The 72,089-nt window shown below is 34.7% G+C and overlaps 5 protein-coding genes across 5 annotated transcripts; 2 read left to right on the top strand and 3 right to left on the bottom strand.

The window, feature by feature from the left end:
- Nucleotides 1-30,890: 30,890 nt before the first annotated feature.
- On the bottom strand, nucleotides 30,891-31,823 carry LOC139854025 (uncharacterized). The gene has a single exon (XM_071843357.1). It carries the CDS (start codon nucleotides 31,821-31,823, stop codon nucleotides 30,891-30,893), a length of 933 nt encoding a protein of 310 aa, XP_071699458.1.
- Nucleotides 31,824-34,465: 2,642 nt separating this feature from the next.
- LOC139886205 (uncharacterized) lies at nucleotides 34,466-36,798 on the top strand. Its single transcript, XM_071869951.1, has 3 exons — nucleotides 34,466-34,502; nucleotides 35,376-35,478; nucleotides 35,577-36,798. Exon 3 carries the CDS (start codon nucleotides 35,889-35,891, stop codon nucleotides 36,630-36,632), a length of 744 nt encoding a protein of 247 aa, XP_071726052.1. The 5' UTR covers nucleotides 34,466-34,502; nucleotides 35,376-35,478; nucleotides 35,577-35,888; the 3' UTR covers nucleotides 36,633-36,798.
- Nucleotides 36,799-38,253: 1,455 nt separating this feature from the next.
- LOC139854019 (uncharacterized) lies at nucleotides 38,254-41,315 on the top strand. Its single transcript, XM_071843349.1, has 3 exons — nucleotides 38,254-38,555; nucleotides 40,668-40,728; nucleotides 41,286-41,315. The coding sequence occupies exons 1-3, from the start codon at nucleotides 38,254-38,256 to the stop codon at nucleotides 41,313-41,315; spliced, it is 393 nt and encodes a 130-aa protein (XP_071699450.1).
- A 6,287-nt stretch (nucleotides 41,316-47,602) lies between these two features.
- LOC139854006 (uncharacterized) lies at nucleotides 47,603-48,511 on the bottom strand. Its single transcript, XM_071843340.1, has one exon. It carries the CDS (start codon nucleotides 48,509-48,511, stop codon nucleotides 47,603-47,605), a length of 909 nt encoding a protein of 302 aa, XP_071699441.1.
- A 2,285-nt stretch (nucleotides 48,512-50,796) lies between these two features.
- Nucleotides 50,797-52,279, bottom strand: LOC139886204 (mitogen-activated protein kinase kinase kinase 17-like). The gene has a single exon (XM_071869950.1). It carries the CDS (start codon nucleotides 52,214-52,216, stop codon nucleotides 51,164-51,166), a length of 1,053 nt encoding a protein of 350 aa, XP_071726051.1. The 5' UTR covers nucleotides 52,217-52,279; the 3' UTR covers nucleotides 50,797-51,163.
- Between the last annotated feature and the right edge of the window lie 19,810 nt (nucleotides 52,280-72,089).

Raw genomic sequence — 72,089 nt, 5'->3', positions numbered from 1 at the left:
GATGATGATTCTAAAGAAAAATCAACGGCAACAATATTGGCTAGATGCCTTGATCGAGTTACAGGTGGTGAACGTATGAAAGGTGGTGAACGTTTTGCTCGGTGCATTCACTGAATATCCTATTAGTTATAAAAATAAAAATTATATACGTTATCAAATTAATAGACTTTTCTGATTTTGCCCACGTTTCGAATAGCCAATAGATGCAGCAGGTAGCCAGGACCCTTTAAGTCAGAAGCCCACAACTCGCCACTAACAAATCCAACTATTACTACGAACCAGAAAATTTGGATGTCTATCAATTTAATCGCTTAAAATAATTTTTCATTTGAAATTTTAGAGAAGAAATAGAAAATTCTATGTCCTAAAAACTAGAGCGTCGAGAAATAAGAAAGAAAAAGATTGCGCCGAAAAACGTCGAAAAAATAAAAGGTCAAAAAATAAAAATAAGAAAGTAGCGCGTCGAAACTTAAAAGGGATTCTAAACGAAAAACGGCAATTACTTAAAATGATACTAAAATTTTAACACGGTGTCGCAAAATTTTAAGCCACCTAAATCTTAGTCTAAAGAAAAAGCACTTAAGGGATTTTACGGCAAAGCCTAAAAATCTAAAAGTATAAAAATAACTATGGCAAAACTAAACTTAATACTAAAAGTTGTAATAGAGTCTAAAAATCTAAAGGTAATAAAACTTAAAATAAATATATATATTTTTTTTAATTTTATAGACAAAATCTTAAAAATATATATATATATATTTTTTTAAAATTTTTTTAAAAAAAATTTATTTTTATATTTATTTTTATTTTTTTAACGATTTTAATATTTCTATTTTAAGGATTTTAAATTTTTTTTTAAAAAAAAAAAATTTTTTTTCTTTTTTTTCCTTCACAAAATTAATAATATTTTTTTTTATTATTTTTTTTAAAAAACTTTTTTTAACTCATTTACTATTCATGAATAGTAAATGAAACGAAATTAATTAATTTACTATTTACATGAAAGCGACATGATAGAAATTATTAATTATAAGTTACATAATATACCCCTGAAGTATTTAATAAATATGACTTTTTAAAACTTTACGATTCAAATTTGATTCAAAATTATTATTATATTATTATATTTTATTTCAATATTATTATATTATTATATTTTATTTCAATATTATTATATTATTATATTTATTAAATTATTATATTTAAATTAATATATCTTTAATCAATCAAAAACTAAAAAAAAAACTTAAATACCCCGTGAAGACACAAAAAGTGTCCCCGGCAGCGGCCCCAAAAACTTGATGTGCTCTAGAGGGTGTGTATGAAACGGCTATCAGTTTTATATTTATTTACTACAGGAAATCACCTAAATTAAACTAAAACACAAAAGGCAAGTATACCTATCGTGTAATAATATAGCTAAGGTAAAGTCCGGGAGGTCGATCCGTGGACACTATTATTGGGTGTCTTACTAGGTCAAATTAGTTAATTAAGTAGTTAAACTAGATATAGTAATTATAGGTAACTTTGGGGGGATTTACCGTTTAATGACCGGTTTGTCGATTTTATATTTTAAGCGTACAGATAAATGACGATAATTAAAGTGCGTAAAATAAATAACAATATTAAAATGACAATAAATAAAATTGCGAGTAAATGAAAGTACGATGAGAAATACAATAAAAGAATTATGCTTATTTAAACTTCCGTAATCATGATGTTTGATGTTTTGATTTTAATTTATTATGCTGGGTTAATTGTCCTTTGTCCTGGATTTTTTTGATACCTATCTGGTTTTTGCCCATAATAGTTCATCGGTCATAATTATAAAATGATAGTCAAATTAACCTTATACCCGAAGTCAAATATTCCAACTAATTGGAGATTCGAACTGTAACTTGGTCTTAATACTTTGTTAATAATTATACCAGGTTATCGACTGTGTGTAATCCAAGGTCTTAATACTTTGTTAACAATTACACCAATTACCCTTGTATGTAATCCACCCCTGTTTTAATTAGTCCATGATTATTAATTTACCCACTTGGCCAGAATGAATAATAAATTACCCAACCCAATTGATTAATTAAATGATTGTAAAAGATGTCGTATAAACGTCACTAAATAGGACATGCATAATCATTTAATAATTATTAGATTAACTAATTTGAAGATAGGTTCGACAGACTCCAAAGAGTTGTCATTCGATTAGACAATACCCCCATCTATTAATGGTCCATGGTCCAATGTCCACAAGTGTCGGTCTTTTGTCCATACCCTAATTATGGTACAAAATCCAATAACCCAATCTTTAATATTTAGTCCAACATCATGATTACTTCGGCTCAAATAAGCATAATAATAACTTAGTTACGAGACATTAATTTAAAAAGGAAGAACATAGCTTACAGTGGTAAATAATCGCGTAGCGTTACACGGACAGAGTTCCGACTTTAAAACCCGTAAAACATTTCTTACAATAACTCAATTATTATTAAACTTAAATTAAAATTAAAATTATAAATATATATATAAATTACATATATAGAGAAAGAAGATTGGAAAAAGGTGTGTCTTTCTTCATTCTCCGTAGTCTCGTTTTATAGGCAAATGTTGATTTGAAATTTTCACTTATGACCCCTTAACTATGCTCAATTAACGACTTTTTATTATTTATTATTATTCTTATTATGAATTATTTAAATATTATATTATATTCTTGTGCATAGTTGACTTGTACTTTCAGCTCCGTTGCGTCGAGCGTTGAAAGTTGGTTCATGTCTCGGTTCCGAATTTTCGAACGCCTTTTCGTATAATTTAATATCTTGTACTTTGCGTTTTGCGGCTTGTACGTTTATAATTTTAAGACATTTCTCAACAATATATTGAACCACTTGGATTATACTTTGTACTTTTTAGTTTTTTGGTGGTTTGAGTCTTCAAATCGTCGAATCTGCCTTTTGTCTTCACCTTTTATTATTTAAACGAATATCACTTATAAATAGAACAATTGCAACTAAAATCTTGTCTTTCTTGAGGGATAATGCTATGAAGTATGTGTTCGTTTTTAGCATTATCATATATACATCTAGAAGCTGTGTATTGTACGAGTACGAATACGGGTGCATACGAGTAGAATTGTTGATGAAAATGAATGAGGATGTAATTGTAAGCATTTTTGTTAAGTAGAAGTACTTTGATATGTGTCTTGAAGTCTTTCAAAAGTGTACAAATACATCTTAATACACTACATGTATATACATTTTAACTGAGTCGTTAAGTCATCGTTAGTCGTTACATGTAAGTGTTGTTTTGAAACCTTTAAGTTAACGATCTCATTTAATGTTGTTAACCCATTATTTATTATATATAATGAGATGTTAAATTATTACATTATAATGATATTATGATGTATGAATATATCTTAATATGATATATATACATTAAAATGCCGTTACAACGATAATCGTTACATATATGTCTCGTTTCGAAATCCTTAAGTTAGTAGTCTTGTTTTTACATATGTAGTTCATTGTTAACACACTTAATGATATACTTAATTATCATTTTATCATGTTAAACATAGTGTATCTATATCTTAATATGATTCATATGTATTTAGTAAGACGTTGTTATAACGATAATCGTTATATATATCATTTCGAGTTTCTTAATTCAATAATCTCATTTTTATGTATATCACTCATTGTTAATACACTTAGTAAGATACTTACTTATCATAATCTCATGTTAACCATATATATATATATATATATATATATATATATATATATATATATATATATATATATATATATATATATATATATATATATATATATATATATATATATATATATATATATATATATATATATATATATATATCATGTAGTTTTTACAAGTTTTTAACGTTCGTGAATCGCCGGTCAACTTGGGTGGTCAATTGTCTACATAAAACTCATTTCAATTAATCAAGTCTTAACAAGTTTGATTGCTTAACATGTTGGAAACATTTAATCATGCAAGTATAGTTTTCATTTAATATATAATCATGGAAAAGTTCGGGTCACTACAGTACCTACCCGTTAAATAAATTTCGTCCCAAAATTTTATGCGGTTAAAGGTGTTGACGCATCTTCTGGAAATAAGTGCGGGTATTTCTTCTTTATCTGGTCTTCACATTCCCAGGTGAACTCGGGTCCTCTACGAGAATTCCATCGAACCTTAACAATTGGTATCTTATTTTGCTTAAGCCTTTTAACCTCACGATCCATTATTATCACGGGTTCTTCGATGAATTGAAGTTTTTCATTGATTTGGATTTCGTCTAGCGGAATAGTGAGATCTTCTTTAGCAAAACATTTCTTCAAATTTGAGACGTGGAAAGTGTTATGTATAGCCGCGAGTTGTTGAGGTAACTTGTGATGACCCGGAAATTTCTGACCAAATTTAAACTTAATCTTTAACGTTTCCGACACGATAAGCAAAGTCTATGAAGTTGAATCTCAAAATTTTAGAACTGTTTCATGTATTCAATTACATTTGACTGCTCTCACGATTCATGAACAATTATATGTATGTATGTATATATATATATATATATATATATATATATATATATATATATATATATATGTACAAGTAAAAATGACTTTCCTACAGTAAAACACTATTTGCTACAGTAAAAATGACTTTGCTACAGTAAAACACTATTTGCTACAGTAAAACACTATTTGCTACAGTGAAACCGTACTTTGCTACAGTGTTACAGTGAAAACGACTTTGCTACAGTGAAACATTAAAACACTATTTGCTACAGTAAACACTATTTGCTACAGTACACTATTTGATGTCGACGAACTAGCAAACAAAAACGGATAAGGCGGCCATGCGATCGCATAGCAAAAACACTGAAAACTCATGCGATCGCATGAGGTACTGTAGCAGGCCACATACTATAAAAGCTCGATCTGGTCTCCACATACTATTATTATTTATTATATTATTATTATTATTATTATTATTATTATTATTATTATTATTATTATTAAAATTAATATTATTATTATTAATCTTATTATAATATTATTATTAGTAGTATATATACATAAAATACTACGACGAGGCTATGAGCGTGTCACCTTCAAAATGGGTTTTTGAGCGGGATAGAGCTAAGGAAATTATGGATTATTTCCAAGGAGGTTATGGGTAATGTTCGAGGGTATATTTGTGAATCAAATCTAGTGTTTATCATCTCTGTTGCGTCTACGTACTTTCCTACAATATTGAATCTCAATATTGATACGTAAGCATTCATATCTTATCTTTTATATATTAATTGTATATCCATGTCTAGTGCTCGAGTATATATATTTATGCATGCTTGTATGCTAAATTTTGTCATTAAACAGTTTATGATGAATCACGAATTTAATATATATATTACTGATAAAAGGTATATAATATGCATGTTTTTGGAAAGTTGACGAAAAATCAATAACTTTTCATTTAGAAATCGCGAAATTTCGATGAACGAATTAAAAGATATGGGCAACTGAATTATGATCAACGTTAATTGAAATTGCTTTTGAATCTGCAATTAAGATTTAAACAACTTGTTTACGAGATTGATAAAATGGTTTTTTAAATATTACCAGCCGAGTAAATGAATCTTTATTTAAGGCACGTCTCGTTTTGTTGAATAATTGTCAAAATTGACTGGTTTATCATGTTTTAAAGCCTTATAAAAACTATAGACTAATTTTACAAGAATTGGGAAACTATGTGAAATGTTAAAATGTTTCGATTGCCATGATCATTCAACTATAGTATTAAGTCAGAATGACTCTTTGAAATGACTTTTGATAAACTTTTGTATGTCGATCTCGATCATTAGGATTGTGATACACTATGACCTGACCTAGCTTGATAGACATTTATTGACCAACATATGTTCTCTAGGTTTAGATATACGGTTATTTGGTAATCCGAGTTTCAGTCACATTTTGGTGAACGACTTTATATGCTGCTAAGGTGAGTTTCATTTGCTCCATTTTTAATTGCTTTTGCAATATATATTTTTGGGCTGAGAATACATGCACTTTATATTAAACACAATGGATACAAGTACATACTAAATTCTACACTGAGTTTGAACCGAAAATTCCTTAGCTTTGGTAACTAGTAACTGCCAGTTATAATAACTGGTGGGCGCGAGTAGTATATGAATCCATAGGGCTTGATATCCCCGTCCGAGCTAGAGCACTAGCCTTTTAACGGACGTATACTATTTGAGAAGTGTACACGTTGGTTTGCGTGTATTATTAAGATGATTATACAAAGGGTACAAATTATATATACGTTAATTTTAGTTACCAGGGTGCTCAATTTCGTAGAATATTTTGATAAACGTTTCTGGATGAAACAACTGAAATCTTGTGATCCACTTTTATGTACAGATTATGCAAAACATTAAAACTATGAACTCACCAACCTTTGTGTTGACACTTGTTAGCATGTTTATTCTCAGGTTCCCTAGAAGTCTTTCGCTGTTTGCTTATATGTTAGATAAGCTATGTGCATGGAGTCTTACATGACATATTTTTCAAGGAAACGTTGCATTCACCAAATCATCACCATGTATCTTATTTTGACTGCATTGTCAACAGAAGTACTATTGTAAACTATTATTTACGGTGATTGTCTATATGTAGAAATCATCAGATGTCGAAAACCTTTGATTTAAATATTCATTTATGGTGTGCCTTTTCAAAAGAATGCAATGTTTACAAAACGTATCATATAGAGGTCAAATACCTCGCAATGAAATCGATGAATGACGTGTTCTTCCATATGGATTTGGAGCGATCGTCACATAACTCAAGTCGGTAAGCTACTGGTCCGACACGATCTATAATCTTGAATGGCCCGATGTATCTTGGATTTAGTTTCCCCCGTTTACCAAATCGAACAACACCTTTCCAAGGTGAAACCTTAAGCATGACCATCTCTCCAATTTCAAATTCTATATCTTTTCTTTTAATGTCCGCGTAGCTCTTTTGTCGACTTTGGGCGGTTTTTAACCGTTGTTGAATTTGAATGATCTTCTCGGTAGTTTATTGAATTATATTCGGACCCGTAATTTATCTATCCCCAACTTCACTCCAACAAATCGGAGACCTGCACTTTCTACCATAAAGTGCCTCAAACGGTGCCATCTCAATACTCGAGTGGTAACTGTTGTTGTAGGAAAACTCTGCTAATGGTAGGTGTCGATCCCAACTGTTTCCAAAATCAATAACACATGCTCGTAGCATGTCTTCAAGCGTTTGTATCGTCCTTTTACTCTGCCCATCAGTCTGTGGATGATAGGTAGTACTCATGTCTAGACGAGTTCCTAATGCTTGTTGTAATGTCTGCCAAAACCTTGAAACAAATCTGCCATCCCTATCAGAGATAATAGATATTGGTATTCCATGTCTGGAGACAACTTCTTTTAAGTATAATCGTGCCAACTTCTCCATTTTGTCATCTTCTCTCATTGGCAGAAAATGTACTAATTTGGTGAGACGATCGACTATTACCCAAATAGTATCATAACCACTTGCAGTCCTTGGCAACTTAGTAATGAAATCCATGGTAATGTTTTCCCATTTCCATTCTGGGATTTCAGGTTGCTGAAGTAGACCTGATGGTTTCTGATGTTCAGCTTTGACCTTAGAACACGTCAAACATTCTCCTACGTATTTAGCAATATCGGCTTTCATACCCGGCCACCAAAAGTGTTTCTCGAGATCTTTGTACATCTTCCCCGCTACGGGATGTATTGAATATCTGGTTTTATGTGCTTCCTTAAGTACCACTTCTCTCACATCTCCAAACTTTGGCACCCAAATTATTTCAGCTCTATATCGGGTTCCGTCTTCCCGAATATTAAGGTGTTTCTCCGATCCTTTGGGTATTTCATTCTTCAAATTCCCTTCTCTTACAACTCCCTGCTGCGCCTCCTTTATTTGAGTAGTAAGGTTAGTACGAATAATTATATTCATAGCTTTTACCCGCATAGGTTCTCTGTCCTTTCTACTCAAAGCGTCGGCTACCACATTCGCCTTCCCCGGATGGTAACGAATCTCAAAATCGTAATCATTCAATAACTCAATCCACCTATGCTGCCTCATGTTTAGTTGTTTCTGATTAAATATGTGTTGGAGACTTTTGTGATCGGTATATATAATACTTTTGACCCCATATAAGTAGTGCCTCCAAGTCTTTAATGCAAAAACAACCGCGCCTAATTCCAAATCATGCGTCGTATAATTCTGCTCGTGAATCTTCAATTGTCTAGACGCATAAGCAATTACCTTTGTTCGTTGCATTAATACACAACCGAGGCCTTGCTTTGAAGCGTCACAATATATCACAAAATCATCATTCCCTTCAGGCAATGACAATATAGGTGCCGTAGTTAACTTTTTCTTCAACAATTGAAACGCTTTCTCCTGCTCATCCTTCCATTCAAATTTCTTCCCTTTATGCGTTAATGCAGTCAAGGGTTTTGCTATTTTGGAAAAATCTTGGATGAATCTTCTGTAGTAACCAGCCAATCCTAAAAATTGACGTATATGCTTCGGAGTTTTTGGGGTTTCCCACTTTTCAACGGTTTCAATCTTTGCCGAATCCACCTGAATACCTTCTTTGTTCACTATGTGACCGAGGAATTGAACTTCTTCCAACCAAAATGCACACTTTGAAAATTTAGCGTACAGTTTTTCTTTCCTCAACAACTCTAGCACTTTTCTCAAATGTTCTTCGTGCTCTTGATCATTCTTTGAGTAAATAAGTATGTCATCGATGAAAATAATAACAAACTTGTCAAGGTATGGTCCACACACTCGGTTCATGAGGTCCATAAACACAGCTGGTGCATTAGTCGACCCAAACGGCATAACCATAAACTCGTAATGACCGTAACACATTCTGAAAGCAGTCTTCGGAATATCATCCTCCTTCACCCGCATTTGATGATACCCAGAACGTAAATCAATCTTCGAATAAACTGACGAGCCTTGTAGTTGATCAAATAAGTCGTCAATTCTTGGTAGTGGATAACGGTTCTTGATGGTAAGTTTGTTCAACTCTCGGTAGTCGATACACAACCTGAATGTACCATCCTTCTTTTTGACAAACAAAACAGGAGCTCCCCATGGTGATGTACTTGGTCGTATAAAACCACGCTCTAAAAGTTCTTGTAGTTGGCTTTGGAATTCCTTCATTTCGCTGGGTGCGAGTCTGTATGGAGCACGAGCTATTGGTGCATCTCCTCGTACAAGATCTATTTGAAATTTAACGGATCGGTGTGGAGGTAGTCCCGATAATTCTTTCGGAAATACATCTGGAAATTCTTTTGTGACGGGAACATCATTGATGTTCTTTTCTTCGGTTTGTACTTTCTCGACATGTGCTAAAACAGCATAGCAACCTTTTCTTATTAGCTTTTGCGCCTTCAAATTACTAATAAGATTTAGCTTCGCGTTGCTCTTTTCTCCGTACACCATTAAGGGTTTTCCTTCTTCTCGTACAATGCGAATTGCATTTTTGTAACATACGATCTCTGATCTCTCCTTTTTCAACCAGTCCATTCTAATTATCACATCAAAACTCCTAACTCTACTGGTATCAAATCAATCTTAAGCGTTTCGCTAACCAGTTTAATTTCTCGATTCTGACATATTTTATCTGTCGAAATTAATTTACCGTTTGCTAATTCGAGTAAAAATTTATTATTCATAGGCGTCAATGGACCACTTAATTTAGCACAAAAATCTCTACTCATATAGCTTCTATCCGCACCCGAATCAAATAAAACATAAGCAGGTTTTTCATCAATAAGAAACGTACCCTTAACAAACTCCAGGTCTTCTTGCGCTTCTGCCATATTAATATTGAAAACTCTTCCGCGGCTCTGTCCGTTAGTATTCCCCTGATTTGGGCATTCGTTTCTGATATGACCCGGCTTCCCACATCCATAACAAATAATGGCGGTATTATTTGTTCTGACATTATTTGTTCCTTTATTCTTGTTAGCCATTGGTCCGTAAACTTCACACTTCGTCGTACCATGAACCTTTCTATTACACTTAGTACACGATGTCGTATAAAGCCCAGTCGGATGGTATCCTTCACACCTCTGGCATGGTTTCTGCTTCTGGTTGTTATTGTTGGGATTGTTGTTGTTGCGGTTGTTGTTATTGTTGGAATGGTTATTGTAGTTGTTTTAGTTGTTGTTGGGATTGTTATTGTTGTTGCGGTTAAAGTTGCGGTTGTGGTGGTAGTTATTGCGTTTGTAATTGCGATTATTGTTATTATTGTTGTTGTATTGGTGACTCTTGTCACTGTTTTCTTCCCACTTCCTCTTGACTTGTTTCGTGTTGGCTTCTTCGGTCGCTTGCTCTTTAATTCTTCCCTCAATCTGATTTATGAGTTTGTGAGCCATTCGACTTGCCTTTTGTATAGAGGCGGGCTCGTGTGAACTCACATCTTCTTGAATCCTTTTTGGTAACCCTTTTACAAATGCGTCGATTTTCTCTTCTTCATCTTCGAACGCTCCCGGACTCAATAGGCACAACTCTGTGAATCGTCGTTCGTACGTGGTAATATCAAACCCTTGTGTTCGTAACCCTCTAAGCTCTACCTTGAGCTTATTGACCTCGTTTCTGGGACGGTACTGCTCGTTCATTAAGTGTTTGAATGCTGACCATGGTAGTGCGTAAGCAGCATCTTGTCCCACATGTTCTAGATAAGTGTTCCACCATGTTAACGCAGTACCCGTGAAGGTATGCGTAGCGTACTTTACTTTGTCTTCTTCAGTGCACTTACTTATGGCAAACACCGATTCAACCTTCTCAGTCCACCATTTTAATCCGATTGGACCCTCTGTTCTATCGAATTCCAAAGGTTTACAGATAGTGAATTCTTTGTAGGAGCATCCTACACGAGTTCTCGTAGCGTTAGTTCCATTGCTGGATTCAGAGTTATTGTTATTTTGCATCGCAGCCTATACTGCGGCTATGTTTGCTGCAAGGAAAGCACAGAAGTCTTCCTCGCTCATGTTCAAATTCTGACGAGTCGTCGGTGCCATTTCCTTCAAAAATAGCCCAAAAGAATTAAGTTAATCATAAAGAATATTAAGAGTAGTCAATAGTATTTCGTAGCATAATATGAACTCATTTATAAAATCTTTTTCTTCATATTAGCGTTTTATAATTTTAATTCGGGTAGTACCTACATGTTAAGTTCATACTTAGTAGCTAATATACCATTCAACTACTACAATTCTATATGAAAAACTGATTATAATAATATTTCGCGTTCAAACCTTTATACAATATTTTACAAACTTACAATACCGCTATAATACATATAGCATAAAATATAGCACATAATAACTTTGATACAAAACAGTTGTGACAACAATCCTAGTTAATACGCAAGTCGTTCAGCAAAGGCAATAAAAACACGTAATTCATAAGTTCAGAAACAAGTCATGCATTCTGGTTTTACTAAGACTACTTCCCATCCTTGATCTTGTGGAACATAACCGTTGTGGCCGTTGACAAGACAGCATGTTGTAACGTCGTCAAAGGGACGAGGGTTTCTTAATGCCCAACAGCCCCGTAATAATCTAAAAACCTTGTTTCTCACCCCAACTACTGAATCCGTCACTTGTGGGAAGGTTTTATTTAAAAGTTGTAATCCGATGTTCTTTTTCTCACTTTGGTGAGAAGCGAACATCACTAACCCGTAAGCATAACATGCTTCTTTATGTTGCATGTTAGAAGCTCTTTCTAACTCACGATGTCCTAAGTTGGGATATGTTGAGTCAAAATTGTTTTTTAACCCGTAGCGTAAAATTGCATTTGGGTTCCCCGCATTTAACGCTTTAAAGAAAACACGGCGTAACTTACGGTGTCCCCAATATGATATACCCCATCTTTCAAATGAAAGCCTTTTATAAACTAAGGCATGCCTGGAACGTTCTTCAAAGGTTCTACAAACTAATTTTTCCATAAATAATTGTGCCGACGAATTCTGGCCGACTTTAGACAAGATTTCATCAATCATGTCCCCGGGTAGGTCTTCTAAAATTCTTGGTTGTCGATCCTTAACGTCCATTGTGTTTTTATACTGTAAAACAGACGAGAATTAGATTCGTAAAAGATAATTATCAAATAATACAAACAATTTTCACATACAACAAGAAAAGTACAAGCACACTTATTTTACATATTTTACACCTCATGATTACAACTCTCTATTCCGACTCACTAGTTTCTTCCTCTTCGGACCTGTTTCGTTTTGCTAATTTTCTAGGGATATATGATGTTCCTCTAATACGAGCCGTTGTTTTCACAAATGGTTTAGAAAAACCTGGTGGTTTAGAGGTTCCCGGGTTATTGTTACAACTTAAGAAATACGGGTGTTGACGATACATATAAAGTTCATCGGGGTTGGAATCATGTTTCTCTATTTTGATGCCCTTTCCCTTATTATTTTCTTTTGCTTTTTTAAATTGGTTCGTGGTAATTTCTATAACATCATCGGAATCCTCATCGGGATCCGATTCATCTAAAAATTGGTAATCTTCCCAATATTTTGCTTCCTCGGTGGAAACACCATTGACCATTATTAATTTTGGTCCATTCGTTGAGGGTTTTCTTTTACTTATATGTTTTTCTGTGGTTCCTAATATTTCCTCCTCCGGAACCTCTTCTTCTTCTGGTTCCTCTTCTTCCGGTTCCTCTTCGGGAATTTGTGAATCTTCCCAATATATATTCAACTCTTCATTATTATTAGGTGAGTCGATGGGATTTATACTAGAGGTAGACATCTATCACAATATCAAACATATTAAGAGATTGATATATCACATAATATTTACATGTTACAATTTGTAGTTTCCAACAAAAAAATATTAAGCAATCATTTTTAAAGAAAACACGGTCGAAGTCCAGATTCACTAATGCATCCTAACAAACTCGATAAGACACACTAATGCAAATTTTCTGGTTCTCTAAGACCAACGCTCGGATACCAACTGAAATGTCCCGATCATATTGATTATAAACATTCCATATTAATTGATTTCGTCGCGAGGTTTTGACCTCTATATGAGACGTTTTTCAAAGACTGCATTCATTTTTAAAACAACCATAACCTTTATTTTATCGATAAAGGTTTAAAAAAAAAAACATTACGTAGATTATCAAATAATGATAATCTAAAATATACCGTTTACACACGACCATTACATAATGATCTACAATAAAAATATATTACATCGAAATAAGTTTCTTGAATGCAGTTTTTACACAATATCATACAATCATGGACTCCAAATCTTGTCCTTATTTTAGTATGCAACAGCGGAAGCTCTTAATAATCACCTGAGAATAAACATGCTTAAAATGTCAACAAAAAATGTTGGTGAGTTATAGGTTTAACCTATATATTATCAAATTAATATAATAGACCACAAGATTTCATTTATTCAATAATCTTACACTCGTAAGTGTATAAAAATCATTCTATGATGAACACCTGGTAACCGACATTAACATAATGCATATAGAATATTCCCCGCATACTCGCAAGTATGTCATAAATTGGCAATCGCAATCACCATATAAATCGAAGTATTAAAGCATTCCAAATTCCAGAGTGGGGTTTGTTAGGCCCATAGATCTATCTTTAGGATTCGCGTCAATTAGGGGTCATTTCCCTAATTCTTAGGCTACCAGACTTGAAGGGGCAATATTCGGTTTAATAATCCAACCATAGAATGTATTTTCGCATACTTGTGTCTATTTTGTAAAACATTTATAAAGCTGCATGTATTCTCATCCCAAAAATATTAGATTTTAAAAGTGGGACTATAACTCACTTTCACAGATTTTTCCTTCGTTGGAAATAAGACTTGGCCACTGGTCGATTCAAGAACCTATAACAAATATGTACATATATATCAAAGTATGATTTAAATATATTCACAACATTTTTTTATTACGTTTTTATGATTTAAGTTTCTTAAGTTAGCAGTCCTCGTTAGTAACCTACAACTAGTTGTCCACAGTTAGATGTACTGAAATAAATCAATATATATTATCTCGAATCAATCCACGACCCAGTGTATACAAGTCTCAGGCTAGATCACAACTCAAAGTATATATATATTATTTTGGAATCAACCTCAACCCTGTATAGCTAACTCAAACATTACTGCATATAGAGTGTCTAAGGTTGTTCCAAAATATATATATAGATGGGTCGATATGATATGTCAAAACATTATATACGTATCTATGGTATCCCAAGATTACATAATATGTATAATACAATATAAATTAGTTAGGATATATTTAGTCTAGATTTGTTACAAAATTTTCGTAGCTAAAACTAGCAAATTTATCCAATTTTGTTTTACCCGTCATTTCTTCGTTTCAAATCCGTTTTGAGTGATTCAAGTTGCTATGGTTTCATAATGAACTTAAATTTATGAAACTAAACAGAAAAAGTATAAGTTTATAGTCGGAAATATAGGTTACAAGTCATTTTTTAAAGAGGTAGTCATTTTCGTCGAAAGAACGACATCTTGATGACCATTTTGAAAAACATACTTCCACTTTGAGTTTAACCATGATTTTTGGATATAGTTTCATGTTCATAATAAAAATCATTTTTCCAGAAGAACAACTTTTAAATCAAAGTTTATCATAGTCTTTAATTATCAAACCCAAAACAGCCCGCGGTGTTACTACAACGGCGTATGTCCGGTTTTACGGTGTTTTTCGTGTTTCCAGGTTTTAAATCATTAAGTTAGCATATCATATAGATATAGAACATGTGTTTAGTTGATTTTAAAAGTCAAGTTAGAAGGATTAACTTTATTTGCGAACAAGTTTAGAATTAACTAAACTATGTTCTAGTGATTACATGTTCAAATCTTCGAATAAGATAGTTTTATATATATGAATCGAATGATGTTATGAACATCATTACTACCTCAAGTTTAGTAGGTAAACCTACTGGAAGTGACAAAAATTGATCTAGCTTCAAAGGATTCTTGGATGGCTTGAAAGTTCTTGAAGTAGAATCATGACACGAAAACAAGTTCAAGTAAGATTATCACTCGAAATAAGATTGTTATAGTTATAGAAATTGTACCAAAGTTTGAATATGAGTATTACCTTGAATTATAAAGATATCTTACTGTAAATAAGAAAGATTTCTTGAGATTGGATGATCACTTGAAATGGATTAGAAAGCTTGGAAGTAGACTTGTAAACTTGAGAGTATTCTTGATTTTATGAAACTAGAACTTATAGAACTTATGAAGAACACTTAGAACTTGAAGATAGAATTTGAGAGAGATCAATTAGATGAAGAAAATTAAAGAATGAAAATGTTTGTAGGTGTTTTTGGTCGTTGGTATATGGATTAGATATAAAGGATGTGTAAGTTTGTTTTCATGTAAATTATTCATGAATGATTTATAATATTTTTTGTAATTTTGTGAGATATTTCATGCTAGTTGCCAAATGATGGTTCTCACATGTTTAATGACTTACATGGGCTGCTAAGGAGCTGATCATTGAAGTGTATATACCAATAGTATATACATCTAGAAGCTGTGTATTGTACGAGTACGAATACGGGTGCATAAGAGTAGAATTGTTGATGAAAATGAATGAGGATGTAATTGTAAGCATTTTTGTTAAGTAGAAGTACTTTGATATGTGTCTTGAAGTCTTTCAAAAGTTTACAAATACATCTTAATACACTACATGTATATACATTTTAACTGAGTCGTTAAGTCATCGTTAGTCGTTACATGTAAGTGTTGTTTTGAAACCTTTAAGTTAACGATCTCATTTAATGTTGTTAACCCATTATTTATTATATCTAATGAGATGTTAAATTATTACATTATAATGATATTATGATGTATGAATATATCTTAATATGATATATATACATTAAAATGTCGTTACAACGATAATCGTTACATATATGTCTCGTTTCGAAATCCTTAAGTTAGTAGTCTTGTTTTTACATATGTAGTTCATTGTTAACACACCTAATGATATACTTAATTATAATTTTATCATGTTAAACATAGTGTATCTATATCTTAATATGATTCATATGTATTTAGTAAGACGTTGTTATAACGATAATCGTTATATATCGTTTCGAGTTTCTTAATTCAATAATCTCATTTTTATGTATATCACTCATTGTTAATACACTTAGTAAGATACTTACTTATCATAATCTCATGTTAACCATATATATCCATATATATATATATATATATATATATATATATATATATATATATATATATATATATATATATATATATATATATATATATATATATATATATATATATATATATATATATATATATATATATATATATATATATCATCATCATGTAGTTTTTACAAGTTTTTAACATTCGGGAATCGCCGGTCAACTTGGGTGGTCAATTATCTATATGAAACTCATTTCAATTAATCAAGTCTTATCAAGTTTGATTGCTTAACATGTTAGAAACATTTAATCATGCAAATATAGTTTTCATTTAATATATAATCATGGAAAAATTTTGGTCACTACACTCTCCAGCGATCAGTCTGATACAAATCCTTTCGCCAATGCGCCGAGAGGATTCCAAAAGGGTAATCGTGATGATCCCCTACGGAACCTGGGAGTAAAGTTCGAGATTTCTGAATTTACGGGTGTCTTGCACCCAGATGATTTTCGTGACTGGCTAAGTACAGTGGAACACATCTTTGATTTGCGTGACGTTCCTGAGCACTTGAAAGTCAAGTTAGTTGCCATAAAATTAAGAAAGCATGCTTCGTTGTCGTGGGATAACCTGAAACGAAATCGTGCTTTAACGGGTAAGTCAAAGGTCAAGGCTTGGGAGAAGATGAAGAAGCTTCTTAAGGCGAAATTCCTTCCCCAAAATTATCGACAAGAAGCCTTCTTAGAATACCATTCTCTTCGACAAGGTTCCTTGACTGTTGAAGAATTGATCAGAGAATTCGATAAGCTACGTATTCGATGTGATTCAAACGAAGAAGAAGAGTAGATTATTGCACGATTTTTAGGCGCCCTAAAGCCTGAAATCGCAGATGTGGTTACTTTACAGGCGTATTGGTCATACAATGACGTTTGCAGGTTAGCTTTAAAGGTGGAGAAACAGTTGAGTCGGGGAAGAAATAAAACTTCTTCTCCACGTACCCCACCAGTAAGTACTCCCGAGACCTTAGACAAGGGTAAACGGGAACAACCATCCTCCAGCTCTGTTCCTAATACTAATAATAACATACGTGCACCTCAGTGTTTTAAGTGTAATGGGATGGGGCATTACTCTCGTGACTGCCCAAACCGATACACTATCACCACTCGGGATAATCCTATATATGATACAGAAGGAGAAACTGATGATACACATGAGGCAAAAGAACAGCAGGCTGAGGTGATTTATCTCGATAAGGGAGAATCCCTTGTTGTGTGTCGTACTCTTAAGGCAACTCCTATAACTTCAGCGGATGAGTGCGGGTGGCTTTGTAGTAATATTTTTCGTACAAAGGTAACCGCCAAAGGAAAAGTATGCAACATGATTATTGATGCAGGAATTTGTGAGAATGTGGTGTCAAGCGAGATGGTGGAAAAGCTGGGGTTGAAAGTTGTTGATCATCCCGAACCATACCAGTTGACGTGGCTGAAAAAGGCAATCATATTAAGGTCAATAAAAGATGTCTAGTTCAGTTCTCTATTGGGAGTAAGTATAAAGATGAGGTTTAGTGTGAAGCTATCCCAATGGATGCATGTCACCTACTACTCGGACGACCGTGGCAATATGATCGTAAAGTGAAACATGATGGGTACAAAAATACATATTCTTTTTGTAAAGATGGGGTACATATTACTCTAGTGCCATTTGATACGCATCAAGAACAGGAGGGTGACTCCACCTTAATTCTTAACCGATCAGACTTTGAGTATGAGGTTGAATAGTACCATATGTGTTTTTCGAAAAAACTAAAGGAATATCAGGAGGTACCGGATAAGGTTAAGGGTCTGCTCCATGAGTGTTTGGAGGTCATGGAGGAACATCAGGAGTTACAGGATCAGGTTAATGTGGCTGATTTGTCTCCATTTATTGCTGAGGAAGAAGGTGACTTCGACTCGAGGACGAGTCTTTCCGAAGAGGGGGGAAATGATGCATGTTTGGCTAATAATCAATCTGTGGATCCTAAGTTGGGCCTGTCAGATTACATGGAGCATTATGGGCTGACTGGGATTCGAATGGGCCAAGGATAGCTGCTGAAATCGTGACTTGGAGAAAAAGCAGAAGACTTTGGTTTTAATTATGCTTATTGTGTTTCCATATTTAAAATATTTTATTTCCAGTATTTAAGTTTAGGATCTGGTTTATTACTATTCAGTTTTACGTTTTTGAATATTGAATAAAAGGAATTTCACGTGAAGTTATCACGTTAGGGTTTTATCTTGTGCATCTGGTACTCTTCATCCCCTAGCAGGGACATTACATCACCATATCTGTTCATCGACAATAAGAAAGCTTCGAGCAGGTGGATTAACGTCGGCGGCCATGGACAAATTTAAGGTGGTTGTGGTCACGAACCAAATCGAAGCTTTAAAAACGCTTCATCTGGGTTTGTACCAAATCGAAGCTTTGAAAACACATTAGAACTTGTTTTCATATATTTCTAGGTTTAGTGTTAGTTAATTTAAGTTTAATGTTACTGTTTTTTATTTTGATCTGGGTTTGGGTTTTTTTCAAGGTAGTTGTTCTTGTTTTTGTTAATGTTTTTTTATTGAGAATTTTAGTAATTTTGGTGTGAGTTTGATTTCAGAAGAGTTTAATGAGATGAGAAATTAGGGTTTGTGTATCTCATATTTAGATTAGTAAGGATGGTGATGATGTAAGTGAATGTACAATGGATATAGCCTATGATACAAGTTTATTTGTTTAATATATAGAGAAAATGATGAGAAGACGAAAATACTTTCGTGTGCTAGGCACATGATCAAATCAAACGGAACAAATTGACGGTCAAGTGACGGAGGGATGTCAATTGAAAGATATTACTATTCAAGGGACTACCAGTAAATCAAAAGTTCAGGGACTACGCGTGAAAAAAGTTGTAAACCACGGGGATGACCGACGTAATTTTATCAATTATAAATAACTGGTAAAAATCATAGGTAAACAAAAGGAAAAAAAACAAACAACATAGCAAGAAAAGTATTACCTATACTTTTAACACTTCCGATAACAACTTCTGCCTAAAATTTACAAAGAATATAACGTGAATCAATAAGTTAGAATTCCGTTTAGGTACCTGGGTGTTATTGAGCGGCGTTTGAGATGAAATTATCGATCGCATCTGATAGGTTCAACCGTTTACCATTCCTATCACAACCCAATCATCAGATCAGACATGAGATTTGTAAAAATGATAATTGGAACAAAAAGATAAGAAATACTAACCCGTAAACGGTCTTACCAACAAATTTTTTGGATTAATTTGTGAAAGACTAACACGTAAACATTGTTAGCTACTGATTTTTTTGGAAGGATTTGTGAAGCTTGGTTCAGGAGAAGTCGTCGATTAAAGGTAGGTTTTCAATTTGTTTTGTTGATAGGAATGTGTGTAATTTTATGCAGCGTGTTTTTTTAGAAGTATTGTAGAAATAGTTGTGTTTAGTGTAAAGTCTTTATTTATTTATATATCATGAAAAAACTTTTAATACATCATTATTTATATCAAAATTTTACATTGCATTCCTTTCTAAAAACATGTGTATCGGCAGGGACATGTTAGCCCTGTGTTGACTATGTCAACCCATCCAGCCGCACCCCGTATGCCACTGGAGCCTGGCGAAACACCATCACCATTAAACCTCTACAGCATGTCAGGACCCGGAATCGAGCCTGCATGGTTATTCCTTTCCATCTTTACATTCGTGGGGCCAAGGATCATTTGGGCTAGGTACCACTGGACCACAGGTCCGTTGGTAATTTTACATTGCATAATCTCACCCATTTGAATTCAAACAAATAAAAACTTTTAATCTAGACCCTTCACTTAGACCACGGATAATGGTGACGCCTACGTGGAATGAAAGATGTGCACTTTTTGAGGTAAGTCAGTGACTGGACCATGCCATTTTAGGGGGAGTTGTTATGGGGGTCTTTTGTCATAGGATGACAGTGACGTGACATTTAATTTTAATTTTGTTTTTGCTTTTTTTATTTGTTTTTTTATTTAATTAAATAATAAAACATAAAACATAAAATAGATTAATAATCAAATTAAAATATGTTTTTGTTAAGTTATTACGGAGTATAATATTTACATAGAATAGATAGATATATATTTAAATATTTATGTTGTATTTTTTATTTTTTTCAAGTTTAAGGTTTAAATAATAAATGCATACAAAATCAAGGGATAGAAACTGTAAATTATTTTCTTTTATCTTCTTCATCGCATATCACATCACATCTGGATCTATCTTTTGTTTCTTCTTCTTTAAACATTTTCTTCATCAAATAAAATCACAACAAAATTAAATCAAAATACACCCAAAAAGTAAAATCAAAATAGATAATATAACTGTTGAAGCCACGTGTTGGATTGCCACTCGTCTCCCTCAACCTTACGCCCTCTTCCTTCTGCGTGATCCGGCGACAAACGCCGTACAAACTCACACAAACGCCCAATTCCAGCGTGCGTTTGTGGTGGCATAGAGGTGGATGCCGCCGCGTTATCTATGGTCTTAGCTTCGAAGGTATATGAGAGGGGTGAAACGTCATCAATCAATTAGATCACAATACTCCAGTATCCTAGTCCTCCCTAATCCCTAATTCCCTAATATATACTGTATCAAAAAAAATCATCGTTAATGGTTTGGTGTTTTCATTATTACCAAATAGATGATAGTTTCCAGCCACAATCCAGCTTCACCTTCTAGATACCGTAATCAAGATTTGTTTCTAGATATTCAAAGAAGGCAACCTTGACAACTCATACGGAAGTAGCAAACGTGAACACCGTGACGGCCGCCAACTTCTTCCAACCTTCCTCGTTCACACCATTCACCGCCATAGAATTTTAGCTATAAATAGAGGTGCAAACCTCAGTTGTAAATCATCCCAAAATCACTCAGAGAAGTGTAATCACAACCTAGAGAGTGTGTGTGAGTTTGAGAGTTTTTTTTGTAAGAGTTTTGTAATACTCTATAAATCTATTCTTGTAAGTAATAGAGTTATTTTCTCTCAAATTTGTATCTCCCAACGTCCAGGCGATCCTCTCTTCCTAACAAGTGGTATCAAGAGCTTGGTTAGAGACGTTGGTTGAGTTTTGGGTTTTCTGAAGTTTTCTCAAAATTCAATTTTGAGTGTACCATTGGATTCGTCTCGTCGAACCGAGTCCAACGCAAAAAACGGTGACTTAAACGGAGTTATAACGAGCCCAGAAAATGCGGTCAAAGTTTGGTCAACTCGCCGGAATCTCGCCGGAGAAGACGACCGGTGCCGGAATTTTCGCCGGAGAAGACGATCACTGTAGCAGTCATGTAGCAATTCACTGCAGCAGTCCTGTAGCAATTCACTGTAGCAGCTGGCGGCACTGTAGCAAGTTCCTGTAGCAGTACTGTAGCAATTCTGAAATTTTACAATTTGGTCCCTGAAATTTTCAGAATTTCATTTTTGGTCTCTGAAGTTTATAAAAATTATAATTTTGCCCCATAAGTGGAATTTAAGCCGCGAACTGTCCATTCCACCATTTTTAACCGTTCCGGACGTAACGGTGATATCTGTTTTCTAAAATTCAACCCCGTTAGTGTTGAAAAATCATTTGTAAGGTGATAATGTCCATAGAAGAGTCAACATCATCTTCGGGAGCTATGATTATGCTCACATCCACAAACTATACGATGTGGAAACCTCGGATGGAAGATCTCCTCAGCTATAAAGATTTGTTCGATCCTATTGAATTAAAGGGTATAAACCCTGATTCTGCCAAAGAGAAAGAGTGGAAGAAATCAAACCGAAAAACTATTGTTCAGATCCGTCAATGAATTGATCATAGTGTCTTCCACCATGTTGCACAAGAGACGGACGCATATGTCCTCTGGAAAAAGTTGGAGGACATGTACCAGGCCAAGACTGCTCGGAATAAAGCCCTGCTGATGAGGCGTTTAGTCAACATGAAGCTCAAAAGTGGAACTTCAGTTGCCGAGCATACCAGTGAGTTCTAGAGCTTGGTAAACCAGTTATCGTCTGTAGAGATGCCGCTTGGCGATGAAGTTCAGGCGCTACTGCTACTTAGTTCTCTTCCCGATAGTTGGGAAACGCTGGTAGTAACACTCAGCAACTCAGTCCAGAATGGCAAACTGAAAGGACCCGTCCTAATCCATCCGGACAAAGTCCATTTCGATTACAAACGATTCACAACAGTTGATTACATCGCGAGGTATTTGACCTCTATATGATACATTTTACAAACATTGCATTCGTTTTTCAAAGACAAACTTTCTTTACATCGAAATTTGATAGGCATGCACACCATTTCATAATATCTACTGTCCAATTATAAATAATCTTGATGAACTCAATGACTCGAATGCAACGTCTTTCAAAATATGCCATGAATGACTCCAATTAATATCCTTAAAATGAGCTAATACACAGCGGGAGATTTCTTTAATACCTGAGAATAAACATGCTTAAAAGTGTCAAACAAAAGGTTGGTGAGTTCATTAGTTTATCATAACAATTATTTCAATTATTTTAATAGACCACAAGATTTCCGTTTATAAATATATGTACACTCGTAAGTGTAAAAAAGTATTCTATAAGTTGTTGAGCGCTTCGGTAACCATACTTAACAATTAATGTGGCATATTCCCTTTATTATGAAATCTCCCTACACTGTACCAAGTGTAGTAAAAACGAAGTACTGTGCAACCGTTTACGATACTAGAGCGACTAGCCCGGTTGGGGTTGTCAAACCCGATAGATCTATCAATAGGATTCGCGCTTACATGCTCTTACAACATGTAAATATTAGTTACCAAGCTATTAGGGAAAAATATGCAAAGTGGTACAACTCAACGTAGAATATGTTTTTAGTACTTGTGTCCATTTCGTAAAACAGTTATAAAACAGCGCATGTATTCTCAGCCCAAAAAAATATATATAAAAAGGGAGTAATGAAACTCACAATACTGTATTTCGTAGTAAAATACATATAACGTCATTGATCAAGTGAAAGGTTGGCCTCGGATTCACGAACCTATATTAATTATATATTTTTATATGTTGGTCAATATTTGTCTAACAAATTAGGTCAAGTCATAGTGTACCATAATCCTAATGCTCGAAACTAATATGCAAAAGTCAACAAAAGTCAATTTGACTCAAAATGATTTCCAAAATTTATAAATGGTTATTATATATTTTAAATATCGTCATTTTATATTTTTAAATATTTTTAAAAGATTTATTAGAGTAATAATAAAATTTTATATAAAAATATACTTTGACATATCTTATAAAGTTCGTTTAGTAAAGATATTATGATAGGTTTTATTAAAGTAATTATATTATTTGTATTACATATTTATTTGATAAAATAACATTGATAATAATAATAGGTAAAAGTTGTATTATTTTGTAATAATAATTATTATTATCCTATTAATAAAAATATTAATTTTTATATTTACCAAAATGATATTATGAGAAATGATAATTCTAATTCATGATATTAGTGAAAAATAATGATATTTCTATTAAAAATAATAACTTTTGTAAAAATATTATTTTTAATAATAATAGTGATAAAAATAATGAAAAACGATAATTTTATTTAAATCAATTTCTTACAATATTTTAAATTTCATCATGATACCCATACTCATTATTTCCTAATTGAGTTGTTAGTAGCTTTTAAATCGTCTTTTATGTCGCGTTCATTTTAATGATAATAATAGTAAATTATAATAATTAAGTGTTACTAATATTAGTTTAATTATAATAATACTAATAATAATAAATATTATGATAATGATATTATTAATAACTATTTTAATGATAATAATAACTTTAACGATAGTAATAATAATAAAAATAACAATTTTTAATGATAATACTTTTTATTGATAATAATAATAATACTAATACTAATACTAATAATAATAATAATAATAATAATAATAATAATAATAATAACAATAATTTGATAAAACTAGAACGACGATAATAATAATCATTTTTACAAAAAAAATTCAATTGAGTATAACTCCTAATCCGTTCATCGAAACCATTCGACATCTAAAGGAAAAGTTCTTAATTTTTCGCTAGCTTTCCAAGGACATGCATATCTTATACCTTATCTCAACCGCAGGTGTAACTAATTCAAGATTCAACATAACCTATCTAAGGGCAATATCAAAAATACAAGCATGCATAATCCTATATTCTCGAGCACTAGTCACGGGTACACTATTGATATGTAAAAAATTAATTTACGAGTTCTCACGTATCAATATTGAGATTCAATATTGCAGGAAAGGTACGTAGACGCAACGGAGATGACAAACACTAAATTGACCTCATGAGCATACCCATAAACCATACTCATCACCTCCATAGCTATAACTCATACTTTCCTTAGCTCTATCTCATAAAACCCATGTTGCAATAGCTCGCGCGTACCCCTTGTCGTAGTATTTTATGTATAATACTAGTATTATCACTCCTAACAATACTAATACTAATAATAATAATAATACTCTTAATAATAATAATAAGATTAATATAAATATTAATCTTAATAATAATAATATAAATAATAATAATAATAATAATAGAGAGAGTAATATGTAGTTGTATGTGTCTGTGAGATCGATAGATAGATGGTATAATTTGGCCAGCATGTTCGAGCAGCTTTATATCCCTTTGTGAAATCAATCCCAACTGGCATCCATTTCTAAACTCCTACCGACACTCATATATTACATATGATAAGTTTATATATTATTTAATATATAATATATTTAATCTTTAGAATTAATTAAATATTATATTATATTTATGTGCGTAGTAAAAATGTAATTTTTGTTCAAATGACTCGTACGTTGTCACTCGACTCTTGTACCACTTTCGGTTTTTTGAGCGCACTTTCGTACGTTTAGAAAACTAGCCTTTTACGTTACACGACGTGTACCCTTATTAATAATTTGACTTACTTATCAAAAAAATGTTTTAGGAAAATGTATCTTATAAAATTTGAGCGTCATGGTCATTTGCTTCTATAAATCAGGGACTCGTTGTTTACGAAGATATATTATTTTGAATTGGAACGTTTTATGACTAAATTAAAATATATAAATATATATATATATATATATATATATATATATATATATATATATATATATATATATATATATATATATATATATATATATATATATATATATATTTTTAGAAATATAAATTTGTATCCAAAATTCTTTTATTTAACAATATAACATTTAGTTTTTCAAACCCTTTATTTTTCAAAGTTTATTTTTATTTCATTTAGGAAAATAGTTTAGCGCGTAACGTTTTTCTTTTTAAAAATTTAAATAGATACAAGTACTAATTGTTTTTAAATATCAATTGTGTCACTAGACGAGTGTTACTACTGTGTACTTGATTTGGAAACATATATTTCTAATGAACACGTTTTAAGTACACGTTACAACCAATATTTTTAACTTACGTCTATTTGCTCAAAGGCCGTTTAGATAGACAAGTCCTATTATATCAAAAAGTGTTTTCGTAGAGTTGAAAACTACATCAATTGATTTTTATGAAATTCCATCAATAAACGTATGGAACCAAATACTTTTATGTAAAGTATTTATATTCAATACTTCGTTAACGTTATCAAGTTATAACATATACACCTTTTCATATATAATCATTTACATTCGTTTAATGGTTCGTGAATCATTGGAACTTGGTCGAGGTTTAATGTAGTTTAAAATTCTTGAGATTTAACTTAACAAACTTTGCTTATCGTGTCGGAATAATATAAAGATAAAGTTTAAATTTGATCGGAAATTCCCGGGTCGTCACACAAACTTACCATGTCAATAGTCAAGGATGCCCTATTCAGTGAAGAGGCAAAGAGAAAGGACATGGGCACAGATCAGACCCATGCCTTTGTCACAGAGAATCGGGGGAGACAACAAATAAGTAGCAAAAATAAATGGAGAGGCAGAAGCAAGAGCAGGGGCAGGTCCTCTGATAGCAGAAAATTAATATATAAATGCTATCATTGTGGATTAGAGGGACATATGAAGAAGAACTGCTATAGATTGAAAGAGGAACAAGGTCAGAACAGTTCACAATCGAAGAATAAGGGTGGAGAAACATTAGTTACTATCACTGGTGATGTAGCTTATTGTTTAACCCATGATGAGACATGCCTTCACGTCTCACTAGAAGACACGGAATGGGTGGTGGATACTGCAGCTTCCTACCACGTGACTCCATACAAGGAATACTTCACAACATACAAAGCTGGTGACTTTGGAGCTGTGAAGATGGGAAATTCCAGTTCCGCTGATATTTTCGGAATTGGTGATGTCAAGATAAAAACAAGTTCCGGGAGCACAATCACTCTGAAGGATGTCCGTCATGTGCCAGATCTTCGGCTGAATTTACTTTCTGGGGTAGCTCTCGAAAAACAGGGCTATAATAGTCATTTCAGTAGAGGCACATGGAAATTGTCAAGAGGCGCTATGATAGTCGCTCGGGGACACATTTGTGGCACACTGTACAAGACTCATGTGAAGATCTGCACAGACAGTATTAATGTTGCAGAAAAGGAGGCTTCACAAAATTTATGGCACCAGAGACTCGGTCACATGAGTGAGAAAGGGTTGTCTACCATAATAAAGAAGAAGCTTATCAATGTAGACAAGAATGCTGCGCTAGATCCTTGCAATCATTGTTTGTTTGATAAGCAGCATAGAGTCTCGTTTAATTCCTCTTCAACGAGAAGATCAGAGTTACTCAGTCTGGTACACTCTGATGTTTGCGGTCCCTTGGAGGTTGAATCAATTGGCGGCAACCGATACTTTCTAACGTTTATCGATGATACTTCTCGAAAGGTGTGGGTATATTTCTTGCGGACGAAGGACCAGGTTTTCGAATACTTCAAACAGTTCCATGTCATGGTAGAACGTGAGACAGGAAAGAAGTTAAAGTGTCTTCGATCCGACAACGGCAGTGAATACTCTTCCAGGCAGTTCGATGCCTATTGCAGATCATATGGCATCCGACATGAGAAGACGGTCCCACGTACCCCTCAACACAATGGTATAGCAGAAAGAATGAACCGAACAATCATGGAACGTGTTCGGAGCATGCTCAGTATGGCTAATCTACCAAAGCCATTCTGGAGAGAAGCAGTCAGAGCCGCATGTTACTTGATCAACCGATCTCCATCAGTACCACTGAATTTTGAAGTTCCGGAGAAACTTTGGTCTGGAAAGGATCCATCATACTCTCACTTAAGAGTATTTGGATGTTTGGCGTACGTACATGTATCCAAGGAGCTCAGGCAGAAGTTGGATGTAAAATCTACTCCATGCATATTCATAGGCTATGGAGATGAAGAATTTGGATACAGATTATGGGATCCAAAGGAGAAAAAGGTGATCAGAAGTAGGGACGTGGTGTTCCATGAAAGCCAGACAATAGAAGATATTGAAAAGCCCACAATATCTCAGAAGAAAAATGTTGCTGCTCATGTGCCAGAGGCAACAACGGAATCATTCATGAGAAAATGAATTTTCAGTGCAAGAAGAAATGCCAGAAGTAGAAGATAATGAGGAAAATGACGGTGCTGAGCAGGGGGAGCCACAACCCCATCTGCCAGACGTTCCAGCACCATCACAAGGCGAAGATGATGGTGGATCTCCTCAGTATATTCCAGAAATTTGTAGATCTGAACGAGGTCGGATTCCATCGAGTAGATATCCGGAATCCGAGTACCTTCTACTTACTGAAGATAGGGAACCAGAGAGTTTTCATGAAGCAGTAACTCATAAGGATAAAGAAAAATGGTTGCTCGCAATGCAGGATGAGATGGATTCTCTGCAGAAAAATCAAACTTATGAGATTGTAGAACTTCCACGCGGGAAGAAGGCACTGAAAAATAAATGGGTGTTCAATCTGAAAAAGGATGGCAGCGGAAAAGTGGTGAAATACAAAGCACGACTTGTAGTCAAAGGATTCCAACAGAAGAAAGGGATTGATTTTGACGAGATATTTTCACCAGTAGTCAAGATGACTTCAATTAGAGTCATACTTGGATTGGTCGCAAGTATGAACTTGGAGCTTGAACAGATGGATGTAAAGACAGCTTTTCTTCATGGAGATTTACATGAAGAAATTTACATGGAGCGGCCAGAAGGTTTTGAGGTTTCAGGAGATAACCTCGTATGCAAGTTGAAGAAAAGTTTGTACGGTTTGAAGCAGACACCTAGGCAGTGGTACAAGAAGTTTGACTCGTGCATGGTGAGTCAAGGGTACAAGAAAACTGCAGCAGATGAGTGTGTCTACATTCAGAAGTTTTCTGAAGGAGATTTCGTTGCTCTTCTACTATATGTAGACGATATTTTGATCGTAGGGAAAGACGCAACGAAGATCAACCAGCTGAAGAAAGAACTCTCGAAGTCTTTTGACATGAAAGACTTAGGACAGGCTCAACAGATTTTGGGAATGCATATAACTCGAGACAGGAAGAATAAAAGGTTATGGCTATCTCAGGAGAAGTATATTGAACGAGTGCTTTCATGTTTCAATATGAACAATGTCAAACCTGTTAGCATTCCATTAGCCAACCATTTCAAGTTAAGCAAGAGTTCTTGTCCCTCATCTAAGGAAGAGATCGGGGAGATGTCTTCAGTACCATATTCTTCAGCAGTTGGAAGTTTGATGTATGCGATGGTGTGTACAAGGCCCGATATTGCTCATGCAGTGGGAACAGTGAGTCGTTTTCTCTCCAACCCCGGGAAAGAGCATTAGAATGCAGTAAAATGGATTCTCAGATATCTTAAAGGTACAAAGAATCTATGTCTTTGTTACGGGGGAGCTGATCCAATCTTGGAAGGCTATACAGATGCGGATATGATCGGAGATCCTGATAGTAGGAAATCTACTTCAGGATTCATTTATACTTTTGCAGGAGGAGCTGTTTCATGGCAGCCATGACTACAAAAGTGTGTTGCATTATCCACAACTGAAGCAGAGTATATTGCTGCCGCAGAAGCTGGAAAAGAAATGTTGTGGTTAAAGCGTTATCTCCAAGAATTTGGAATCAAGCAAAAGGAGTACAAGGTATATTGTGACAGTCAGAGTGCTCTAGATTTGAGCAAGAACTCCATGTACCATTCCCGTACGAAACATATTGATATTCGCTATCATTGGATACGCGAGGTAATTGATCGACAACTGTTGAGACTAGTGAAGATCCATACAAAGGAGAATCCTGCGGATATGTTAACAAAGGTGGTGACTCGAGAAAAGTTGGAGTTATGTAGAGACATAACTGGAATGTTCGTGGGTTCGGCTGGAGGGAGAGAATTGATAGTTTCCAGCCATAATCCAGCTTCACCTTCTAGATGCCGTAATCAAGATTTGTTTCTAGATATTCAAAGAAGGCAACCTTGACAACTCATACGGAAGTAGCAAACTTGAACACCATGACGGCCGCCAACTTCCGCCAACCTTCCTCGTTCACACCATTCACCGCCATAGAATTTTAGCTATAAATAGAGGTGCAAACCTCAGTTGTAAATCATCCCAAAATCACTCAGAGAAGTGTAATCACAACCTAGAGAGTGTGTGTGAGTTTGAGAGTTTTTTTTTGTATGAGTTTTGTAATACTCTGTAAATCTATTCTTGTAAGTAATAGAGTTATTTTCTCTCAAATTTGTATCTACCAACGTCCAGTCGATCCTCTCTTCCTAACAATAGAAGGTAAGTACTCATTAGAATTAGTGCCATTGGTTTGGTGTTTTCGATGTAGAATATCGTATTACTGTAGTCTGGCCTATCAATATATCCTGTAATTCGTATATGAACGTTAAATTGAATTTATTGAACAATTTGAATTAATTACTGCTGTTGAATTGAATTAATTAAAACAACTAAAGTTCCTGATAATTTATTCAAAAAGATTTCAAATTTGGAAGAATAGCTTGTTAGTTTGACCAAAAAGGTTCAGTATTTTTTTTTTTTTTGAAAAGCTAAGAATTTTATACACTAACAAAAATAGCACAACAAGAGATACATCCCAGAAGTTGTGATGTGGTTCAGCGAGTTGTGATGTGGTTCAGCGGTTGGTGGCCTGCCTCCCTTAGGGGAGGTCAGGAGTTCGACCCCTGCCATGAATTATCCACCCATGACACCTTCCCCATATCGTTTGGGGGGTAAAGGGGAGGGGAGTTTTACTTGGCCGTGCCCTTGGATCGGTTTCAAGGTTTCCTCCGGTCAGCAATGGGGGCGGGGTTATTATCGCTGCATCGGCATAATCGAAACGGGAGATCATCGCAACGGGTGGTTTAGTAATCGGTGATCCCAATCGCTGTAAAAAAAAAAGAGATACATCCCGAAGCAAAAACTACACTGTAACCACATATGCAACTATAAATAAGAAAGACATCCCGAGGGAATCTACACTCTATACATGAGTCAAGACAAGACACACAATGAATTAGCCAATACCCGTTCTTCTTGCGTCGATGCCACCGAAATAGCTTGGATTTATAATCCATTGGTGCCACACGATAGACAACTTTTTTGCTCTCTTGGAGATCCACTCGAAACTTTTGACTTGAATATCACTCAATAAATCCGGACTCCACTTGCATTTATTTTGGAACACTTTTTGATTTCGATTCTTCCATATCATGTAACCACACACCCACCTAACCACTTGCCATATCAAATGACCTTCCTTCGAACTATGGATTCCATGATCTAGCGCGAAAATATTGTCCAGATTATAGCCACTCGAAAAATTCAAACCCCACCATTTAAATAGCCTACCCCAAACGTCTTTTGCCAATTTACAACCAACTAATATATGATCCATTGATTCTACCGCATCGTCACAAATCGGGCACCAAACCGGGTTTAGGTCAATGCCACGTTTATCAAGCTCTAACCTCACAGGTAATCTGCTACGAATACTACGCCAAACGAAAATACCGAGAGTCTGCGGAATGAACCTGTTTCTGTCAGTCGCAGAACGGTGCACCGAATCATCGATTAAGGCTTCATCTAGGATTCCCGTCATTGCTTTGGTCTTGAAACAGCCCTCCGTATTAAATCTCCATTTCCAGCCGTCACGATCACCATTTGTAAATCCGTTAGCAGGGAGATTTGTAATCAAAATTTTAAGCTCTTCAAGGCTGCGTCCAGAAGGCTCACGCAACCAATTCCAATGAAAAACCCAATTAGATCCATCCCAAGCCACCCTATCACAAAGTAGACAGCTTCCATCAGCATCCAATCTAAATAACCTAAGAAACCTATCTTTGAAGCACTGAGACCCAGTCCAGCAGTCTACCCAAAAAAGCGTATCTGCACCTTTGCCAATAGTTTTCTCAAAAGATAATTTTAAATCCACATTATATTTAGACATATCATTTCCAGTTTTAATAATCGAACTCCAGGTAGTCCCACGAATATTACAGTGGTTCTGAGATAAAATGCCCAACCCCCCATCCCTCCCATAGATGCTTTGAATAATTTTGACACAAAATGCTTCTTTTTCGATTAAGAAACGCCACCACCATTTGTCAATAAACGCACCAGTTTCAAAAATATGAATTACATATTGAAACGCTAAATACCTTTCGTGAAACTGAGAAAGCGGAGTTGATTGAGCTTCAGAAGGAACTGGCTTCCATTTAAAGTATATTAGAATTGTAATTTTAGGTAATAATAATTATACAGATTGTGTCTCGAAACCAAGTTGTTGTGATTATGTTTGTACCCATAGAGGTGGTTAGAGTTAGCGAGTGCTCGCAATTCGATGTGTGGTTCGGCTGTCAACAGTGGCTTGCATCTCTCTTAGATCTCATTTTCTGGTACAACAATGGAGCTACATCTTTGGTATTTCATTTCGCTCTTCGTTATCTTTTAGTTTTTGTTGCGGGTTCCACTGTGTATAAAGGTATTTACATTTTAGTGTTGAGATTTATTTGTTCCAAAATTTGAAACTTGAAATGAAAAGATCTAAGATTAGTATTAGTTAAAAAACAGATGTCTAAAGTCTCTGGCTTTTCTATTTAAAGTTGGATGTGGATTAGTAGTTATTTGGTTTGCATGTTGTTTCATGGTCATGTGGAATTAGTTGAAACTTATTTGGTTGGTACATGTTTCATGGTCAAATAGATAGATTGGGACTTATCTTGCATTTATATTTATACATATACTAAATACATATACTAACTAGCGTATTTTTCCCACATTCCCATTGGCTGCAGAGGTTTACTTTTACTGTTATACCGTTTTACTCTTCCAAAACTTTAGCGTATTTTTACCACATTCCCATTGGCTGCAGAGGTTTACTTTTACTGTTATACCGTTTTGCTCTTCCAAAACTTTCTTTATTACTTACAAACACACCTGTACACCAATTTGCAACTAAAACATGTACATTCTCCTCCAAGCCCTTCACGCACCTAACTAACACACTTCAGTTCGTCTGTATCTAACTATAGCTTTCTTTGATTATCAGTTTTCTTCCTCCATAGTTGTTTAGCCTTTTCCTTTTTTCTTCTCACATGTTTTCATCATCATGCCCCGTACCCTACAATTATTGCATACATATTCACGTCTTTCCTCCTCCGTTGGTTGTGTTAAACCCTAGGGTTTTTACTTCTCTACTGTATCGCGAAACCCTGAAAATACAACAACTGAAGCCACTGTAAATGATTTTGTTTTTTTCTTTTTTAATTACTTATTATCATTATTGGACAATATTTGATTGCAACTGTTTGTTCCTTAATCTGCGTTTGCCTGTATGTTTTTGTTGCGTTCTTCATGTGGCGAGAGCTTAAAACATCCGTTGACTAGAAAAATATGACAGTTTTTGTTGCACACCAACTGTTTGTTGAAATGTCTCAATGAGTTTTCTTTACTGAAGGATATATAACTTGATGTACATACTGATTTTGTTGTTTTCAGGTTCAATCTTGAAGTAATATTTTTATTATTTATTTATTTATTTTTTTTTTTTTTTTGTGTTTTCTTAGTGACGGTAATAAATTGTCATCTTTTTAGTGATCTTATATTTTTTGCTATGTTGTTGTTGTTTTTTTTTTTTTTTTTTTTTTTTTTTTGTGTTTTCTTAGTGACTTAATAAATTGTCATCAATTTAGTGATCTTATATTTTTTGCTATGTTTTTCATAATGTTTGTTGTTGTACAATACTATTAAGTAGTACTCCATACAACAATATATTGACTGCAACAATTTGATGAGTTAAAAATACTAAAAAGACTACTAAAAATGATATGACTTAGCCTCATCGAATGCTGATTATGTGTAGAGAATATTGGTTTTGCTACATGATTGTTCATTAACATTTCAAACGTGCTTATTCATTGTTGGCTTACTTGCATTAGGTACTTTGGGATCTTTCAGTTTCATCATTCTGATGTTGGTAGTACATACACTCATCAGTAGTTACCATGCCAGCTTTCTACTCTAGATGAATATCAAGGTATTTATTCAATTATTTCTTACACTATATTCTGTTTGCTATGTTATATGATACCATTACTTTGTTTGATTTTTTGGATTCTTTTGTTTATGTTATTACTTTTATATACTAAAACACCTCCCTATTTTTGTCGTCCTATTCCTTAGAAACCCTAAAACGACATCTTAGCCTCCCTACTTATATACTAGGGTTCCAAAGCTTTTACGGACTACTTCCACCACTCCTTCATCTCCTTCTGATTTTTAAGGTTTGAATTGATTGATAAAAGATTTTGTTTGTGTGGATTATGTGCGTCGTTGTCATTCCGATTGTGCAATGACGCATGTATCTGAGTCGTGTGGAACTTCTCTGATGGATACTTTATCTTTGCCTACGGCTTCTAATGTTAGAGGTATGTTTGATGTATATTCTATTTGTTCAATGTTGGGGATATTTGTTTTTATTGCCTGATTATTATTTTAATTATGTATTATGTATTCAGCAACAAATACATCACCAGATGTTCCACTTCGGACCCGTGAATCCGTGATATTGGATTTTAGGCTGATTGTGATTTGCCACACTTACTATTGGCTGCACCTGCAATCGAAGGTATTGTTCACATTGTTATTTAAGCTCAATATTGTAGCTCAATAGGTTCTTCTTCATTTGGGTTGACCTTTAAAATTGTAGCTCTATAGGTTGTTCTTCATTTGTCATTTGTATGTTAGTGTTGTATATTTTGGGTTGGTCTTGTGTTTGCACAGTTGATGGTACTGTTGATGTTGTTATTTGAGCTGTTTGTTTTTTGTTGAATTTGTGTTGTGCTTTTTAAGTTATCAAAATAGTTTTAATATATTGGACGGATAATAAAGGTGCTTGATTCAATATGTGTATTTAGTCAGACTCCTAACACAATTAAAGACCTTGATTGAAGCCGATAATGGAATTTATATATGTGGACAGACGAGAACTTCCCCCGAATCGACAAAAAGACTTTTTCTCCAGAGTCTTCTTGGTCAGAGGCTAACAACAAATAAGCTGTTGATTTAGGAAAATTACTTATTTATGCATTCAGCAAATCTTTATATTTAGATTTAGATTATGATAATTAGCAAATTCAGATGAAAATAAGTTTTGCCTTCGCTACGTGGTTAAACTAAGCTCTGGTGTATACTACTGCTGGTCAAATCATTTTTGGCTAAATGTACTACTGGTCAAAATGTTTTGGTTGACCCAAACCGTTAATGTGGTTTGTTTGACCCAAACTTTGCTATGTGGTTAATTTAATTTCCGGTGATAAGGCTTTGTACTTACATCCGTTTCTGAACTACTATAAAAAAAATAGTATATATGGAAATAAAGAAATAAACGACAGTTGGTGTCCTCTTAATTTTTTTGCTGGAAACTCTTAAATGAAATCATGATCAGTTTGTAGTGTAAATTTTCTAATGGTGTTGGATTTATAACTTATCAAGAATTTAGTTACAGAATATGGGCATTGTTTGACTCTAAACTAATTACAAGACCCACTGTTCTAGGATATGAAGGATTAAAGTTGGTATCAGAAGATTGTGATCTAAGAAAGGTATGTATCTTATATAACTTTTAATAATTTGTTGAAACTAATTTCTTTTTATGGTTGATTGTTATGAATTCGATTAATTTGGGGTCGTTTAGTTACAGATAAAGAATGTAAAGCGCGATCCAAAACAGATATTGTGGAAGATTATTGTTCAGGAAGAATCCCTGTGGTCTAAATGGGTTAATATTGTAAAATTAAAGGGTAGAAGTATATGGGATGTTGCTGAGGAGCATTCTGATAGCTGGGGCTGGAAACAGATACTTGCATTGAGAGATAGAATTAGGCCTCATGTGTTTCATGTTATTGGGAATGGTTTAAACACTTTTGCTTGGTTTGATAACTGGTGTTCTATTGGTTATTTAGATCAATATGTGTCAAGAAGAGAAAGATACCAAGCAAGGTTGGGAGATGATATGAAAGTTGCACAGATAGTTCAAGACAGTCATTGGACATGGCCTGCAGACTGGAGTATTAAGTTTCCAATCTTAAATTCTATTGGTGTTCCTGTTTTAAATGACCAAAGTGATAGAGTAATCTGGGTTGCAAATGATGGTAGCAGGAATGAGTTTCATACCAGGTTAATATGGGAGGATTTGAGGGATACAAGAGATGTTGTTAAATGGCATCACATTGTTTGGTTCCCTCAAGCTACTCCAAAGCATGCTTTTCTTCTCTGGGTGGCTGTACAAAAGAGGTTAGTTACTCAAGATAAGTTGATGAAATGGTATCCTCCTTTGAGTTTTAAATGTGTACTATGTGATCAATGTAATGACTCACATGAACACTTGTTTTTTGGCTGTGAGTATGCAAAGAAAGTTTGGGATTCTTTAAAGCATAGATTGTTATTCAAAGGTCTCCCTGGTGACCTGAATATGATGGTGAATATACTGTCAGACTACCCATATACAAAGCATATATGGAATGTTATTATTAGAGTGGTGCTTGTGGCTGTTGTCTATTATGTTTGGCAAGAGAGAAATTGGAGGATTTTTAAGGCAAAAAATAGAAGTGTGGATGAATTAGTGAAGATTATTGTTCAGCACGTTCAACTTAAAATGTTGACTTTGAATGTCAAAAAGAGTCCTGCCGTGGTTAGAGCAGCTGAGATTTGGGAGCTGAAGTGGAAGGATATGAGTTTCCAATATGAGGTTGATTAATATGCCTAAATGTAGCGCATCGTGAAAGATGAGACGGCTTAGTTTAGGTTTATGTTGATGTTTGTATTGTAATTGTTGTGTTTTGTTTGGCTTTGGTATTGTTTACTGTTGGGCAGGGTGTGCCTGTGCCATGTATTGTAACTCTTGGTTTTAATATATTTCTCATTTTGCCCAAAAAAAAAAAAAAAAACAGATATTGTGGGAGGTATCAATGACTCATCAAGCTATACTGTGAGTTTTAGCCGTCTCTGTATTAACTGTTTAAGATTTTACAGGGTGAAAAGTTTTATGTATTAAAATATGAATTATGGGTTTGTTGATTTGATTTTATAGGACATTAGTATTAAAACAACATCGAGTATAGACAGGGAATTAGCTGCAACATTGTCCATTGAGAAATTGATTGTGAAAGGGTCACCAATTTCAGAAGAAGACACAAGGAGTTCAACCGAAAGAAAAAGTATTTAATGGTTGTTGGAGTTGATACAACTTTTAGTAGTCGTAAAATAAGAGGTTCAGTACGGGCTACTTCAACGCCTCAAGGTTCGCAGAGTTTACTTTAGAGGTGGCAAAGTGGCTAGGTTGGGTAACATGTCAAAAGAGTCCTTTTTTGACCGTTTATAAGGATCCAAATCGCCGTTCATAATAAAATGGGTTGATATTGTCACATGTAGTCGGATCTTATGCTTCTTTCATCTTGGTCTACACTCTAACTGCTGTATTTTTAACATCGGAATGTATAGGTGAAAAAAGAAAGAAGTTATAGGAGGAGAAGGGCATCATATAACAATGATACTAACAGGACCATGTAGAAGGATACTTGGAACTATCCGCAATGACAAAGACATATTTTGCAACCGTGGTTACTTTCTGGGATGCGTAATTGTACATCAAAGTTGACGATGACAATGATGTCCACGTGAACATAAATACTATATATACAAGCTGGCTTTGTATTACCCGTTAAATACTACGTGGGACGCAGAACTTTTTAGTAGGTTGCTATATATACACTGGCTTCATATCTACTGTTAAGTAAACGCGCCACTAGCAACACTGCTGGAACAAAAACCTGAACACCTACAAGGTAATCACATTTATTACACACTTAAAAGCAACCGCAGCAACGCGCGGTCCGTTTCAAAACTAGTTTCGATTAAAATGTATAGGTAAATGTTTAAGAAATCAGGTGGATTTGATGGGTACTTATTTGGTTCAAGGGATATTAGAGAAATGTCTGATAAGCATATTTTGTGATGTCACAACCGATGAAGAATCATATGTTTGTTCTTCTGTAATTTGAAACTCAAGGTAAATACACATTATGACATCTACAAAACAGATGTATAAAATTTCGCATTTTACTTTTTATATGTTGGGTATGTACTGCAAGTTTGTGTCCACTTATAACAGGTTGTCTAATGGGACAAAATGGGGCGAGTTCATGATCTTCTCTAGAATCATATGCTTTTTAAGATGAGTATAATATATAGAGGCTTTAAGTGGTTTTGCATAATTTTGGTTATTCGATTTAAAATGATGCAGGATTCTCCTATTCCTGTCACTGATGATAGACAGACTACATCATTACATAAGAGAGCTTCGCATACTTAGAAAGACCATGGAAACTGCAAAGAAACAAAACCGAGAAGCTGAAGAAACCAAGAACAAAGGTGCAGACGAGGTTAGAGTTCTGAATGATGAAATGACTAAATTGAAAGCACACATTAAAAATCTTGAATCTAAACATGCAGCAAAGGAGAAAGACATTAAGTCTGCCGAAGCCAATTCTGTTGCCCTTAAAAATCAATCAGAAGGCTTTCTTCTTGAATATGACCGTTTGCAAGCAGAGAATCAAAATCATAGAAATCAACTACGCTCCATCGATGAAAGTGTGTCTCATTCCAACGGAAAGAAGAATACGTGAGTTACCAAATATTTGACATTAACAATGTTATAAATAGAGGCCATATGCGGATCTTAATATTTGATATCCTCACATTATATGGGCGTTTGCCATGTTTTTGTTAATATTTGTGTCCTGCTACTCTTTTAGAAAATATAGTTGCGCCTATCTTCCATCGTTTGTATTTACTGTTCCATCTTATTCCTTACATTTTGTAGTCTTGAAATTTGAAGTTCAAGTAACTGGTTCAAATGGGCTGCATGAGTCCAACGATTCAAAATCATCACAAGTCAATGAAGTAAACCACGCATGCACGTCTGAGTGGCCACTGAGTTGTCCGATGAAGCACACTACCTGGGTTCGAATCTTGGTAAAACCATTTCGTTCAAAAAGGGAGGGTGACCAGAGGGTGCGCCTTGTGCGCATTTCACCCGGTACCAGGTCTCGCGCTCGAGGGCTTGATTACCCGTGGTTTACCTTCTACGGGGGCGTCAATGTACTCGTTCATAGGGGTTTCCTCGCTAATCCAAAAGAAGTATCAAAGCTTTTGGTTCCCTATATATACATAGGAGTACAAAATATCACAGACCCATTCTATTCATGTTTAACAGACACATGTTAATTTCTTTCGGCTAAGGGTCCCCATGTTAATTTTGTCCACAAAACAAACACGTGAATCTCGTTATCACCATATAAAAGAGCAACTAGTATTAAAAAATTTGAAGTCAGATCATCATCACTCAAAGTCCCTACTTTTACTTGTACCCTTTTGTTGCTGCTCTCCCAATTTCAGCCCCACCCATTCTCAACAACCAACCCCGAATTTTGCTTTCAAGATGGGTCCCCGGGCTTTAACTCACCTGCGGTCCTGGTTCCTGCTCATGCCGACAGCCATTTTCGAGTCCTCGGAGGTCTTTTAAGTGACATAAAATAGAGAAAAACCGTTCATGTTACCTACACTTTTTAAACGCAGGCGATTACTGGATAATTTTATTCAAAAACCAAACAAATCTAGGTCTAGGTCGAAAAAAGTTGGTGCGTCGAACCATAAGCTAGGATATTTCCCCAACGCGGTACATTTGTGAATTTTGTATTTTTTGATATGGATATTTTGGGGAGCGAAAACATGGTTAGAAAAGGGTGATGCAAAAGCTAATGGTGTGATCCATACAAGTTACTCGGGTTATAAGGTCAAAGAAACATAATGTTAATCGAATATTGTTAATTGTTATAGTCTAACATATTATAAATATAGTTTCTTAGCGAAAGATTGATGTTAAACTAGATTTGTGATCTTTATTTTGTTCATATTTAAGTACTTGCATTGTTTATTGTGGGTGGTATCTATATGGATCCACTCGACATACCATATTTAAGTACCATTTATCATACGATATTTAAGTACCATTTATCAATTTTTTTTTTTTTTTTTTTTTTTTGGGAGAAAGGCAAACTCACTCACACTATTACACGAATTAACCACAAAATATATATACAAATTGTCCTAAGCAGGACTCGAACCCTCAACCTCTTGGTTGGAAGGGCCCCTCGATACCGCTGGGCCAATGGCCCTTTGGTAGTACCATTTATCATCTACAGTGTCTTTTGCGAAAATACGATATATCGATACATTGGATCTACTCGACATTTTTCCAAGTGTCATTGTTTATTAGAGTCATCAAATCAAACTATTTGATGATCGGGTATCATGGTGTTTGAAATGTGACACAAACTTTGGTGATTATCTATCAAGAATATTTTGTCAAAGAACAAGAAATTAACACCAACAAAAAAAAGTGACACTTGACACAAACCACTGTTAACATAATAAGTAGTAGATAATAGATAAAGTGGTTAAACAGACTCTTACTAGTAAAATTCTTAGCTTATATGTAGTGTCATTATGTAAAAAACTTATGTTCTTCAAAGAAGGGTTACCAATAATTAGAAATGGTTGCACAACCACCTTTGAAGAGTAAATTGCACATATCATGTTTTCACCATATCTAACACGAAGTTATAATTGTATATTTAATATATCTAGAAGTATTTACAGAGAAGTTGATTTGCTTACATACTATATACTATAATAAGTATATAATAATACATAATGGTATAATATATAATAGTGCTGGTGGTTGTGTACGTGCTAGTGCTTTGTGGTTTGTTCTATTTGTGGTGGCTTTGAAGGTAAGTGGCGGCTGGTATTCTGATTTTTGACAAATAAGGCGGTCATCGATGTTCTTCCGACAACTTGATGTGTTCGTCCAAATTGGTTTGATCATGCTGGTACTTCGGATTCTTTTGGATGTGGTCTTGGTCGTTGTTACGCCTTGTTAACTTTATTCACACTCTGTTGGTGCTTAGGCTTGGTTTGGTTGGTTTTGTTTGTTGTTTTACCGTATGTTGCGATTGTTGATTATGGCTAGATTTTGTTTCTAGTTGTATCGATTTGTATGTATATTCTATCAGGTTCAAACGAGAATCACAATAAAGGCGGGAACTGCGAGAACTTTTTAATTTAATAGTTTTTATGCATTTAAGTGTAACAAATCATATGTAAATGTTAATTAATACTCATATCATTAACAAACATATGTCCGTTACCACAAATTACATGTAAAATTGTTAATTTTATGAAATATTCACACGTTCGCAAACAAATATACACATGCGAACGACAAACTATATATTTTAATTATATAGGTAAAATATTATGTTTTTTTTTTTTTTTTTTGAAAATGTAGCTCGTCCAAAAGGATGATCAATCACACTGAGACTGACCCTGAATCCTAATACATCTTGTATGCATACATTATATGTTATCACCGTGAACAATATATTTTATATGATATGTCAAATATGAATCGATATAAAAAAAATCACTCATTAGGGCAGTTCCAACGGTTAGAATCTGAGGGCCGCTTAGCCTTCCACCCGCCTGGGCGCCGTTGGCAGCGGCTAGCCCAGACATCCGCCCAGGGTGCTGCCCAGGTGCTCGTTCCTTTGCTCGTCTCTTTGTGAAATTTTTGTGGACGGAAGAAAGTGGTCAAAAATAACCGTTGCAAAAAAATAAAAATTTAATTCCAAGAGCTACAAACGGCAAGTTTTCTATTTTTTTTTTATATTTTTCTAATTTATTTATTACACTTTATATATACATATTAATATGTAATGACCCGAAAATTTGCGACTAAATTTAAACTTAATCTTTAAAGGATTAATGATTTCGACACGATAAACAAAGTCTGTAAAACTGAATCTCAAAATTTTTGAACTATTCAAGTACCCTTCGATTTTCTCAACGATTCGCGAACAATTATATGTAAATAGATACATATATATACTATAACTTGAAAACGTAACAAAGTTTTCATTGCATAATACCGTACATTAAACTTATTGGTTTATATATCTAATTGAATATATATGAATTCAAGTTATTTAGTAAACAATAGTAACATTCGATTATTGATTTGATTGATATTTAGATAAGTTAACTAAAACGTTTAAAATGAACCAGTAAAACACTAATTTGATAAAGTATTTTCAAATTGCTACAGTATTTTCGAAAATCACTATTTGCTACAGTAAAATTGACTTTGCTACAGTGAATTGCTACAGTAAAAATTGACTTTGCTACAGTAACTTTGCTACAGTAAACCACTATTTTAAAAATGTATTTTAACAAATAGTGAGACGATGATTTATAGAAGTAAATGACCAAAATACTCGAAAGTTTAAGATATACTTTGAGTGGTATAGTTTAGGAATAATTTAAGGCTATATTTTAACAAAGGTACGAGTCACGAAATGTAAAATGCAAGTTTTCTCAGCGTACGAAAGGACATTCGAGAAACCGGAACCGGGACATAAGTCAAGTAACAACGTACGACTTATCGGAACAAAAGTTACAAGTTAACTATGCACGTAAATATAATATAATATATAAATAATTATATAAATTAAATATAATATATATTATATTTAAATATGTCGACAAACTAAAATACAAAACAATGTGAGCTGTCCCTGGTCCTCATGCGAGTCGCATGGCCAGAAGGCCATTTCCATGCGAGTCGCATGACTCCAGATTTCAGGCCAGGTTCTATAAATTGCAGTTTTTGGCTCGAGATAATCACACACATACACAAATATAGATATACTCCGTAATATTATTTATTATTATTATTATTATTATTATTATTATTATTATTATTATTATTATTATTATTATTATTATTATTATTATTATTATTATTATTATTAATAAGATTATTATTAATCTTATTATTTTTATTATTAATGTTATTATTTTTGCGATACAAAAATAATAATGTACATAAAATATTACGACGGAGTGCTGTCCAAGTAATTTTCAAAACGTGTTTCCAAGCGAGCTAGAGCTAAGGAAAATATGGGTTATTGCCAAGGAAATTATGGGTAATGTTCGAGGGTATTTTTGTGAATCAAACCTCGTGTTTATCATCTCCGATGCGTCTACGTGCTTTTCTACAATATTGTATATCAATATTAAATAGTGAGTTTCATTTGATCCCTTTTACTCTTTACATTTTTGGGCTGAGAATACATGCAAATGCTTTATTAACTATTTTACAATATTTATATGCGTGAGTTTCATATGATCCCTTTTACTCAATATATTTTTGGGCTGAGAATATATGCACTTTATTTTAAACGCAATGGATACAAGTACATACTAAATTCTACACTGAGTTTGAACCGAAAATCCCTTAGCTTTGGTAACTAGTAACTGCCAGTTATAAGAACTGGTGGGCGCGAGTAGTGGTATATGGATCCATAGGGCTTGACATCCCCGTCCGAGCTAGAGCGCTAGCCTTTTAACGGACGTATGCTATTTGAGAAGCGTACACGTTGGTTTGCGTGTATTATTAAGATGATTATACAAAGGGTACAAATTATATAAACGTTAAAGTTTAGTTACCAGGGTGCTCAATTTTGTAGAACTGATTGATAAACGTTTCGGATGAAACAACTGAAATCTTGTGATTCACCTTTTATGTAAAACCTATTGATAAACGTTTCGGATGAAACAACTGAAATCTTGTGATTCACCTTTTATGTAAAACCTATTGATAAACGTTTCAGATGAAACAACTGAAATCTTGTGATCCACCTTTTATGTAAAACCTATTGATAAACGTTTTGAATAAAACAACTGAACTTTTGTAATCCACATTGATATACGGATTATGTGTAATATTAAAACTATGAACTCACCAACCTTTGTGTTGACACTTGAAGCATGTTTATTCTCAGGATTCTAGAAGTCTTCCGCTGTTTGCTCATACGTGATACAAGTTATGTGCTTGGAGTCATACATGCTATATACAAGAAACTTGCATTCATCAAACCATTACCATGTATCTTATTTTGACTGTATTGTCAACAGATGTATTATTGTAAACCATTTAAATGGTGATTGTCTATACGTAGGAATCATCAGATGTAAAAAAAAAAACTGGAATTTATATATTCATTTATGAAATACCTTTTCAAACGAATGCAATGTTACAAAACGTATCACATAGAGGTCAAATACCTCGCAATGAAATCAATAAATGACGTGTTCGTCCATATGGATTTGGAGCGATCGTCACATAATATCACACATTTTATTCACACACCTCACCATTTCGCATCCATTTTCTTTCATTTCAATCTCATATTCAATATATATTTTTTTTTTTTTACAAAAAATGAGTTCCAAAAAAAACTTCAAAGAAAGGAAGGTTGGGCGGCCCCAGGGGTGAATCGAACCATGGAAAAGCTATGTGAAGACAGTGCCATGAGGACAATGTTTAAAGGTTTGAAGCATCTTTTCAAACCGGTTTCCAAAGACTTGCCTCCCGACGAATATGTGATGCTAATGAGGACTCGGGAAAAAATCAAGAAAAAATATGCGAGGCAATTGAAAGATTCGGACGAAGACACGTAGTTTGATTTTTTAGTTTCTAGTATTTTATTTTAATGTATGTCGGATTTTAATTATCGCCATAATGTTTTAAATTTTAATTATTGTAATGTTTTTATTTTTCAATGAAAATTTAGTTTTATGTTAATAATTATTTATAATTTATAATATACATAATTATAATTATTTATTTATATAAAAATTAAAAATATTGAAGAAAGATGTCAATGTTAGGAGTGTTTAGTCTTCGATTTAGTTCTAGGAAAGAAGTGCTAAAGTGACACACTAATGTGATAGCTTTTTCGAACGGCAAAAATATTATAAAAACAAAAAGACAGCTAGCGAGGAGCTAGAAAAAATTACAAAGCGTTCATGGGAGTTTGTAACCACACCGTCCAATTAATGTTGGACTTGTGATATCTCGAATACAACCAATTAAAACTTGAGACAACAATGTTATCAAATACGTGTGATTTCCGGAATGCAGGATCTTTGAAGGTGATGCAATTACGAAGCCGCCAAATGTTTGAAAGAGTTGCGAAAGAAACAACCGAGATGATGAGCTTCCTGTTTGGATTAGAGTCCACAGAGTCAAGCCAACTCCATATTTCGTCCACCGAATTCCAGATTGGGATGATGATGCCAAGCCATCGACCCACTTTATTCCATATTTGAAAAGATATGTCGCATCTAGCAAACAAATGACTATGCGATTCTTCGGAAACACTACAAAAACAACAACACGTATTATCAAAAACTACACCTCTAGCTTCTAAGTTACGGAGTGTAGCGAGTCTATGAAGCTTGAGACGCCATAAGAAAACGTTAATCTTTATTGGGACGAACTTGCACCATAAAGTTGGAAAAGAAAAAGGAACCTGATCACTGGAAGCAATCAAAGATCTTGCTATAGAAACCGAATAACAGCCTGTTGGCGATTTATCCCAACACCAAACATCGTCACAATTCGATAATGCAACCGAATCAAGCTCGATCACAAGACTCTGAAGCTGGGTAAGTTCTACACCTCCCCTAAGCGGTCTACGCCAATCCCAATACCAACCAATCAAAGAAAAATGAGAAGTAACCGTTCCAACCTTCCTCGAGTCAAGGGCAAAAAGACGAGGATAACGATCAAGAAGAGGAGCATTATTAAGCCATGAGTCGTGCCAAAAATCAAGGGAATCACCTCTGCCTAGCTTGGGCCGAAGACAAGCAGCAGGCAGAGAGTTGTTGCGATGTAACCCACTGATGCATTTATGAATAGAAGCCCAAGTACCTGCAGCGTTATTAAAACAAGGAGTGTTACCGTTGAAACAGTGACCATGGATCGAAGAGATGACTTTAGTCCAGCTTGAATTATTATTGGTAGTAAACCGCCATCTCCACTTATAAAGAAGAGCAAGATTGAGAGACTTGAGACAAGAAACCGATAACCCTCCATGATCATAAGGATTTTGAACAAGTCGCCAGTCAACCCAATGAATCTTTCTTTCGTTAACTTTTGCACCCCAAAAGAAAGATGATCTCAAAGCTTCAATTTTTTTAATAACCTTGCACGGGGCTTTGAAGAGAGAGAAATAATAGGTGCCGATTGAACCAAGGACGGATTTAACAAGAGTAAGTCTCCCACCTATGGAAAGTAAGTTAGCTTTCCAGGTCGAAAGACATTTCTTAACTTTATCTATGATGCAATCCCATCCTTCTTCTCGGTGCATGTTATGACCCACCGGTAAACCAAGAAACTTGAAGGGAATTGTAGCTGGCGAGCAGCCCATGATATTCGCCAATCTCTGAATCTCTTGTGAATTGACCCCCACGCCATAAACAGATGACTTATGAAGGTTGATCTTCAATCCCGAAACTACAAAAAAACAACCAAGAATAGACAAAAGATTACAAGCATTGTTGTCGTTCCACTCACCAACAAATAAAACATCATCCGCATAGAAACAATGCTTAATACGAAGAGAGCTACTATGTCCCCCGATTTGAAGACCCGAATATAACGCAGCATTTGTAGAATCACTAATCGCCGCTTGGAGGCCTTCCATACCAATGATGAAAAGAAAAGGGGATAACGGATCACCTTGACGAAGGCCCCGGCCAATCTTAAATTCAGAAGAGGGACTTCCATTAAGAATCAGTGAAGCATATGAAGAAGAGAGACACGCCTTGATCCAACGGATCCATTTCGGGTCGAATCCCATAAATTGCAACATGGAGAGAATATAATCCCAGTGAATAGAGTCAAACGCTTTATCGAAATCGACCTTAAATAGCATAGCCTTCTTCTTTTTCCTTTTGCACCAGTCAATAACTTCATTAATAATCAACGGGCCGTCAAGTATTTGCCTACCCTTAATGTATGCAGTTTGATCCGGGCTAATGATAGTATCAATGACCGAAGTGAGCCTGATAGCCAAAATCTTTGCAAGGATTTTGTATTGCACACCAATGAGACTAATGGGACGATAATCATGAATAAAAATAGGGTTATCCTTTTTCGGGATCAACGAAAAGAAAGACGAGTTGCATCCCCTTGGAATTATACATGAATCCTGAAAATCATGCACCATATCAATGATGTCAGCCGCTAATAACTCCCAGAATTGCTTAATAAATTTAAACGAAAACCCGTCAGGGCCTGGAGACTTATCACTTCCGCAAGACCACACCGCACTTTTTATTTCGTCAATCGAAAAATCAGCAACAATGGACCTAGCATGATCAGAGGAAAGTTGCTTGATATGGCTGCTCGGAGAAGCTATAGAAACACACTCAGTCTGATTGAATTTATTGACAAAAAATTCTAAGAAGATCTCCTTGACGCTGGACGGTTGGGTAACCCAAGTGCCATTTGACATAATGCCCGGAATTTGAAGTTTCTTACGCTTTCTGTTGATAGTCGAGTGAAAAAAGGAGCTATTTTCGTCACCCATTGAAACGAATAGCTTTCTATTTTTTTGAGCTAAATTAGCTGACTCCATAGATTCGAACCAGGCTAAGTCTTTGAGAAGCGACGATCTCTCATGAGCTAATGTATGAACGGGCATATTGGCATCGAGATCCTCATCTATAGCAGACAACCGAGCCATGAGAAGAGCTTTACTTGACCCCAGAAGTAACCAAATAGTCTTTATGCCAATGCTTCAACGAATCCTTGACCTGCTTGAGTTTAGTTTTGAATCTAATTTGCGGGTTGTAGTGATGATGCGTGGTACCGTTATTCCAAGCATTAGTAACCATTTGCTCGAACCCATCAATCTTGAACCACGAGTTAAAGAGCTTGAAGGGGATAGGGCCATAATCTTGCGCTTCATTTTTAAGGATGATGGGACAATGATCGGACCAAATATTAGAGAGAATCAAGCCGGATAGAGACGGAAAAATATCCAGAAATCCATCTGAGACAAGAAATCTATCGAGTTTTGCGCGTTGAGTAAATGATTTGTTAAATCTCGTGAACTCCCGTCCACCAAGAGGGATGTCAATGAGACTGCAAGAAGTAATGAAGCTATTAAAGTCTACAGAATCATTTGGATTGAAGTGAGGTGCATACCGTTCATGAGAAAATCGAACAACATTAAAGTCCCCGAAAATGATGTAATTGCCAACATTTGCACCCATGAAAGAGGTAATATAATCCCATAATCGTTTCTTTTTGGCTCTTGATTGAGGCGCGTAAATGTTAATTATGAAGCAACGAGTAGAACAATTAGAGAATTGACCTTCAACAATAAGAATATTATCCAAGGAAATCACTCTATTACTCGTATAGATGTTAGGATCCCACATAGTTACGATACCTCCCGAAGCGCCAGTAGCACCCGAACAGGCAAATTTAAACTGAAAATTACCCCATAGCGCTTTAAACGCAGCGTGATTTGGAACCGAAAGCTTCGTTTCCTGAACGCCTAGAATAGTAATAGCATGATCCAAACATAATTTACTAATCCATTTTTGTTTAGATCTAAAAAGCACCCCTCCTCCAATATTAATGGACATAAAATTCATTAAATTGTGTGAAAACCACCCATACTGAGAACAACATTCCTTAAGTCATGTGAGCAATTTTTTACATCATAACCCAGAATCTCACCAAACTTCATGAGTTTATCAGCAGCTGCAGAATGATTCAATTGATTACTAGAACTCAATTGAGGAGAGTGAAAGCGAATGTCGTTGAAACCCGGTGGTTTAGAGAGAGAAGTGGAAGAAGATGTATTACTTCGAATGGAATTTTGAAATTCCACGTATTGCTTCGGTATGTAGTTAACCTCATCTTCATTTTCTTTTCGATTCTCAGCAAAAGCATCAATGCTATCAGAGACATATGTATCAATAGGCTGCTGGGCAACATGTGTATCAACACACTGCTGGGCATCAGCACTTTGCTCCATCCCATTTACAACATTGGAATTGGCAGGACCAAAAACAGTGTCAGAAATATGGTCTTCATCTTCTATAAATTGAGAATCACCAGAAGCAATGGATTTACAATTCCCATCTTCCAGATCCCCTGAAGCAACGGATGAATCATCCATTTCGATATCTAGAATCGAAGTAATCCAATTGGCAGCCTCTCTAACCAAGACTTTGTATTGTTTGTTTCTAATAGTAACAAAAATTGCATCATGAATATAATCTAACCGCTTCGTAACCACATACACTTTCCCACAGTCCACATGGTCATCAGATTCAAGGGTAAAAGCTTGGTAACCGAAAACAAGAGCTATCTTTTTGTAAATTTCCTCAGTCCAAGCACAAGATGGTAGCCCACTAATGTCTAGGCATACAGAACGTTCTTGAATGACAAAAAGATCCTCATATTTTTTCCATTCAACGATATAGGCTAAAATGGATTCATTCGAAGAAAAAGCCTCAAGAGCAGAGACATTCGGGAATACAACGTCAATCCACGATCCACCCAAATGATGGATATCAATGTTAAAAAAACCTTCCACATACCAAATATGCTTATTGAAAGGGATCAATTCAGGATTCTTCATTTTAACAAAAAGTAAAATGGGAGCATCTTTACTCATAATCAAATCAGAGTCCGGAATAACAATAGACTTTAGAGCTTGTACCTTAGCTAGAGAGTTCACCACATGCATCGATGATGCAAACGTTTTTGTAGGTAGACGAGGAAATTCCTGTTTGTTGTTGACTCTAGTAGGGTGAATTAGTGGTGTAACCTGAGTTGGAATAGCGTGTGATTTGCGCTTTATTGCATCATCTCTACCAAATCTGGACTTAGCCGCATACAGGTGAAAATTTCCGATCCAAATTGAGGAAAGACGAGCCTCTAAAGCACGTACCGAATCAACGTTGATGAATCGAACGAAGGCGAATCTGCTCCTTTGCTTGGAAAGCTTTCGAGCGATATAAACATCCATCACAGTTCCATGTTCTTTGCAGATGTTCCTAAGATCATTAATACCGAACGCGGGTGGAAAATTGCATACATAGATCGACGTAGAGACCTTTGCAGCATCGATGTGATCAGATTGAGAGGGCATGAAGGCGTTTGGTCCCGCCGATGAATTGCCTGAGAAGACGGAAGGTCGCCGCAGGTAGGTTAGGGTTTTTTTTCTTAGTTGTTTTCACTGATGTGATAGCTAGTTCTGAGAAGAAAGTATGTTTTGGTTGGGAGGACTCTTACTACTTAAAAAATAGTACTCCGTAATAGATAGCGATGACAAAATTTGAACATGTGACATTTTGTACTCGATATGAAATTATACAAATACTAATTCTATATAAACGCATATCATGTATGTATGTGTCTGTTTGTCATTTAAATATATTTTTTACTAAACACTTAAACAAAATACTATAAGTTTTAGGGTGTGCTTGGTTGGGTGTATTAAATGGTAAGGAATGATAATGATTATCATTAGTTATGCTTGCAATGTTAAAAGGAATGTAATGAATACTAAATAGTGGATAATGAAGTATTCCTCTATAAATATGGGGTAATGGTAATACTTGGTAACTGCCTACTTTTTTTTTTTTTTTTTTTTTTTTTTTTTTTTTTTGCCTTCCTAAAGAATCTCAACTATTTCACTTATCTACGGATTAGTTAATTTGACCAACTATCATCTTTTAAATTCACCATTCATCTGTTCAATGTTGTGCTCATTTTAAGATGAAATTGCATGAAAATGTTTTATTACATTTTTATTTTATATTCGTTTGAATGAGCACATTTTAGTCGCTTATTTCAATTTTTCATACGTTCCGTATATATAAGTAATTAAGTATAAAAGTGTTTTTCGAAGCTTCTTTTTTTTTTTTTTTTTTTTTTTGATATTCTTCATTTCATACTTTATTTTTTTAAACCAAGCACCAACAAAAATAATGATAATGCTTATTCCATTCCATTGTATTCCCATTCTCATTACCTTTCCCATTACCTTGAACGAACGCTTAATCTTACTAAACACACTTTTAATCTAAATGACTGTTAGATATCACCTTGAACCAAATAAATTATTACAGTCCTAAACTGTGAATTCAGATAATAGTTAGATTAACCCAAAAACGATACCGTTTCACATGTAAAATACAACACTCACACCAATTCGTTTATCTACAACTAACTTTGGTGGTATCCAATCTAAATGTATACTATAACTCAAGGTACAACCCACTTCCATCTCATCACCTACCGCACCTATCTATCACCGCCCCACATCCCCTCACCGTGATCCAACCTTTTTCACTCACCCACTTTTCTGTTTCTGACTTGCACGCCAGCTGTTCGATTCTTTGCCTCACTGAAAAACACGTCGATTGACCAAACTTATCATCCATCACCAAAGACAACGATGATGATAACGACGACAACGATGATGATTCTTCAATTGAATCCCACACATCTTGATCAAGTATACTCGTAGGTGAATTCGTACCGATCTTTTCACAAACAATTTCATTTGAATTTTCGTCGAATTGTTGAATAAACGGGTGTTTAAGCAGCTCTTTCGCGGTCCACCTGTTTCGTGGATCGCGAATTAAACATTTAATTATGAAGTCCTTAACTTGATCCGAAATTACAGACGGGATGTCTGGAATTTCATTTGAATATGCAATTCTATAAAGAACTGAACACGGGTCGGTCACATTGGACCAAGGTGAATTACCCGTGATCATTTCAATTAAGGTGCACCCAAATGCCCAAATATCGGCTGCGTAACCCTGTTCTTCGCCTCGTGCCACTTCGGGCGCCATAAACATAGGCGTCCCACTTATTAGTGACACTTGATTAGCCCATTTTGCGCAACCAAAATCGCCAATTTTTGCACCATTTTCATGTACTAAAATATTTCGACCTTTTATATCGCAATGTACTATGCCACTCGAATGAATGTAATCCAACCCTTTAACAATATTACTTGCATATCTTGCAATTTCCATATTGGTTAACCCGACACCTTTTCGAGAATTTATTAAATCGATAATCGAACCGCTAGACATATAATCCATAAATATATTATACACTATGTTGTTGTTTTCTCTAGTAGTATCATACCCTTTGTAGCTTACAACATAAGGACTATTTAACATAGATAAAATATGTTGTTCTTTTTTCAAATTCTCCGATTGCGAAAAGTCAACTGATTTAACCGAGAATATCTCACCGGAAGTTGACGTGGCGGCCGTGACCGTGGCAGAGGAACCACGGCCAAGAACATCGCCTCTAGCCCATTCCATGTTGCAGGTTTTTTTTATTTGAAGGAAAAAAAAGGAATAAAAAGAGTGTGGTGTGTGAAAGAATTGTTGTATTGGTTGATTAATGTTTTGAAAGGGTTTTATGATGGTTTTATATAGAGAAAGGGTTTGTAGTTTTGTTGTTTGAAAAGGTGTAAGTAGTTGTAGTTATTTGGTTGGGTAGGAAGTTGGATGGACAGGTGGCATATTCTGAGTTGACGATTCGTTTAACGGGAAGTTGACAACGTGGCAATATTTTGGTACGGAGTGACAACTTTAATTTTTTGGGCAGGCCAAGACGGCAACTACGTGGCATGGACACTTGTCATCAAAATTAATGTCTTAGAATTGCAAGCAAGTATAATCCTTAACTTGTGGGATTTTGATTCATACATTTGTGGAGATAAACATCACATGACTTTATTGAATTAAAAAAAGCGAGTAGGCTTACCGTACACTTTTTATACGATTTGAAGCAAACTTAACAATTTTTTTTTTTTTTTTTTTTTTTTTGGGTATAGGAGATTTGAGTTATGTGAATAGTTAACACGTGAAATCATTATTTTTACTTCTAATAGATGTAAGTTTTATATTTAAAGTTTCAAGTTTTCATTTATTTTATTTATATTTTATATGTAGTGTTATTTGAAAGCTTATATCAAAGTAAAATATATCTTGTTACAATAAACAAAAGATGATAAGAGGGTGCGTACAACAACAATAACATTATTCAATTTTAACGAGTGTAAAGTATGAGAAGATAAAATGTGGATGATTTGTGTAACTAAAAGGAATAATGGGATAAAGGCATCTTTCAATAGGGTTATATGATATGACGTGATATAATTGTATATCTTGAAAGATAGAGTTTGAAACTGTTAAGAAATGATATGGTGTTTATTGATTGATTGCGTACATAACACAAAGCCATATATATAGTCAAATAACTCTAACCAAGCTAATTGGGCTGAGCCCATACAAATACAAATAATATAGGCTATGAGCTAAATATCTAGTCTAACATCCTCCCGCAGCTTGAGCGGGAGTACTCCGGACGCTCAAGCTAGATCTGAACTCGTCAAACACTGCATACGGGAGTCCTTTGGTGAAGATGTCAGCAAACTGGTATCTGGATTGAACATGTAAGACCCGTACCTGTCCCTGAGCAGCTAGATCACGAACAAAGTGAATATCGATCTCAATGTGCTTGGTTCGCTGATGTTGACCCGGATTAGTAGAGAGGTACACGGAGCTGACATTATCACAGTAAACCAAGGTAGCAGAAGTAAGAGGACAATGAAGCTCACGCAAAAGATTAAGAATACAACAAGTCTCGGCAACGGCATTGGTAACTCCTCGATATTCCGCCTCTGCACTGGAACGAAAAGGCGTGGGTTCCCTCTTAGAAGACCATAACAGAAACCAAATCTAAAACTTAGAGTTGGATACCATCTTTTGTATGTGTTTTGTTGACTTTGAAAACAGAAGAATTTGGGGGGTTTATGTGCTAAAGTGGGAGAAGGTTGGGATGGGTTGAACCTAGGGATGGCAATGGATCGGATATGGAGCGGGTGATGCCGTATCCACATCCATATCCATTTAGTTTTTGTTCATCAATATCCATATCCATATCCGTTTAGTTTCAGGTCATCCATCCATATCCATATCTATATCCAATGGATTAAGCGGGTTAATGAATATCCAATGGATATTAAAAAAATGTTATGATATTTTCTAATATGTGATTAAAATAAAAATGTAGTATAGCAGAAATAAATATAAAATGACATTTAAAATCTATCTATAAGAATATTTAATCTTTATCGAAGATATAACAAAATTTGTTAAATGTTACTATAAAACATGGATTATGAAAAATTAAATATGAAAATTGTAAGTTTATTTTATTAGATATGCGTGTTTTATTGTAATATATTATAGTTATTTCATTATAAGGTTGAAAGCAAAATATAAATCTAAAGGTAAATGAACTTGTTATAGTAAATATGTAAGCATATATTTATATTTTTGTATATATTTCGGGTGGTAATGGATATATCTATGGATGAAACTTTTCATCCATGTCCATGTCCATATCTATTTACGTTCATCCATATCCGTATCCATATCCATTTAGGTTCGTCCATATCCATCACGAAGCGGGTGAATCGGGTGAATATCCACCGGATCGGGTGACCATTGACATCCCTAGTTGAACCACTAAAGTGGTTAGTAGTATCAAGTATTCCACTTTTTGGGGAAAATATCCTCTCAAACTTTTGTCCAAAAATAAAGTCTTCGGGTCATAACTTCCTTCCTGTTCATGGGTTATGTTTCAAGTCAAAATGATCATGTTTAATTATAATTTTATATTTTATGTTATTATATTATAATATTATATTATTATTTGCAATTAAGATTACACGTGTGCTATAATTTTCTTTATAGTTATTACTGGACCTCGATTAATTAAAATAAGTTAACCAACGAGCTAATAATTGTTCGTTAAAGTAACTCTACAATTAACAAAATGCACATGGACTTTAAATAACACGTCAATCACGACCTTTTGTATATTTAAAATACATGTGAGTATTAAGCTACGATAATTAAACTCTAGCTACGACTACTATGAAAATAATTTTACTATTTAAAAATATATTTATGTCCTTTTATTTTACTATTATTTACTGTAACATGTGTTATTGCATTACTCAACATCTTCTAGAAAAAGGTTAGTTGTTTGTAACTTGTTAATGTGGTGTTGGTTGACATTATTTGGTTATAGTAGGTTGGTGGTTATAACTTCTAAATCGAGATAATTAATACATTAACGGACCCTAATCCCTAATCCTAAGATAATAGTCAAAACGTGTCTTGATACACTCAAAAGATAATTATTCTATCCATTTTCCTTTTGAAAAATAGATGTGCCGATTTTGTAAATTCGTTTAGAAATTTTGATTGTCGGTTGATTTTTGTAGTTGCTGTTTGTAAAATGAAATTGCAAATAGCTCAAAAACGTAGGTTACTTAAATTCAAGTTAATGGGTAAAAATTAAAATAATAAACTTCTAAAGATCAATATTTATTCTTTTGACAAAAGATGACATAATATAGATTTTTTTTTTTGTATGTAGAAGATTTTTTTATTATACAAGAAGATAATATTAGAAAATTACTATTATATTTATTTTGAATTTAAGTAACTTATGTTACCATTTTAGATTATCTGTCCTCTATTTTTTTAATACAAATATATACATATCCCGAATATTTGCAAGTGGTTTCACTCCAAAAACCTATATGCACGAGGTCGACGACATAAATTGATTTTGCTTTGTCATACTAGCTAATATTCTGTTAGAAATATTAGTGAGCCTCAACAAGAACTTGATAACCCCAAGTTATCAAACCCACGAACAATAAACAAATAATTGAAGTGAATAAAGAAAATAAATTGCAAAAACGTAAAAGAACACAAGAATATAACGTGATTATATCTAATATTGCTATTGGTTTAATCCACAGCCAACCAAAAAGTATTCTTATTATTGAATTTTGAAGGTACAATTTACAGGGTTACATATAGAGTTATTTATAGGAGAAAACAATAGCTTAGGGAGCAAGCTAAGATCCACGAATCAAATGTATATGGAATCCTAATTCGTGAACGTACAAAACAATAAGCATGAGATAAGGAATTCTAAAAAATTCCTAAGCAAAACCAAATCTCACGTTTGGTGACTAATGTCACCATTGGTGACACGTATACTTTCAAATCCCACTTTTAGCTCGACTCTTAATCTCATGTTCTGACATGGTTGCTCACGTTTCAGTCAAACTACAATTCTCACGTAGATATACATCCCCGTTTTGTTTTAATTATTCTTCACCTCCAACAATCTCTCACTTGAAGGAGTATTTAAAACAAACTCATCTTTAACCTAACTTTATCCCACAACAACAACTCGACCCACCAATTACACCTCCTTTTGACACCGCCAGATTTTGAAATGACCCGTTCATATCGATTATAAACGATTCATATCAATTGATTTCATTGCGAGGTATTTGACCTCTAAATGTTACATTTTACAAACATTGCATTCGTTTTTAAAAGACAAACTTTTATCACATCGAAAATTGACGGCATGCATACCATTTCATAATATATCCAACTATAATTGACTTAACAATAATCTTGATGAACTCAACGACTCGAATGCAACGTCTTTTGAAATATATCATGAATGACTCCAAGTAATATCCTTAAAATGAGCTAATGCACAGCGGAAGATTTCTTTAATACCTGAGAATAAACATGCTTTAAAGTGTCAACCAAAAGGTTGGTGAGTTCATTAGTTTATCATCAATATTCATTTCCATCATTTTTAATAGACCACAAGATTTCATATTTTCATTTCTCATAAACGTCATGCATGCATATAGCCATCTGCATAAAAATCATTCATATGGATTGAACACCTGGTAACCGACATTAACCATAATGCATAGAATATCCCCACAGACATCGACGTCTGTATAATAATAATCTCGAAGTACTAAAGCCATCCATAGACATGAATGGGGGTTGTTAGGCCCAATTGATCTATCTTTAGGATTCATGTCAATTAGGGTGTCTGTTCCCTAATTCTTAGATTACCAGACTAAAAAGGGTGATATTTGATTCGATAATCCAACCATAGAATGTAGTTTCGATTACTTGTGTCTATTTCGTAAAACATTTATAAAAGCAGTGCATGTATTCTCATTCCCAAAAATATATATTGCAAATGCATTTAAAAGGGAGCAAATGAAACTCACAATACGATATTTTGTAGTAAAAATATGCATACGACGATACGGAACAATGCAGGGTTGGCCTCGGATTCACGAACCTATATCAAGTATATATATTAACACATATAATCACATAATTCCTTCTATTAAACATATAATATTTATATAGTAAGTGTAATAGTTATAGAATTAAATTCCATTTAATATATATATATATATATATATATATATATATATATATATATATATATATACTCTATTTACGTATTATATCAAAATCAATATTTTATTATATGTTATATGTATATAATAAATGTTAATATGTTTAATATATAAAAATAATACTAATTATAAAAAGTATGATAATTTTAATAATGATAATAATGATAATTTTAATTATAATGATAAGAATAATAATGATAATATTAGTAGTGATAATAATAATAATGATAGTTTTTAATGATAATACTAGTAATATTAATATAAATTATATTAATGATAATTTTAATAATTTTAATAAAAATAATAGTTTTTATTAAAAATGATAATTTACTTTAATAATGTAATGATAGAAATAATAATAATAGCAGTGTTAATAATAAAAATAACAATAATCTTTTTAATCATTTAACACTATTATTAATAATAATCATAAATGATAGTAATAATAACAATAATCCTAATTTTAATATTAGTATTATAATAATAATAATAATATCAATAATAATAATAATAATAATAATAATAATAATAATAATAATAATAATAATAATAATAATAACAATAATATTAATAATAACAATAATAATAAAAATGCTACCTTAAAAGGTTTTAAAAATAAACTGCTCGACTCCGGGTTTGAACCCGCGACCTCCCGTGTAAACAACACACTCCCTTAACCATTGAGCTACTAGCTCGATCTTAGTTTAAACCCCATATTTATTTAATTAACTCATCTATCCAGCTTTAACTATATCTCTATCATCAAAAAAATAAATGTCGCCCCCAAGTCTCGAATTTGAGACCTATCGTTCCACAAAACCACACCCAACCATCAATCTGTGATTTCATTCCTGTCTTAAACCCTGATTAAAACCATATAACTTATATATCTATCTGTCAGTTTCTTTCTTCATCTAAAACTCGATCGACATCATCATAACCATCATCAATGGATCAGCGCTAACATCATACCTCTTAATCATCATCATCATATCATCTTTATCATCATCATGATTCTTTATCATCATCATCTAACACCCTCACCATATCACCTCGATCATCATCTTTATTACCAAGTCATCGTCATCATCTTCTATTGTAAAAGTCCATCATCATCATCGTTCGTTATGATCTTTTGCCACCATACGATCATAGATAAAAAAAAATGAAGTGATGAAACATATTTGTTCAGCGGTAGTTAAATCATAATTCTAGTTGGGCCATAACCAAATAATCGGGCCTAACAATCATCTCTGTTGGGCCTCTAATTGGTAGAAGAAATTTAATAAGGAATGTTACGTTACTGTTGTAGGTGGAATAACAAAAGCAAAAGCCAAATACAGGATCAAATATCGATTACTCAATAAGTTTTGTGGTGGTGTTTTTCTGCAGAAACTGTAACAAGATAGCAGCAAAAACATACGATTCGTTGTGGTGGTTTACGAAGGTGATGATGAATAGTAGTGGGTGTTCAATAATGGTGGGTTTTGGTGATGGTTTTCGTGGGGTGTTTAAACAGGAGAGAAGAAGCTGAAACATGAAATAACAAGTGAGAGAGAGAGAGATAAAGAGAGGTAGAGATGGTGGCATTTGATGGGTGGTGCATGGTGTAAATAGGCGGCGGTCGTGATTGCTGGAGGTGATGGTGACTGTGAAGGTATTTTCCAGCTGCAACTAGTAGCTAAAAGGTTTCAGTTCATGTTTCTACTATTCGAACAAGATGATATATGTATAGCGGTCGACATGTTCATGACAACAAAACAACGAAGGAGGTGATGGTTTTTCGAATATTATGGGTTTGTAATAGAAGGGTTTTGATCGAGCAATAATCGGTAAATGGGTGAGGTTTTATTGATGATTGATTAAGAATTTAGTGGAGTGTGGCGATGGGGTTGATCGTTGATGATGATCGAGAGTGGGTTTGTGGTTATGGTGACGGTGGCTCTCATGGGTATGGTGTCGTGGAGGTGATGGAAGATGGTGAAGAAGTAGATGGTTTCCCTCCTGCATATAAGTATGTCTATATATATTTATAGGAAGAATGGTTGGTGGTTTAAGAAACAGGAGTCAAGAAAACAGTATTCAGGTGTTTTATATAACACTCATGTAGATGTATATGTAAAAGAGATATTGGTTGATTGATAATCAAAAACAGTGAATATTAAAATATCCAAATGTAATAGTAATAAAACATGTCAAATGAATTTTAGCAGCCATATTAATTGTTTGATTGTGCCGACATTTTTCACGGACTACAATTTCGTACCCCGCTGACAATTAATGGCGGATAAAAGTCTTCAGAAAAATCCCATATTTTTAAATTAACTATATTTATTTATTTTGGTAATTATGGTATAAAATTCAATCATTAATTTAATAAATAAAATTTACATTTTTTATTCACTCCCAACCCCAAGTAAAATATAAAAAGTTTTATAATTCAACAAATACTTCCTAAATACATTTTTAATAAGCCTATAATTTATAGAAATCATTTTCGGATCACCATTTATTGTAAATTCATATAAGTTAGAGTTAAACTTCTCTAAATAATAATCGAAACGTCCAACGAGTATTACAATCATTAAATAATTATTTTTAATATACTCTATACATATATTTATATGTATACACATTTATTTACAATTAGTAGTTCGTGAATCGTCGATAATGGTCGAAGGTCAATGAATACATGAACACGGTTCAAAGTTTTTGAGATTTCAACATTACAGACTTTGCTTATCGTGTCAGAAACATATAAAGATTAAGTTCAAATTTAGTCAAAAATTTCCAGGTCGTCACAGTACCTACCCGTTAAAGAAATTTCATCCCCGAAATTTGATCGAGTTCGTCATGGCTAATAATAAGAATGTTTTCCTGACGAATATGAGCTGATAAATAGAGTTTTATTACTGTTGAGTAATATGTATAAGATAATTCAATTACTCAAAGAGTACGAGTGGAGCTATCACAAAAGGAGGAAATGAGTAAATGCAGATTCGTCTTAACCGGTGACGTAGTGACAGTTAATTTCTGAAATTTAAGGAATTTAAAAGAAAATATTGGAAATCTATAAGATCCGATTCTTCTGGATTTAAGGAAATTAGGATCCTTTTTAATTAAATGCGATAATCTGTTTTGATTGCTCTGTCGGATATTTCACTATAAATCAACCTCTTCCATTCCCTTTATTTTTCATTACCCTTATAACTTCTTTCTTAATCTATTCTTCCAAGGATTGTGTAAATGCTTAATCCAGTTTTAATTCTAAGCATTATTCTGATCACTGCAACAATAATCCTTCTATTTCAATTGCCTCCAGAGGAATCTGTTTTCTTCTATTATACCTTAGGGATTATTGTCTTTCCAATTCTACCGTGTCTTTATCTTGCTATTCACATTAATATCCATGGTTTGTAAACTTCGTGTTATTGTCGGGCTTTATACTTTCCCTTATAATTCGAAGCTCTTTGCCTTTTTATTCTCTTCTCGACTCTAAGTCAAGCGAATAATGGTCCAGAATTTGTAGATATAAAATTCGGAATGAACATAGTTAATGTTCTAAGAAGGAAATTATAATGACACGATCTTGATTTGTCATATTACCAGAATATCCTGGAAAAATAGATTTATTAAGAAGATATGAGCTTAATATGTTTGGAGATTAGTTAGAATGTAAGAGTCGTGTAACATGGCACATGATGACGTTATGGTCTGTGAATCATCATGTTTCATTAGAAACTCAGCATGACTTACTGTAATATAATCACGTTGATCAAGTGTCATTATATTATACTAACTCATGCTTCAGTTCCCAAAACTACTTCAATAACATTCATATTTTAAGTTCGAATTTTTCAGAAATTAGAAACTAAAACAGTTTCCTTCCTAACGTAACATTGATATTGCTAAGAGATAAATGATTTTAGATAAGAATAGTTATAAAAATACCTTCAGAAATATCGAGGATATTCATAATGAAAGATATGATGATATCTTATGATTTTCGAATCAAATTGTGATGAAGAAGTTAATTCACAATGATTTAGAATAATTAAGGAGCAAGGTATTTGTTGAAGATTTTATCAGAACAGAATCATCAGGATTCTTTATGTACAAGTTTAGTCCTTGTGATTTGTTCAGAGATTTTTAAGCCAAAAGGGCAACGAGGTTGCTAGTACGTCAGCTGGTAATATGGTGAAATATAAAAGGTTCTCCGGTAACGATGATGAAAGGTGAACTTATATATCAAAGTTATAGTAGAGTCTATTCGAATGAAAAGTCGAATTTGATTTGCTGAAGCTGTGACAAAATTGGCTAATTTGGAAGGGATTACCAAGTTATTTTGGGTAATAATAACACTAAAGGAATTTGCACAGCTACGTGTTAAACGTTTACTCAGTTTCCGAGAGTTTTTCAGGTGCATAACTATGTGCATCAATCTTTTCTTCCGTAGATGAAGTGCGGTTGGTTCATCCTCTCTATTGAGGTGTTTTCAAGAATCATGAAAAGTTTGAACGCAGATTGTAATCGTCAAGATACAAATGAGGTTTAAGATGAAATCAAGTGGCAAACTTGAAGAAATGTTTAGTTTCATATGTTATAATCAATATTTTAATTCATTTTAATTGTCCAATGTTGGTAGTCCACAGTTAGTACTCCACAGTTAGTAGTTCAATAATTCATATATAGTTTAATATATAATATTCGAATTAATTAATACGTATCGTGACCCATTGTATACATGTCTCAGACTCGATCACAACTCAAGGTATATATATTATTTTAGAATCAACCTTGACTCTTTATATGCGAACTCGAATATTACAGCATATAGAGTGACTTACGGTTATTCCAAATAATATATATAGATGACGTCGATATGATATGTCAAAACATTGTATATGTGTCCCGATAAAGTGCGTAAAATAAATAACAGAAATTAAATGACGATACATAAAATTGCGAGAATTAAAAATTACGATAATTAAATTGCGATAAATAAATGTAATAAGGAATTAACAGTTAGCTAGGAACAGTTAGCTAGAATTTTGTTAGCGTGGATTCTTAACAGAGTTTCTCATAGTTAATTTGTTTGTTTCTAACAAATTTTATTTTGTCCAATGTTTTCTTCATTATGCCACTTGTTGGATTCTGATAGGTCAAAATCCAAATATGAAATTGAATGAAAATGGTTATCTGCGGTGAACGGATACGTATATCTGTGGATGTACGTAGGATAGTAAATGACTGTTGAATCAGATTAGGAGAATGTACAGTGTAACTTATTAATGTGAAATCTAAATATTTCTCGGGTATTACCTACCCGTTAAAATATTTTCACCATTAACAGTTTGTACAAAAGAATTTTCAATTACAATCTTTGTAAAAATATATATACATGTATATTTTCTTCAGATGTAATCAAGGATTTAATGAGTTAATATGATATTAAACTCATTTGATTTACCGTTAGAACAAGAATATATAATCTCTAAAACATTAGAGATTACATAATCGCCATGTCGAACGAAGATAAATGATGTAGAACGTCATGTAGAACAATGATTATGCTCGAGGTACAGATTGTGATGTTGAGGCGTGTGATGTGGATGTTGTTGTTGGTGGTACTGTTGGTGCCGGTGATGTTGCTAAAGCTGGTAAGTTTTGCACCATATTCTCCAAAGCTATTACTCGAGCGCGAAGTTTGTTGACTTCTTCTACTACACCGGGATGATTGTCGGTTCGGACGAGCGAATGAATAAGATTCAGAATTGTAGATAGTATATAATCGTGACTAGATACTCTGGAAATGAGAGAGAAAATAGTGTCTCGAACATGTTCGCCGGTAAGTGCTTCAGGTTCTTCGCCAAGAGGTGAATTCAGTTGGTGGAAAGGATCGCCTTCTTCGCGTCTCTATTGTTTAAGTTGACTACGAACCCATCCCCAATTCATCCAGAATTGGTGATGACTGATTGGTTGATCCATTCTGGTCACACTGCTTTCAGAGCTCGAGTGAAACTCCATGTCAGAATAGCTGTCAGAATCCGAGGAATTTGAACTAGTTGCGAGTTCCATCTTGTAAGGTTCGATAAAGGGTGTTCGATATGAAATGATTTTTGGATATCAGATGATATTCTAATGTTCTAATTACATAGAATACTTATCTATAGTACAGAAGATCACGTAGATTATGGAGTGAATTAAGGAAACGTGTCAGAAAAACTTTTGACATGCAGACACGGTCGAAGTCTATACTCATTAATGCATCTTAATAACTATCCGTTAGACACACTAATGCAAGACCTGGTTCGCTATGACCACCGCTCTGATACCAACTTAAATGACCCGTTCATATCGATTATAAACTATTCATATCAATTGATTTCATTGCGAGGTAGTTGACCTCTAAATGTTACATTTTACAAACATTGCATTCATTTTTAAATGACAAACTTTCATCACATCGAAAATTGACGGCATGCATACCATTTCATAATATATCCAACTATAATTGACTTAACAATAATCTTGATGAACTCAACGACTCGAATGCAACGTCTTTTGAAATATTTCATGAATGACTCCAAGTAATATCCTTAAAACGAGCTAATGCACATCGGAAGATTTCTTTAATACCTGAGAATAAACATGCTTTAAAGTGTCAACCAACAGGTTGGTGAGTTCATTAGTTTATCATCAATATTCATTTCCATCATTTCTAATAGACCACAAGATTTCATATTTCCATTTCTCATAAACATCATGCATGCATATAGCCATCTGCATAAAAATCATTCATATGGATTGAACACCTGGTAACCGACATTAACCATAATGCATAGAATATCTCCACAGACATCGACATCTGTATAATAATAATCTCGAAGTACTAAAACCATCCATAGACATGAATGGGGGTTGTTAGGCCTAATAGATCTATCTTTAGGATTCACGTCAATTAGGGTGTCTGTTCCCTAATTCTTAGATTACCAGACTGAAAAGGGTGATATTCGATTCGATAATCCAACCATAGAATGTAGTTTCGATTACTTGTGTCTATTTCGTAAAACATTTATAAAAGCAGTGCATGTATTCTCAGTCCCAAAAATATATATTGCAAAAGCATTTAAAAAGGGAGCAAATGAAACTCATAATACGATATTTTGTAGTAAAAATATGCATACGATGATACGGAACAATGCAGGGTTGGTCTCGGATTCACGAACCTATATCAAGTATATATATTAACACATATAATCACATAATTCCTTCTATTAAACATATAATATTTATATACTAAGTGTAATAGTTATAGAATTAAATTCCATTTAATATATATATATATATATATATATATATATATATATATATATATATATATATATATATATATATATATACTCCGTTTACGTATTATATCAAAATCATTATTTTATTATATGTTATATGTATATAATAAATGTTAATATGTTTAATATATAAAAATAATACTAATTATAAAAAGTATGATAAATTTAATAATGATAATTTTAATTATAATGATAAGAATAATAATGATAATATTAGTAGTGATAATAATAATAATGATAGTTTTTAATGATAATACTAGTAATATTAATATAAATTATATTAATGATAATTTTAATAATTTTAATAAAAATAATAGTTTTTATTAAAAATGATAATTGATATTACTCAAATTAGTCATATCTTTAGTCGTAATATCACGTCCTATTGTTGTTTATTTCGTATGTAAACATATTAATTCCGTTTGTATTTCATATTATTGTAATATAGTTTAGAATCATTGTAAACTTGAAAAAATATGGAAGATTATGTATGATACAGCTTAGAGATCGAAACCAAGACCAGAAATCCAAAGACAGAAGGGTGCGCTCAGCGCACCACAAAGTTTGCGCTCAGTGCACAATGCATAAATTTGATCAGAAGATTTTTTGGCCAAAACTGAAGTGCGCCAAGCCTAGTGCACGCTGCGCAGAGTAGTGCGCTCAGCGCACCCCTACGCGCACTTTTACCAGAAAAGCAGATTTGAACGTGCGATGTCGAGCTGTAAAGAAAAAGTGGAGTAGGTGAAGAGTGCGCTCAGCGCACCCTTACTGTGCGCGCCGTGCACAGTACTTTTCAACAACTGTTCAGCTTATTTAATTCCATTTCCAGCTTCATTTCTTAGACACCAGTTTTACTTTCTGTTCTGAGACGAAAACATACGATTCAAAGCAGTTTTTTGGCTTATCAAAGTGCATCTAAGCACTCAAATCATTGAAGAATCAAGGATCATTCAAGAGCTTCATCCAAGATTACTCCTAAAAGGTCAATCTTGTATTTACAATGAATTCAATCTTTGTTACTGTTTTGTTTAAGTTTTCAAGCATGATTGTTGGCTAGTCCATTTTAGATTCATCTAGATAAATAACCGAAATGTTGAATGTTTACTATTGATTGATTGTTATTATGCACGATAGTTTGATGTTTGAATACAAGAACCATTCTTGTTAAGTTTAATCCTTTCGATTCAACTAGTTGATATGTTCATTTGATTAAGAAACATCATCTTGTTAAGTTAATGTATTGATTTACACCTAGTGACATGTGTTTATCCGTCTTTTACCAAAAGGGATAAGTTGAGTTCAAATGGTTAATTTACATAAGAATGTAAGAACGACTCTTGTAGATACTTTGGAATAGCTTAATTAGTGTGTGTAATTGTCTAGGAGAATGACCAATTCCTTAGAATCTGTTATACACACTTTCAACTACCTAGTTCCATTAATTAACATGTGTTAGTGATTTTCCTTATCTAGTGACGTTTATAGGGATCTTATTATAACACTTAGTTAATTATTTGGGTTGATGAATTGAGCATTTAACCGGACCAAGGGAATGAACTAAGTTAAACCTTTAGTTGATATAGGAGTGGATCATGTACAACACACCATTGACTTGATCATTCTTCAAGTCTTCAAACTAGTTGAATTAGTTGATTACAAATAGGAGGTCTTAGATGACAAGAACATCACTTGCATCGTGTAATCTCGTTTGAGTGTTTGCACAAGACTACTCTTGGTGAACCAATTAATTAGTTCTCGTGCATAGCCAATCAATCCGATCTTAATCCTAAATAACATTCAACATTAAGGGTAAAAAGTCTAGATGAGCATATTTTCTTAATTTGATATCAAAACTATCTTTTACTTTCATAAACTTAAAATACCAAAAATATTGTCTTTTAATCTTATTCATCACTTGATTCGCCCATCGTAAAAGGGCAAACCAAAATATCTTGTAATTGTAATTTTATTAATTAATCACAGTTTAGTTTATAATCCTAATTTGACTTAGATATTGTCTTTGGAACGATACACGTATGTTACCATTTCCTATACTACTACACGATCGGGTACTGTAACAACCCAAACCATACCGCGTATAAAACCCCGTTAAATTTCATGACAAAAAAAAAAAAATTTTGCTGTTGGCTGAGTTGCGCGGCGCGCCAACAGGTTGCGCGGCGCGCAGAACCTGTCTGGCAGCCCGCTGTCCGGTTTTCCTTGAAATGTGAAAATGTTTGACCCGTTCCCGACGTTTTTAGCCAAAACGCTTTTAACCATGAATTCATACATATAAAACTAACACGTTTAATTAATAAAATTAAGTTTACGAAGCGGGTCCCACAACGACCCATTTTACCACCTTAAGTACCGAAATACAATATTTGACCAAAAGACTTTAATACAATACAAAGCCGAGCATGGCGATTGGGGATACGCTACCCAATCCTAAATGATCCAAAAGCAAGTCACTAAAGCAACTATGCACGTCTTCTAGTCCTCGCGCTTACCCGAGCCACCATTTCCGCATGCGATCTATAAAAAGAGTCAACAACGAGAGGGTAAGCTAATGCTTAGTGAATGATAACATACTACATACATATATATGTATAAAATGAATACGCCACACAAACAAATACCGCATACCGGGGCATCCAAGTATAAAGCATCTACACTAAGCATACCGTACGATCTAAGCAACGAGCTAAAGATACAACACAAATAAGAGTCCACCAACGACAAAGTGAACATTGCCAAATAGCTACACCCGGAGGGTTAGCTACAACACAACAACACATTAATATATAAACAATAATAATAATGCACAAGGTTAACCCCTTAACCTCAATCACACGAACATTGGCCGAACTACCCGAGCCTTGTGAATTCGCACAACCCGAAATTCACTTCTCAACCATAAGATGACCGAACAACCCGAGTCATCGTGAATCCGCACTACCCGAGATTCACTACCTCAAATAAGGTGACCGAACAACCCGAGTCACCATGAATCCGCACTACCCGAGATTCATTTCTCAATACCAAAACCCATGGTCACGGGATTATAAAATCCACCAAATCGGGGTCATCCACAACACAACCATATCAACCCTTCGCCATTAGGGTTACAACAACCAAATCACAACTAAGTGTGATAATGTGCACACAAAATGTGCATCTCGCCAAAGATGGTCAACCAAAACGCACAACGTGCCGATTGGACTTATACACAAGTCCATCAAAACCACCTATATGTGAAGTGAGCTCTATAACCGAGAATCACTTCACCCGACCCGCACCCATCCTACACATACATATGCACATAGGATATTATCACTCACCTTGAAGTCTTGAAGAAGCTTCCAAGTGAATCCGCAACTTGCCAATGGAAGATACCTATTCCATTATCACAATTACAACAATACAATTAGGATGGATTTATAAACCACCCAATTCGACCCTTAGTGCAAATTCGACCCAAATGCACTTCCAAGTACAAACCGCGCCCAAAACTAATCAATAATCACTAACACGAGTGAGAATGGTCCTAATACATCCATTAAACCCGAACACAAGTGCCAAACACGTGTCATACCCATTTTGACACTTAAACCCTAGTTTTGACCCATAAAGGTCAAAATCTCATCCTTTACAAGTTTTGACACCAAAACACATTTAACTTGGTTTAATACTTCAACTTAATCCATTTTAAGTTTATAAACCTCATTAAATCGCCAATCGGGTCATAGTCACCACCAAACCCTAATTTGACCCAAAGTCAAAGTTAGTCAACCAAACAACCTCCAATGGGTTCCAATACTTCCATAATCGCTAACTAAAGTGATTAAACTAAATTTCAAGTTCTAAACATGGCCAATTTGTTCACCAACCCAAAATCCACCAACAATTAACAATAAACCCGATTACTAGCATCACTAAACCCATTTTATCACCTAAAAGGGTATTACAACAAATTAACTCAAAACCCTAACTTGAATATCAAATTAAATAGATGAAATTCGGAGTTTGAGCTTACCAATACTATCACCGCGTAGCCGAGAACGAAAGGAACAACTTTAAAACCCGAGACTTTGATCGATTCGAGCTTCTTCTTCCCCAAAACCTCAAATCTCTCTCTAGACCTCTCTCTCTCTCTAAGAATGGATGAGGATGATGAATGGATGTGAAATGATCCAAAGTTGGATCTAAACCAACTGATAATGCCCACAAATCCGGCCCCATGTGAAATTACCCAAATACCCTTCATTTAAAATAAATAAAACAAGATAGGTTCTGTCAGCGCGTTTGCGCGGCGCGCGGCCGCTTTGCGCGGCGCGCAGATTGACAGATGCACCTCTTTTCCAATTTTAATATATATAAATATTCAACGAAGCCCGATCTCATATGCCTTTAATAAACAAGTATACAAAATAAATATTCGGGTCTTACAACTCTCCCCCACTTAAACTCGATCACGTCCTCGTGATCCTCATCACTTAACCAAACAGACCTCACCCTACGGTCCTCGACATAAGTCTCAATCCGACTTCCTAAGCAATTCTTTCCAACGAATCGCCTTCCACAACTAAATCGTCACCCGCGACTTCTCAAGTCCACAATCCGAGCACTAAAACCATGCTCCTACCCTAACATCGGGAAAACTCAACTAACCTCGTACCGAGATATCATTCCCTTAGCGTACTATTACCGAGTACAACGCTCAAAGTAACCAAGCCTCAACCTAGGGTCAACAACCCGAAACGATGAAACCGAACCAAACGAATCCTTACGGATATCACCTAATCATTAAACATCCCTTGTAGTGCGCAATACGACCAATACGCAACTACCGTAACAATACAATCCAACGGTTAGAAACCGATAGCGCCCAAAACGGCTATGGGAACGCAAATCCCAAGGGGTACGAAATCATCTATCGTCACACCCGTAACAAACATGTGAGCGAAATACGGCTATCGCACCACTAATCATACCACATGGTCCTCACGACCCCACCATCGACGCATAAAACGACCGATAGTTCCCACAACATGGTCCTCACGACCCCACCATTGGTGTATCAAACAACCAATAGATTACAACTCAACATGGCCGAAACAACCCGAGCCAAAACACATATGGAGGATGGTCGAAACAACCCGAACCTTAGTGAATTCGCACAACCCGAAATCCACCAACCCAATCCATATATCTCACAACGACATGACCGCAAAATCCGAGTCATCGTGAATACGCGCAAACCGATATTCACTACTACCGCCACATAGTATAACCGAGGATGGCCGTACAACCCGAACCTTAGTGAATCCGAACTACCCGACATTCACTACCTCAAACTATGAGCCCAACCAACAGGGACATTCGTACTACCCGAAATATTGTGAATACGAACAACCCGATATTCACGTCCCACAACACAACCCTCTTGATGAAGTCAGCGGACCCCGAAGGTCATGCTCCACCAATCTCAATATCGGATGAAGTCAGCGGACCCGAAGATCATGCTTCACCGATCTCAATACCGGATGAAGTCAGCGGACCCGAAGATCATGCTTCACCGATCTCAACACCACGCTCATGACGAAGTCAGCGGACCCTAAAGATCATGCTCCATCAATCACGTACTCCCATGATGAAGTCAGCGGACCCCGAAAGTCATGCTTCATTAATCATCAATACCACGATGAAGTCAGCGGACCCCGAAGGTCATGCTTCATCAACTACATACCATAATCGAGCAAGAACCACCTATATCAAACATAGGTACCGAACAAGAATTCTCCAAAAGAGAACCCGACACACACCTTCCTTAACCGAAGGATTTCACCTTGCTCACCAAACACGTCCATTATCTCTCAACGAGATTTACCACATTACCGCCTCGGTGGGATTCCAATCCAAACCATAAGTACAATTTATCCGAAATCGCACTCTACCACGAATCGACCCAAAACTAGGTCTCGGTAAAAATTCCAGATCTACCAAAATCATCATCCGAAATATCACACTAACACTTTCCTCGCGCAGGAGTGCGACTCCCCCACTTGGAAACACGTTCCTATATCACAACTCGTACACCCGTACGATGCTACCAAAGGTAGACTTTACCAACAATTGGGTACACACGACCCATCACCACACCTTGCTCTAACCTTGAGCACACGAAGGATTTCAATCAATCCTTAAACACTTCGAACGAAAAGTGTACCACGATTACACAAACCATACCCTCGCAATTATCCAATTGCTTTAGTTTGTCAAGTTTCACCTAGTCACTCATGTACCTACGGGTTTCTCCCGGTACCCTAAGTACAATGTAACCACAACACAATCGGAGTCGACACCACGCTAGTAGGTATAAAAGAGGCACCTAATGTCGCGTCATAAAGACTCCATTACCAACACACATCGAGATTTTAAACACTCGGCCTCAAAGGTTCCAATCACCCGACGAACCTTATGGTTCATCACTTCAACACCAAAAGCGAACACGCGCTAAACAATCGAACACCAAAACCATTTCCGTGGCTTGGTAGTAACATTCCCCAAATACTAAGGAATGCTTGGTTACACCAAGTCTTACGCCCTTCGTCCAACAACCAAACATCACCATAGGGTGCTTCCGTTAGGAACGTCACCCTTAACCATAACATGCAAATCACTATGCAATTAACAAGTCCGAACATAAACGCCACATAAATAAATATTCAAAGACATATTTATCAAAACGAAACGTACCTCAACGTCTCCTTGCGGCATTCGCCGCCGCCAACTCGGGACAATCCGGCTTGCGATGTCCCTCTTTATGACAATAGTAGCACATTCCGCCTTCACTTCTCGGCATCGTGCATTCCCACAACTTGTGACCCCTAAAGCCACAATTGAAACATCTAGGCGCACGAGATTCTACCGCGCCCTTTACCACTTTACTCGTACTCGCACTCGGACCCTTAGTCCTCTTACTCGGAGCACCATAAGAAACAACCCTTCCCTCACTTGAAGGTTCGCCCTTTTTCGATCGCGTATAAGACTCGAAACCTCTAGCCACCGCAAATAACTCCGCAAACGACTTCGCGTAACCCCGGCTAATTTTGCTTTTCAAGTCATCGCTCAAAGTTCGATAGAAATCCTCCATCAACAAACGATCGTTCCCCAAATATTCCGGGCAAAAACGAGCCTTCGACATAAAAGTCGTCTTTAAAGTATTCAAGTCCATAGAACCCTGTTGCAAATTTCGCAACTCACAACGCAATTCCGATAAATCGGATGAAGTTCGGAACTCCTCGAAGAATTCCTCCTTAAATTCGTCCCACGATAACGTCATAAACGTTTCACCACCGACAAGATCAATCTTGCCATCCAACCAATCCTTCGCCCTACCCCGCAACAAACTAGTAGCGAGTCTCGTCTTTTTCTCGGGAGGGCATTCCATAGTACGAAAACACCCTTCGACATCCGAAACCCAAGTCGTACTCACCA

This window comes from Rutidosis leptorrhynchoides, chromosome 1, assembly GCF_046630445.1.
Source record: "Rutidosis leptorrhynchoides isolate AG116_Rl617_1_P2 chromosome 1, CSIRO_AGI_Rlap_v1, whole genome shotgun sequence".
NCBI lineage: Eukaryota > Viridiplantae > Streptophyta > Magnoliopsida > Asterales > Asteraceae > Rutidosis > Rutidosis leptorrhynchoides.
The sequence above is the reverse complement of the archived record's forward strand: the minus strand, read 5'-3'. Positions and strand labels throughout refer to the sequence as shown.

What these genes read in the sequence shown, in the direction of transcription:
- LOC139854025 (XM_071843357.1), bottom strand. Translation starts at nt 31,823, where the DNA reads ATGTCTAAATATAATGTGGATTTAAAATTATCTTTTGAGAAAACTATT.
- LOC139886205 (XM_071869951.1), top strand. Translation starts at nt 35,889, where the DNA reads ATGAAAGTTGCACAGATAGTTCAAGACAGTCATTGGACATGGCCTGCA.
- LOC139854019 (XM_071843349.1), top strand. Translation starts at nt 38,254, where the DNA reads ATGGAAACTGCAAAGAAACAAAACCGAGAAGCTGAAGAAACCAAGAAC. An exon ending in TCCAACGGAAAGAAGAATAC is followed by an intron (nt 38,556 to 40,667) that starts GTGAGTTACCAA and finishes AATATATAATAG; the next exon opens with TGCTGGTGGTTGTGTACGTG. An exon ending in TATTTGTGGTGGCTTTGAAG is followed by an intron (nt 40,729 to 41,285) that starts GTAAGTGGCGGC and finishes TTGAAAATGTAG; the next exon opens with CTCGTCCAAAAGGATGATCA.
- LOC139854006 (XM_071843340.1), bottom strand. Translation starts at nt 48,511, where the DNA reads ATGAATTTTATGTCCATTAATATTGGAGGAGGGGTGCTTTTTAGATCT.
- LOC139886204 (XM_071869950.1), bottom strand. Translation starts at nt 52,216, where the DNA reads ATGGAATGGGCTAGAGGCGATGTTCTTGGCCGTGGTTCCTCTGCCACG.